The sequence below is a fragment of the Cryptomeria japonica genome, chromosome 6, assembly GCF_030272615.1.
Source record: "Cryptomeria japonica chromosome 6, Sugi_1.0, whole genome shotgun sequence".
Classification (NCBI taxonomy): domain Eukaryota; kingdom Viridiplantae; phylum Streptophyta; class Pinopsida; order Cupressales; family Cupressaceae; genus Cryptomeria; species Cryptomeria japonica.
In genome coordinates this window covers 392,863,151-392,935,239 of record NC_081410.1, presented here as the reverse complement: position 1 = coordinate 392,935,239, position 72,089 = coordinate 392,863,151, and the positions used below count along the sequence as shown (strand labels likewise).

General features: G+C 36.9%; 1 protein-coding gene across 1 annotated transcript; it reads right to left on the bottom strand.

Annotated features, from left to right (window-relative positions):
- Window positions 1–27,305: 27,305 nt before the first annotated feature.
- Window positions 27,306–54,144, bottom strand: LOC131038311 (photosystem I assembly factor PSA3, chloroplastic). Its single transcript, XM_057970673.2, has 3 exons — window positions 53,562–54,144; window positions 53,297–53,461; window positions 27,306–27,906 (listed from the first exon to the last, which is right to left on the bottom strand). The coding sequence occupies exons 1-3, from the start codon at window positions 53,991–53,993 to the stop codon at window positions 27,601–27,603; spliced, it is 903 nt and encodes a 300-aa protein (XP_057826656.1). The 5' UTR covers window positions 53,994–54,144; the 3' UTR covers window positions 27,306–27,600.
- Window positions 54,145–72,089: the final 17,945 nt, after the last annotated feature.

Genomic DNA, 72,089 nt, shown 5'->3' with positions numbered 1-72,089 from the left:
TGCAACATCATATAACACACAGTGTTAGTCCCACATGGAGATATAGAAGGCAACCATGGGATGTTCTTTTGGGACAGTTATTGGATGATGAGGACAAAGCCTAGTGAAGTGGTAAAGGCATTGAGCAAACTGGTTTGAATTAGAAAAAGTTAAGTACATTTGTATATAACATGTCATGTTAGTCGCATGTAGTTATAGGTAGTATCAGTCGCAGTTGTATATAACATGTCGTGTTAGTTACACGAATGTTGTAGGTGGAGTGCATAACACGCGGGTTATTGCTATCTATGTAACTGCAAAAGGAGACAAGGGATGACAATAACATGACAGTTATGCGATTGGGTTGTCAATAACACGATGGTTATGTGACCGCAAATGTCAATAACATGATGGGCAGGTCGTGTCAGTTATGTGACAGGGGATATCAATAACGTGACAGGCTTGTCGCCTCACTATCTCATGACGTGCTTGAGTGGAGAGTGATAGTTGTGCGAGGGAACATGAAAAGCAAGGTAAATGGTGTCCCCCACTATCCCACAGTTAAGAAGCGTAAAAGAAGACAGGCTTGTGGGGTAACATGAAGAGCAATGAGAATGTAGTCTCCCGCCATCCCGCGGCATGATGGATGAGTGAAAAGTGACCTTGTAGAGAAAGACGAGATTGAGATGGGAGAAGCATCCTGCTATCCTACACCATACAAGTTGGATGTGCGATGGTCTTGCGGGGAGACAAAGAACAAGGTGAAAGGTTGATCCCGCTATCCCACACCGTGAAAGAACGAAGAAAAATTACATCGCGAGGTAAAAAAAAATGGAGATTAAGGTCCCCTACTATCTCGCACGAAGTAAGATGGAAGGAGCATAAGGGATCTTGTCATCCCACGGTGACAGATATTGAAGAAATGTGACCCTACGAGGTAACACAAAGGTGAAGTTAATAAGGCCCCCATTATCTTGCACCAAGTAAGATGGAATTGAAAAAGTCTTGCGGGGTAATGCAAAAACGAAGGAAGGGGTAAATCCCACTATCCCGCAACAAGCAGATGAAGAGAAAGAGGACCTTGCGGGGTAATAAAAGAAAAGGAAAGAGGTTCTCCCCACTATCCCATAGCATGAGAATGCAAAGTATGATGGCTCTACGAGGTATGAAAGCAAGGTGTAAGAGGTGCATCCTGCCAACCTGCACAGATAAAATGGGCTTGAAAATGATGATGTGGGGTAAGATAAAAGGAAGATGATGGGCATCCTACCATCCCGCAACGACAGAATTTGAGGTTGATCAGTTGAGATGACTCTGTCAACACATTGGAAGCCCGATAGACAGAGGTCCACGTGGCAGGTTGACTGCAATTGATCGTATGGCTTTGAAGGTAGATTTTGATGCCATGTATGTAGCCCATTAGATAAATTGCTCATGCAAATATTTGACCGACATTGACTGAGCGACTTGGATGTCGAATATGAAGACATGTGGCTTCTAGATGATGGAATATGAACACTGTTATGCAGAGGTTGGTGATTACGGAGTTTGTGCATTCAAATGAGGCGGTTGTCGATCAAATCAGTGCAGGACGATGGAGAACTCATTGATGGCAATACTATAACAAACTGATGTGCGGCTCGAGATGATCCATAAAGAGGAGATCAGATCTCATCGGACAGATGAAGATTACTAAAGTTAGTAATCAGAGTATAGAGAAGACTGGGAAGAATGAAGTGACATTTAATGGAGATCCAACAAAGGATCAAGCGAGTGGCTTGAGAAGATCAGAAGATCTTTGGTCGACAGATAATCACCTCCAAGGGTAGGTGAAAGTTAACAAATCTTGACACAGAGGGAAAATATTATGTATACTGATATTGGTGAGATTTGATAGAAGTAGGTGTGATAGCTGAGTAGGTAGTGGCAAATAAATGAATGATGGCAGCCAATCAACCTGCAGGATAGATTTGTCAGGAGCTCGAAAAGATTTTTCTTAATTCTGTTTTGGAGGGAATATCCTAGGGTTGCATGGAAGACCTAAAATTGAAAAAGTGTGAAATGAAGAAGTTGTGAGGTGTGAAGTAGAGATAGAGTGATTGGCGTGCAAGTGAAGAAGCTCTACAAGGACAGAGTTTACAGAATAGAGAGGATAGAAGAGGGGCCACAGAAAGACGTTTTAAGCAAGTATGCATAACATGATGCCAATATAACACTACAAAAGAGACTGCATGCAATATAATCAAAAAGTAAAGTGGAAATAAGTGGGAGATGAAAACAAAAGCAAAGAGTAGAATGCAGCCATGAAGAGAAAAGACCAACAACCAGAGAGTGCAGAGTCGAGGCAGATAACACAGTAGGTTATATACACTATGAGAGGAAGAGAAAGAGTATTGATTGAGATGGAACCATAGAGCAGTGTGTGGAGTAGAGCGGAGAATAGAAGGTTGGCAGAAGGAGATAATAGCAAAAGACAGAGTGCAGAGGATAGAGGTTGAGAGCAGGGACGAGTCACACAATCTCTAGTGCAGTTAACACGGTGAGCCAGCAGCAAAACAGTAAGGTGTTACAAAACTTATTTGTAACAAGGCTTTTCATTGTATCAATTCATTTATTGAGTTGTTGTAAATCTCTGAGTGGGTTCTCAGAGTAGGGGTAGGTGCTCCTTTGAGTAGGTTCTCATAAAGCTAGGGGTTGGTGCTCCTTTGGGTTGGTGCCCATAAAGCTAGGGGTTGATGCTCTTTTGGGTTGGTGCCCATAAACTTTAGGGGTTGGTGTTCCTTTGGGTTGGTGCCCATAAACGTTGTAACTAGTGATTTACTTGTGAAGCTGGATTGGAGCAATAGACTCCAACAGTATTTCTCACCGAATTTTTTCCACCATGGGTTTTCCTCGTATATCTTGCGTTATAAGTTTGTCTTGTGTGTATGTGTTTAAATGTGTTTGATATCTCTGCTCATAGTTTATTGATTTATGTTATTAGAGCTTAAATCATTTAGATAAGTTAAAGTTTTTTATTACCACTGATTCACCCCCCTCTTAGTGGTCCATTTGTGTTCCTTCAATCACCTGCAAAAACAAAGATGTCTTCCACAAAGAGAGTATCAATATAATGAGCTTTCTTGAATATTGAGATATGAGATATATTACAAATTTACAATCACCTTGTTTATATAGGCAAGGTGTGATTTAGTATGGCCAACTAACATGAGACAAATATTAAATACCTAGGTAACTAAAGTAAATAAAAGTCATAAAGATAAGGATAAGATCTTATCTAAACAACCTAAGACTTTTAAAATGACACATAGGACCTAAGTTATCTTAACATATGGATAAGTCTCTTTATTAGGAAATGACAAGGTACAAGACCTTTACTAGGTATAAAAACATTATTGACTCTAACATTGAGGAGCTCTATCATTATGCACATGCACTTTCCATATTCAACCCCTGATTATTTTATTCATTTTTTTGTACATTTGGCATTATTATTGATTACTAGGACATCCTAACTCTTGGAGAGATTTTGTCTTCTTAGGAATTATTCATATGTAGCATTGATCATGTTTGGGAGCTTCCATATGCTATTGAGGGTTTTGTCTTTGTAATTTTGAATATTTCTCTTTGTGATAGATGTAGTCCTTGGTGATATCAATGAGTCATCCATTCATCACTTTGTAAATGATTATCTTTTGTATTATCTCTTTTAGAAAGGGTTTTTTTCATGTGGTTTTTCTTCTTTACTTCATTTGTGAGAGATCTTTTAAAAATGGGTACCTGAAATGTCCTTATAGTTTGGGCTCCTTTGAATCATCCTTGCTTAATTTGTGTTAGTTTGTTCCTTCCCTAAGTTGCACTTAAAAGGGTGTTGGTGTGAGTAAGGTGTTTTTTAACTAGTTTACTTGTGGGTCTTATTCACATGCTTAAGTTTACTTAAGTCCTAGGGAATCTTTCTAAAAGTCTTACTTTTCATTAGATTTTATTTTTTCTTCTAAAATTTAATTATGAGTGGGACATTTAATATTTGTTTGAGTTAGTTGTCTCATGTTATAGGATTAAGATACATGTTGTCGTCTTGTCCAATCCTATCTATCACCTTCCCTTAAAAGTAAGCTCATTGTAAAGTTCGTATCATAGATTAGAAGATCATATCTTAGCGATTTTAATATCAAGAAAGCTTATTTTTTGCATAATCTTTTGTAGAAGGTTGTCGTTATTTTTGCAGTTGATTCTAGCGTGTTAAGCTAATCTTCAACTCTAACAGATGATGATTCCACAAACCCTCCCATGCCCCTTATATGCCCTACTATGCAAAAGGAAAAGAAATATTATGTTTTTTTATTGCCTACTACTACTGGAAAAAAAATATGATATCAATAATATAATTTAGTGTTTACACTTATTGCCTACTACTACTGGAAACATATGATATCAGTAATATAATTTCATGTTTACACTTACAAACTACAAGGATAGGGGTTTGAAGGGTGGGAACACCTCCCTCTATGACACAAACTAAAAGTCTTAAATTTTACAATGTGATTGTTTACAAATTTACAATGAAAAATAATTGATAATGAAATTGGTTGTGTGTGTGTGTGTGTGTGTGATTTCATGTTAAAAAAAAAACAAGCTTATTAGAGAGGGTTTGTAACTAGTTTTATTTTTTTAAATGTTTTAATTTCAATTTGTTATCACAAAATGAGCACTAGCAACAATTATGGCATTGTAAATGAAATTAGTGAAGAAAATTAAGTAAATAGTGTATACACCTAAAAATGGTCTGGAGATAATTGATTAAATACGTCGCTATTTAATTAATCCCCCTTCCCAATTAATTGAATTCACAAGTAATTTGATTAATTTCCCTATTCATCTACTTGTAAATAAATCTAAATGATTTATTTATATAGTTCATTACATATTCCCCTTTGATTAATTAATTCTAAATTAATTAATTCCCCTGACCCCCATTTAATCAATTCTTCTAATCCCATAATTAAGATTAACAAATCCAAGTTTGTTGAGATTAATTATCCTTTTTCTAATTATTTGAATTTCTAAATTCAAATATGAGCACATGGCTCCTAACTTCTAACCACCTAGCCTAACCACCCTCTAACCTAACCCATTCTATATAATCCTGGGTCTAACTAACCCTATCCTATCTTGCACATCCTAACCTCTTTTATTATAACCCCCTGTGGGTTGGATATTCCCTCCTTGAAACACATGGCACTTTGGCGACATGTCCTCTCTCCTTGGATACTTGCCTTCTCATGAGCAAGGTTCCTTGACACTTGACACTTGTCACCACAGAGATGGCATGTGTCTCTCCCTCCAAACTCTTCTCCAACTTCCTCAATCCTGGCCCTTGGTATCTTCGGATCGAATCTAGACTATCGATTCCTGCCATCTCGGCTTTGGCCTTGGAATTCCTATAAATACCCCTCATTTTGGAGCAATAAAAACCCTTGCACTCATAGTTTTTGCATACTTACTATAGGCATTTACATTCTAATCATCTAGCATAATTAGCATTTACATCAAATATTAACATGTTTAGAATAGCTTTTATCATATTAATCTAGTTTCAATTATCAAATCATGTAGCTTAAATCCTCATTTTAGCTAATCAATCATCCTAGTTATAATCATGCATCAAATCATATCTTAACCTCATGCATTTGCATTATCATGATCATATAGCTACTCAACTTTTGAGTTGCCACTTTGGAGGTCATTGCTTGTTGAGAGCCAACAATCCAACACCTTCAAGGTCCTCAAAAATAGAAGAAGATGGGACATTTCAAGGAAGGCTTATGGTTTGGATTTATTTAGTTTTCAATTTGCTTTCCATTTATGTTTTGTTGTCTCATTAATTGTGCTTGTTTATTGCAATTGACACTAATTTTTAGCAACACATTCATTGGCGCCCACTGTGGGGCACCTATTAAATGTGTTGCTAAAAGTTAGTGGCAATTGCAATAAACAAGCAAATAGATGAAACAACAATTAGAACTAGGAAGCACAAATTGAAAAATAAATAAAAGATGCAAACCAATGGCCTCCTTTAAGATGAATCATCTTCCTCTATTTTTGAGGACCTTGAAGGTGTTGGATTGTTGGCTCTCATCAAGCAATGACCTCCAAAGTGGCAACTCAAAAGTTGACTAGCTATATGATCATAATAATGCAAATGCACGAGGCTAGGATGATGTGATGCATGATTATAACTAGGATGATTGATTAGCTAAAATGAGGATTTAAGCTACATGATTTGATAATTGAAACTAGATTAACATGATAAAAGCTATTCTAAACATACTAATATTTGATCTAAATGCTAATTATGCTAGAAGATTATAATGTAAAATGCCTATAGTAAGTATGCAAAAACTATGAATGTAAGGGTTCTTTGTTGCTCCAAAATGAGGGGTATTTATAGGATTTCCAAGGCTAAAGCTGAGGTGGTAGGAATCAACGGTCAGGATTCGATCTGAAGATATCAAGGGCTAGAATTGAGGAAGTTGGAGAAGAGGTTGGAGGGAGGGACACATGTCATCTCTGTGGTGACAAGTGTCAAGGAACCCTGCTCATGAGAGGGCAAGTGTCCAAAGAGAGAGGACATGTGGCCAAAGTGCCATGTGTCTCAAGGAGAGGATATCCAACCCACAGGAGGTTAGAATCAAAGAGGTTAGGATGTGCAAGATAGGATACGATTAGTTAAACCCAGGATTAGATAGAATGGGTTAGGTTGGGGGTGGTTAGCCTAGGTGGTTAGAAGTTAGGAGCCATGTGCTCATATTTGAATTTAGAAATTCAAATAATTAGGAAAAAGATAATTAATCTCAACAAACTTGGATTTGTTAATTTTAATTATGGGATTAGAAGAATTGATTTAAATGGAGGGAATTAATTAATCAACAAAGGGTTGGAGGTAGGGAGGGGGGAATTAATTAATCAAAAGGAAGATATGAAATGAACTATATAAATAAATCATTTAGATTTATTTACAAGTAGATGAATAGGGAAACTAATCAAATTACTTGTGAATTCAATTAATTGGGAAAGAGATTAATTAAATAATTGCATATTTAATCAATTATCTTCATAACATTTTTAGGTGTATACAAATAGAATAGACCTTTCTTCTCAATCTAAAAATCCAAACATAGGTTTTAAACTCTACAAAAATTGGTTTGCATGCCCTCCATCGTCTCATCAAAAATTTGCCAAAAGCCTTTTTCAATCCCAAAAACCCCTTGCTTCAATTTGTCACCAATTTAACCATTAATTAGGGTAAAAACTAATTATCATGCAAACTATAATAAGTTTACACACCATTTATTAGGTGAAAATATAAATGGAGTTAGAGTTTATGTATATGTAACATTGAAACAAGAAGTTGAAATGGCAATGTTGGTTGGACCAAATGAAGAAAAATTAGCTAGTACTACTAAGAGTAAGAAACATTCATCCAAAACATTGCAATCTATTCATGAACATGACTTCCAATGTATCAATTAGAGAGAGTTATGAAAGAGGGAAGATGAAGGCCAATTCTAATTTAGTTGAAAAAAATATAGTGGTGGAGTGAATTTACAAAAACATACACAAGTCGATGATTAAATGGCCAAAAAAAATTATGCCTATATTATACCCTTTCATTTTGCAACGTATCTTCTTTTCAAAGGCATGTCAAAGATGCAATGGCAATCAAACCCTCTTATGTTCCCTTGGAGAACATAGATTGTGTACCACCCTCCCTGACAAACAATATTCAAAAGTGAAAATATTGATGAATGAGATGAGACAAACATGGATGATGACTAGTTATTCCATTGTCATGGATGAGTAAATTGATATTCAACATTGGCCACTCATTTACTATTATGTAACATGTCATGTTGATTCATTCTTTCTTAAAACATTTATTGTTCTAAAAAATGTAATTATGTCAATTACCAGTTTATCATTTTGAAGAAGACCATAGAGGAGGTTAAGTTTTCTAATGTTGTGTACGTTGTAACAAATTCAACTCATGTTTGTAAATTACTTAGTTTGGCATATAAAAGCACTTACAAACATATTTTTTGTACTCCAAGTTGTATACATGCTTTGAAAGACATTGGCAAAATAGATTAGGTGAAGATAGCAATGACCGAAACTAGAAACATACAAATGCTTGCACGTAAACATCACACTTCACTTGCACTATTTTGATCTTAATATAATAAAAAATTCATCAAACCTATTGAAACTAAATATGCTTTACAATTCATGGTGATCTATATAGAGTGAAAAATGTAGGCTCAATCAAAGACAAAAGAAGTGAAGGTGGTGAGAGAAAGGGTGATTAATGACACTTAGTGGACCAATCTCAAGTAAGAAAAAATTATTTAATGATTAAAATTTTAATTTTTTTTTACATTTTAATTTTTTTTAATTTTAATTTACATTATTAATTAAATTAACATCATAATTTTCTTGTAAAACAAAACAATTGGATGTATAACATTGATAATGGACTCGAACGGCTCTCCTGCCTCTGCTACTTTTTTGAATCTTGGTTGTATGCATGTGTTTGTTGATCCTCCTCAAATCTCTCATGTTGGTCCTCGCATGGCTTCTGTTGGCGTCGTAGTGCTAGGTGTGGGTGATGTGAATGCCGCAGCTTATGGTTGGGTCGTGTTGCCCACCCTCCCTCCCGCCCCCCTTGTGGGTACTGTTGTCGCGGCTGGTTTGAGCCCTCCCCCCGCCCCCCTTGCGGGTACTGTTGTCGTGGCTGGTTTGAGCCCTCCCCCACCCCCTCTTGTGGGTGTTGCTGATCCAGGGGGTTGTTCTACTGCAACGGGTATTGACACTAGGGATGTGGATGCTCCTAGTGTTGTTGATGCATCGGTCCCTCCTAGACCTCCTTTCTCTGGTGGATGAAGTTTTGCTCGTGAGGTCAGATTTGTTGCTCATCCTCCTAAGGGGGTTCACCTTCTTCCCTGTGCCAAATCCTCCCCTATGGTGGTTTGTGGGCAGGAAGTTGTGGATAATATTGATTTTTATCAACACCGTGCATTGGTGTGTAAATTTGTTGGTTTCTGGCCTTCTCTTCCAAACCTCCATCATTGGTTGAGTGATCCTTGGAAGCCTCTGGTTGCACATAGCATTGAGCTCTATCCTTGTGCTAAGGGGTTTTTCATTGCTAACTTTATTTCTTCTTTAGAAAGAGATTTGGTGTTGGGTAAGCTATCGGCTTGGGGAGATCACTCTCTTTCTATGAAGCCCTGGACAATTTCTTTAACCCCCTTACTAGACCACTTAATGTGCATCCAGTCTGGGTTCACCTTCCTAATCTTCCTCTCCATTTTTGGGAACTTTCTTGCTACAAGGCCATTAGTAACTCCATTGGACGTTTCTTGAAAGTGGATGAGGCCACATCTTCTATGGAGCACTCTACCTTTGCATGCATTCTAATTGACATTGACATCTCCTCGCCTCTCTCGAGAGATATGGTTCTTATGGTTGGGGATAGGCCATGGACACAACCGTTGGATTATGAGGGCCTCCCCTTTCACTGTCGGAAATGCTTATCAACTGGTCATCTTGCTTCAAATTGTTTTATTCCACGTCGTTGGGGTGCTACTACTTGGTGAAAGGATGCTACTACAAATCATTTGAAGGTCAATGCTTTGGACTTTGATTCTATTGGCTCCTCTCATGAGAATGATGTATCCTCTAAGGAGGATGCTCCCCTCACTATTGTTGACACTCCTATTGATCCTCTCGCTTCTACTGTTTTGGCCTCCTCTGTTGAGGCCCCCACCCCTCGTTCTACTCTTGTTGAAAATGTTTCTCATGTTGTTTCATTGCTGAAACCTTCTGTTGTTTTGATGTTGTTGTCTGCTACCATTGTGGATGGTTTCGTTGCGAGGACCTCCCCGCTTGACTCTTCCTTTGAGGGTCCTAGTGACAGTATTGCTTGGACTGTTATTTGTTGCAGGCAAAAGGGAAAGTCTTCCCCCTCCCCCAAACCCCTCTTTGTCAAAGCCTGGATGTTTCTCTCCCCCCTTAAGCTAGGTCTTGGGGTTGTTGCCTTAACAAGTTTTTCTTTTCGCCTATTATGTTATGGAAGTGTCGTTATGGGTAGTCTTTGTTTTTGTTCTTTGTAGTTTGCGATTAATGTGTTGTTAATGTGCTACTGCTGGACTATTGTAATTGGGGACAACACCCTTGTTTTGTTGCTTTTAATATCAAAAATATCATAATTTTTAAATATTAACAATACATATACTTGCTCTATCATATCAATTGTTGGCAAGAGGAGGGGAGGAATCAAACATGTGAATACAAACTCTCATTGCTTTGGAGAGATTTATAAGACTTTTGATAGCATATTTTATCTAATGAAGTAAGTAATTTGTGACAGATCTTAGATTGCAATTATATGAGGAGCATATCAAACCTATTGTCACGAAGAGTTGGAACACAATGAACACCTCTCTTCATATGGGTGCCTATGCTTTTATTCTCAACTAGTATGAACCTGGAGTTGGTCAAATTCTTCCTTCTAAAGATGATGAAGTAATGGAAAAGTTATGAAAACCATTTCAAAGATGTATAGCAATGAGTCAATCATACTTCAAAAGAAATGTCTTTAATATTTTATCTTTCCACATTTAGCAAACCAAAGGCTAGGATGGATAGAGCCATTACTGCACCAAGAAAATGCATTCGATGGTGGAAATTGCATAGACACGCCAAAGTTGAAACAACTTCTTGTTATTCATCTACCCTCACAAATTGCTAATTCCTCCCACACAAGAATTGATCCACCTATGGTTTCATCCACTCAATTAAAAGGAACAAAACTTGCCTCTAAATATGAAAAAAGAATAAGTTGCAATTCATAGTGCCTTGAAACTTCAAGATCAACAAACTACTGAGCATTCACAATTATAGCAACACGTTGGAATGTTGATCTTGAAAATGTTAAGCATCTTGATGAAAATGAGGTGCAATCAAGATTGGTTGAGATCCCATTGAACAAATCACAAGTTTGATTGTTTGAAACTCAAATTTAAGCTTTAAATTTTAATTTTAATTTTAATTTCTAATCTTTAAAATTTAAATTGTTGTTATGTTATTGTTACCATTGAACTGCTATTATATTACTGAATTACTACTTCTATCATGATTAAATTTTATTGTTGTTATACTGTTGTCATGATCAAATTTTAGTATTTTTCTCTCTATCACTACAGTTATACGGTTGTTATTGTTGGATATTAATTAGGCTTACACTGTATGATGATCTGGTGTGTGTTTGGGGTGTTGATGTGTGGTATGTTGAGATAATATAACAGGTGCACTAGCAGGCCCTCGGTTGCTACTGTTGCCAGAGATGTCTTTCGGTCGTTTTTTATCAGTAACCCTGAGTGTTTTTACTGGTGCTTGTAATCTGTGTTTCTATTTTGAGGGTTTCTTTTCGGTGATTTTATTGGTGCTTGTTATGTTCCCTTGGTTTGTGTTTTTGTTCTTTTCCTTTTCCTTCTTTGCAGCTTCTTTCTGTTTTGAGAGATTCTTTTGGGTTGTTCTTGTTCAGTAGTCGGCGATTTTATTGGTGCTTGTTATGTTCCTTTGGCTTGCGTTTTTGTTATGTTCCTTTTCCTTCTTTGCAGCTTCTTGCATAGTAGCTGCTAATTCTTTTGTATAATAGCTCTTCTCAATTTAAAAAAGATGCATAGGCTGACACAAGATTCTTAACAAACCAAATAAAATAGATAGTTTTCAATCTCTTAATACAAAAATAGGTCATTGTTTGATAAGCACAAGATGCAAGTAATATAATAAATAATAACATTAAAATCATTGCAGCATAAAGTTTCCAGTCTGATATTAGGATGAGATGTTTCTGGACTTGCCCGTGTAAGCTTTTATCTGTGCATGATCCATCATCAGAAAATAAGCAACGATAGAAGAGAAATGTTGTAAAAGATAGATGATAAAAGCTCACACAATCAAATTCAGAAACATCTCATGCTAATGAGAATCATTATCAATACCAACAAGATACAAACACAGTCACAGAAAAATTACAATTAAAATAAATAAGCCATTAACTTACTGAGCTTCCAGAGTAGCTTAAAATTGTTCCTATAAAATCAGGCTTAAAACAAGAGCTACAGTTAAAGTTGATACAATCAGCTATCCTTCATCGAGGTCACCTAGTTTAAAAGCTAAATGCCAACAAGAAGCGTGAGGAATATTAGCACTGCTCAAAGAAGAAATGCGTAGAGGAAAATGAACATAGGAAATTATGCACTACGTCATCATTGTTGGAAAACATTTACACTTCCTCCAACTCTCATCTGTCACCTAACCTTTTTGAAATAAGAAAGAACTATCAAATATACACTTTAGTTCGATAAGAGAGCTCAATTCATTTGACAAACTGTCAAACATTTAAGCACTTGGTTTTATAACAGAACTCAATTCATTTGCTGTTTCTCAATTCAATGTTAAGAATATCACATACGATTGAATTCAAAAACAGCAAATGACATCTCATGGATTGTGGGAATCTGCTATCTATTAGAACTCAATTTATTTGACAAACAGTTTAACAGACCCATCGGGTGGAAGGCGACTCTGCTTTGGATTTGCAACTCTTCTAACATTCTTAGAGAAAGGTGGCTCTAATTGGGATTCAAAGCTCTATTAACATTATTACAATCTTTAATCTAGTATAGACCCCACCTGGGCTTGTGTCCTCACTTTTAAAATGTAATCAATTCTCTTAGCAACGAAACCCTCAGAATTGCTCCCATTTTCATGACCTGTCAGTTTCACTAAAAGACTGAAGCAGCGAAGTTGAGTCTTAATTTATCAAGCCAAAAAGACTGCCAACTCTGAATTCTTGAGGATGAAATATGAATTTGTTTCCAATGAGCGAAGCATATGAATAAAAATCGGCATACCTTTGATAGCAAAAAGATTAGCTTAAGAAGTCCACCTGAATCATAGTTGAGATGGTTTGAAACAAATAAACAGCAAAGATAAAAAAATATATGCAGAATCTGGATGGAAAATAAGAGGATCGTTCAAAATGAGGGTCTTGATTCTTGTTACATTTACCAGTGTACCTCCCTCCGAAAGGAGAGTTGTTGGCAGAGACAGAGAGACTGCAACACCAACCTTTTTTTCCCATTATTTCTCTTCTAATTTTTTCCTTAATCGAATTTGCTTTGGTCAACTTCAAATCTTAATGATGGAGGGCCATGTATAATTTATTTTAAAAACTTAGATGCTCACTCTTGAGTGCATCACTTTTGAGAACTTTGAGGCTATAAAGTTTTAAGGATTTGAATATTTCTTATGACTAGATAATCATTAAGTCCTGCAATCATAGAATTCATTTTTCTCTTTCTTGAAGTTCTGGGATATCAAGGCAATATTCGGATTCCGTTCTATTTAAATGATTCATGATAAATATTCATTTTTCAAAAAGGCAGAATGGTAAGAAAGATTAAATTTCATCTTGTAAAATGCTGCATGTTCACCTGATAAATTTCATCTTGAAAAGTTTCTATTTTGCAATACTTTTTCAGAAAAATAAGCATTGGAACAGCCATTACAGTAAAGATGAGGCATTCGCATGCTAGATATGAACAAGTTTTCTAGCAATTTTCAAAATAATTGAACACCAATCATAATGACATTATCCTAAGGCAAAATGTTATACTCCTGCCTCATAAGATATATAAATTTATAGCAGGTAATGAGCTATCTCTCAAGATCTCTGTGACTTTGAAACCAGTTTTCAAAATAAAAATAAATATTAAATTCACTACAGAATTGTTTGCCAAGGTTTTACTAAAATATTGTGCCAACAAGAGCAGATAAAATTAGGTTGAGGGTATTTAGACAGACTTCACGTTATCACAATTCAGTACATGATGTTAAACCTCTATTTGATGACAATGCTTAAGATGCCTAAGACACTGTTTACGATGTGTTGATGTGTGTTTTATGCACATAACATTTCAGAATAAAATACCAAGGTAATTTACCCTCTCTTGAACAAAATCACCTCAGATGCTAAGGATAAGATAAACTAAAATGATTCCAAGGTTCCTACAAGTCAGGTCTTGACGAGTGGGTAACTCAATGGTCGATGTGAATTGTTGTGTTCACTTGGGGACTTACACAAATGTTAGGATTATCTTCTTCGATCATGAAATATGTGGAATAGGTGTGCTGGCAACTTAGGATTTAACAATGTAGCTTTGGATTTAATTCTTACTAAAAAATGGGCAAAAGGAATAGGGTTCAGGAAGTCTATTCTAGGCCTAGGAATGTAGGAAATGATGAACAAATCTAGTGGAATCAAACTAGGCAAGGTCTCACAAACAGGTATTGACACAAGCTTAGTGCAATCATCTAGGTATACTCAAGGATTTTCAGACTATCACCATCAAACGTTGACACCATCCAAGTTGATGCTTGTAAAGGGACACATAATAGTTGAAGTTAAGCTTACTCAAATTTCCAGTCGACCACACAAGGCGCGCTTACCAGCGCCAAGAGGCTAGTGGTATGGATTAAGGATTCCACACAAATATATTCAACGAATCTTTCACTCAATCTAATAAACATGAAAATTAATTCTAATCTAACTTGGAGGAATTGAGAACCATGAATGCAAAGACAACATTTGAAGAGCAAAATCACCAACAATTGAACAATGATTTAGATTCATATAGTTGTAGCATATACCAACAATTCTACAAAAACACTCTCTTACAAATGAGAGACAAGGAGGTATATATAGTCTCTTACAAAAATGGATGGCCAAGATTGATACAAGATCAACGGCCAAGATCGTGCCAACAAAACCCTAGAATTGCCCTAATTAGGGCTTACATCAAAAATGGCGCCACCAACATATGGCCCAATAAAAAGATACCTAGTCATCAAATAAAGAATCTTCTAGAAGATTCCTCCCTGCATCTCTCTCTCCTAGCATACTCCAAGAATCTAGCCAATACAGAATCTAACTCCTCCATGGAAATGCTAGGCAAGGTATCTTGTTGCAAATCAACCACGTCCAGTGAATCCGAGCAAGCGTCCAAAGTGTTCTCCCAATCTGGCATGAGTTTTTGCGAACTATGAACATGAATCAACAAAGAGACCAAGTCATCTATTTGACTCTTCTTCAAAGAGTCCAACAGACAAAAATACATAAATTTCATCTTGTCTCTTAATTTGGCTAAGTGTAAACCACTAGCATCACTAACATCAACACCCAATAATTCCTCAATTGAGGCAAGGATCTTCATCTGAATGTCTTGAATCAATCCCTCCATCTCCATACAGCTCAACTGGGCGTTCTCATAAGTTGATCTCTTCACGGCCAATGAACAATACCAGCCATGGAAATCGTATCTGTCTCCACTGTGCACAATGTTCTAGCTAATTAAAGTGGAATTAGGAATCCTCTTCAAAGCTTTGAGGCGTGGAATAGTCTTCTCCTGAATAGGTCGGAATTCTTCCCAAACTCCCTCCAAATACTGGATTCTAAACGCAAACCCTGTTGTCCTATCATATGCCTGGACAAACTGAGTAAAGAAATCAGCTGCCTGTTTTCTTGCACTCTCAATCCACTTTTCCACCTCCAAAAGTGTATCTCTCGTTGCCTCACAGTGTGAATGTAGTCCATGATCAACTGCAATAGGGAAAATAAGGGTGGGATTCTCACGCCTTATCCCTGCAATATACTCTCTAAGTCTAATATTCTCTTCTCTGTACTTCTCCTTCTCTTCAATTTCTCTATCTAACCTTGCGCTGATCACCTTAAGGTTATCACCAACCTCCTGAAACTCTTGCTCTCTTGATGTACGGCCAAGGGCAACTGAAGTAATTTGGAAATCCATAGGAGTAGCAATGTCTGTTGTCGCACCTCCAATAGGAACAGCCACCTGCGCAATCCGCATTCCTGTCTCATCTCTAGCTATGTGCGACAAAATCTCAACTCTCTTGGGTTCTTTCTCCTTATTGCTCCTAGCTATGTAAGCGTCAATGTTATCAATAGGTTGTACCTCTATCATTTTCTTACTCTTTTCCATACTTCTCATCAGCCAATCAGGAATTGAGGCCATCTCCATACCATCATCGAAACACATCTCTTGATCAAGCCCTCTCAATGCCGAGATAACATCATCATCATCATCATCATCAGGATTACTCATGGTCAAATCATATACCTCATTTCCCAAACTAACTTCCAAAAGGACAGTAGGGGATCCCGATTGATCATCATTCTCATTTGGTGGAGCAGATGTCGCTGTGGCATGTAACTCCTGAATATTCTCTTGTAGTATCACAATGTTGGAACATTGTTGGGTTTCCTTATTTTGTTCTGTTATTTCAATTACCTTAATTGATGAGACACTTAGAGGTGGTGAAGGAATGATAGGTGGAGGAATGATGGTCTTTTGTTTCTTCTTCTTCACCTTCTCAATCTTCTTCCCTCTGGCCTTGACTCCTCCTGGCATATTTTTCCTTCTCTTGGGAGATTGACTCTCTTCATCTGCATGAATCCTGACATCACTAATAGTCCTCTGATCATCTTCGAAAGTAGACTCTTTCGGCTTCATCTTTTCATAAGTGAAGGAAACACTCATATCAACTAACTTATTCATATGAATATCTACCCATGCATGAGAGAAACTCAAGACCTCTCTCATCAATACATTCAAATCAATCTCTTTTGATTCTAACCAATTAAGCAATAAGATTGTCTTCTTCATTTCATTCTCATACTGTGGATGCGTATGATCGCTGTCATCTAACACCTGATCAGGAATGAGGAAAAGTCCACACTTCCTCATGAAATCCACTGACATTCTGGACCACATTCGTCTCTTCACTGCCTGCTCGTCCATCAGGTTAGCCCAATAATGTTTTGTGTCTACCTTGTGGATGAACTTCTCTCCCCTGATCCTTCCAACTTTCTTATCGGGATCAAATCTTTCTCTTTTCTTGAAGGTTGCAAATCGATAGAATGCAAGCTCCTCACTCACAGTGTTGGCGGCAAAGGCAAACTGGCAAACCTCCAACATCTTCCCAACTAAAATAGGGAATGTCATGCCTGTCCTATGCTTCTCTCTCTGAATGGAATCAAACTCTAGAAGTTGTCTCACCACTTCCAACAAAATCATTTTGTTAGACGGATACCTAGGAAGCCTGTAGGGTTTGGATTGAAACCCATGAATCCTAAGGTACGTGAAAGTGGGAAACTGAATATACCATGATCCATATTTCTCTATTAGCTCTGTTGCCTCCTTGGACAATCTTATGTGGATCCCGCCTTGCAGCATCTGCGTGGTGTACATGGTGAATACATCATTCACTCTCTTATAATCTTCAATTCTATACATGTTCAGCTGGGGATAGCACTCATGACACCTGAATTATCCTTGCCCATTCTCGACTTCACCTTTGCATATCAATCATTTGTATGAAACAAACCGTGCAAACAGGTATACCAGGGAGGAAGTCATAGCGAATGACTTGGACCGCTCTACATTCCTCAGCTGAAAGTCCAAATTGTCACTAATGATTCTAGACCAATTTATCAATGTCCCTCTAAGACAATCCTAGATGAAGTAGAACATCCATCCATCGAATATTGCACCCTGCAGCGTCCCCATTACTCTGTTAAGTAGGAATACTAAGTCACTATATTCCTCTTTGAAGTTTGTGCACATGAGTGTCTTGGGAGCCTTGGAGTGATGAAGCCTAGGCTCAATCATCCACTCTTTGTTTATCATACTCTTACACGCATCCATCTTCTTCGTGTACCTCTCTTCATATACATCCTTAGTTGCATCCTTCATATTGGCTCCGCGTGGAATTCCAAACACCTCAGCAATCGCATCCTCAACAAGGTAGGCAATGACAACACCCTTAGGAATCTTGATCATTCGTGAGCGAGGATCATAACATCGTGCACACTCCAAGATAAGCTCACTGCATTGTACGGACTATGGAAATCCAGTGGCTTGAAAAATAATGTTTACATGTGCTGGGGAAGGAATCTGATTTCCGACTCCAAACATCCAATGTCGCATCAAGTTCAGGCTCAGGAAATGCATGTTTGTATCCATAATCTCCTTCCATCTGGATGACATCTTGGACTCTGGATAAAATCCAGTCTCCAGTATCTTTTGTTGTTCTCTTCTTTCCTTAAATCCGGACTTCGACATCGCACCTGTACAAAGCTTGAAGTTAGAACCTAGGAAAATATAATATTATTAATAGAATTCCTGACTTCCTAATGATTTAGGCTAATTAGAGCATGAAGTCAAGAAAATAGCCCACACTCTATGTATATCTTAACAATTTTTTAAACACAAAATGTGACAAGACTAGGGTATGAAACCCTCATGAAACGAACTCCTCCTTACACTTGGAAATTCCGTGCAAATCATAGTGCAAAGGAGTATATCGGATCAAGAGTGACTAAGGAAAGGTGTGAAAGGTTGTGTTTCCACAAAAAATTATGTCTGAAGACACCTTCCGCAATCAACAATGGAAGTCACAAATTTGAAGACAACCTGCAACTAAATGAATTAACGTCCCAAAACAAGTTGCAATTATCAAAAATATGCACAAACTTGATAAAAATCAGTCTTGATGATGAAACCAATCAATTTTGGGAACATAAATTTTGGTAAAAGATAAATTTTTGAGGACACGCAGCCAATAACATAGTTGCAGACCTGAGACAGCCCTCCAACGGTCTGAAAATGATCCCAAAATGCCTCCAAAATGTCTCCAAATACAAATCGTTAAAGTTGCAGTTGGCTGGGCAATAAAAGTTAAGTCTGAAAATTGAATGTACAGCCAACAATGGAGGTCAAAACCTGAAGCAATGGAGTGGAAACTCAAATCTGAACCAAATGACAGCAAGTAGGGGGGCAATGGCAGCATCCAACATGCATGGAATCCACCAAAATGTGCTCCAAACACTTGGCAAATAAAAATCGAACTTTTCCAGCTATGGCGCTATCCTTCACAAATCTGAAAATGATCTTCAATGCACCTCAATCTGCCAACAATGGTCTGAAAACAGCAGATAAACCAGGCGATATCAAGGAGAATCACCTTTGTTTGGGGATGAAACCCCAAACACAAAAAATCGCCTTCACCAAAAATTGCGAACTTCATCAAAATCATGGCATGGGGGGGCTTGATGGCAGCAAAACCAGTCTGAATCAGCAGCAAAAAATAGCAGCCCCAAGGAAAATCACCAACTTAGAGGTAGGAGCCCTCTAAAATGATCAAAGTTGCCAAATGAAAAAAAATCGCCAACTCTCCAAAAATCGAAAATCTGAAAATAATGGAGTCACTAAGCTTCAATGGCAGCAATGGAGAGGATTGCCAAGCTGGAAAAAATGGAGGCCTTCAATCTAACACTTCACTTCAACACTTGCTCCAAAACCGCCAACTATGGAGAAAATCACCCTTGCATGGAATCTACCTGGCAAACTTAATAATAAAATAATGCTGGACTCCTCCCTTTAAACTTACTTTCATCACCAGTTTTCACCACAAGCAATGTGGGATAAAACACTTGTTCTTATACTTGCTTGGGTGAAACCAACTTGATTCTAGAAGGTTGAAAACATTAAATGCTCATTGCAAATCATTTATTAATTACTTTCATCTTTTAAATAATCAGTCTTTTATTAAAAACAATTAAAATGAGTCTCATTTATTAAAATATTTCAATTTAAATAAAAAATGGGCCAATTGGGGAAAATCGATCCCAGTAAGGATTAAAAAATCCTCACAAAATCACTTTAAAAATCGCCAAATATCCCCTTAGGGAAAAATCAACCCTAATCTGGACGAAAATCCGGACTCAAAATTTATCAAGTGTGCACAAAATGGGGCTAGGGAAAATCAATTAGTGTGGAATGAAAAATTCCACCTAAAATTAAGTCATCACCCAAAAAAATACCCTTTGGTGGAAAAACGACCTCACTGGATGAACATCCAGACTCAAAACTATGAAATGCACTCCAAGTGGAAAATCGCTACGAGTCTGGATGAAAATCCAAACAAAAATCCTTAAAAACTTGTCACAAATACCTGGTGGAAAATCGACCTAGGTGTGGAATGAATGCAAACATCATCAGCAACCTATCCATACCTCCCTGGTGGAAAAACGTGGGTAGTCGGGATAAATCCTGACACTTAGTCAAATTTTAACGCTTCCTGGAGAAAAACGACCCTAGTATGGATTAACAATGGTGGAAAAATGAAGCAAGTATGGATTTCAGAGGAAATCCATGTCCAGTCCGGATTTTAAGTGTGGAAAACCATGGGTAGTCAGGAATATGAGGGGAAAAGCACCTCTAGCATGGAATTTTGACCTTTTAACCCTTAGAATATGAATTTTACTCCGGAAAATGATGATTTTTCCACTCATAATCACTTTGAAACTTTGAAACTTAATAAAACTCAAATAGACTTAGGCAAATTCATCAGAAATTGGAGCGTAACACAAGGGAATCCATCGGGATAAAGTGCGAAATCAACTTAAATAATTCCCTAGGAGCGAAAAAACAACTCCAAAAGACCTAAAAACACCTTAGCACAAAAAATCACCGACGAGGACATTAAAAAACACGTTAACGCTCCAAAAGGGTCTACACTTAGACCAAACTAGGATCATTAAAATCTCAATTTTACGCGCTTGATCCTATAACCTCAAAAACCCTAAACGGCACTAGGAATGATCAAAACTCCGAGACTCGAGCACAAGAAACACAAAATTGCCCACTAAACAGCCAAAATCCTAACCTAACAACGCAGAAAGAAGGAAAAGAGGGGGTCTGTTGACGTGTATTTTGTACACTATCAAACACAAAATAAAATACCTAAGGGTACCTTATCCTCTCTTGAGTAAAGCCTCTAAATGTTGAAGATATCGCGAAAAGGATCAATCAGGGTGACTTCAAGGTTCTGTATGTAGGATCTCTACGTGTGGATAAGCTCTCTGTGGTATGGTGTGATTTGCTGGAATCACAAGGGGACTTACACTTGATGACTGAACTTCTGATTTGCTTTGAATATTGCTGGAACACAGGATTTTATTGCCTTAGATTTGAAAAAAAGGAAAAAAGATGAGGGTGAGGAAAGAATCTAATCCTAATACTAAAGAATGTAGGAGCAATGATTGAGCTTTGATGAAATTCTAACTAAGTCTTGTTTTGACATCCCAGGACCATCTCCACAAGGTTAGTGCGATCTTCGAAGGAAAGTTTTATGATGTTCAAATCATCACTGCAGGCATAGACACCATCAGGCTGATGCATATCAATGAAGAAGCGACAATTGAAGTTAAGCTTAAGCTGAATGATTCCAGTTGACTACACAAGGCAAGTCTGCAATCAACAAACTGCTAGTAGTATGGATATGCGAATTTCACCATCAATCAAGCACATTTCTTCCACTCATCTAATAACATGAAATCAAGTATGAGAAGTATAGAGACCATGCAAATTGTCGAATCGACCCATAAATTTCACCATTTCTTCAATGAAGTTTTACAAGTCTTTTACAACAACATCTTGGCAACAATCTTTGCCTTCTCTCTCTACTCTACTCTAATTGCTATTCTACCAGCTTGACTAGTCACCTTCTAACTACTCTCTATTCACTAACTCCTTTCTAACTACTTTCTATTCACTAACTCCTTTCTAACTACTCTCTATCTTTTACAAATGAAATGCCAGGGCTTATATAGTGCCCTCAATACAATTCGATGGCTTAGATCAATTCGAGATCAATGGCCAAGATTTTACAATGAAAACCCTAATTAGGGTTTATTACAAAAGATTTAAAGTTGACCAATGAAATAATTGTATTGCTTGGACACATGTCCTCTCTGGAAAATTCCACCAATGAATAGCCGAGGTAGGTACATCGAAGTTTGTGCCATCTCCCATGAGTTAGGTACATTGAATCTGGACATGCTGAGGTGGATCAATCCGACTGGAGGAGTGATGACTGGGATGCCACCCCATTTGACACTTGGTTGATACTCAATTTGGTAATGTTGAGAAGTTAGCTTTAATTAATTCTTCTGGAACTATCTGCTTCTTCAACGAACCCTTTGCTCTGACTTCTTGTGTCCTTGATTTGCAAGATGATGATGTACCTCGCCTTGGAATACTGGACTGGAAGAAGTTATTCCCGATGATGCTTGACCGAAGAAGGTCGCCCTTGTCGATGCTAGACTGGGTCTTCTTTGGTGAGACTGAGCTGGAGGAGATCTTCTTTGGTGAGACTGAGCTGGAAGAGATCTTCTTTGTCCTGGACCGGATCTTCTTTGATGAGAGCCTGCCGACTTGTAGATCTTCCGAGCTTGGGAGTCGCCGTCTTGATACCTACACAACATTTCACAATTAGTAATATATCTTGAAGTCTAGAAATTAAACTTAAAAGGAAGATTTAAGATTTTAATTAGGAAACTTCATGATAAATCTTGAGTTATCATTTCCTAATTAACTATGCCAAACTTAGAATTTTCAAAATAAAAGTTCAAAATTCAAATCTTCAACAATGGTGTCAAGATGATTTCGCCATACCTCCTCTTTGAGCATTAAACTCTAAGAAATGATGCAAAAATAGATGAATTTCGCTAGGCAAAATGTAGATCAAAGTTCTCCCTTGGATAAAATGCGCCTCCTTTAGCCTTCAAAAGAATCAACTCCACTTCCTTCTAGTCTTCAACACTTGAAATAAATTCGCTCCACTCTAGCTAAATTTCGCTCCTCCAAATTGCACTTCAACCTCTGGATTTCGCTCCTCAAATAGCTCTCCAATTTCGCACTTAGGAAAGGATGAATGATTTGAATTGTGAAACAAAACCCCTCCAATATATAGAGCGCTCACCTTCTTTTTCCCCAAGGCCGACTTGACAAAAGGGTAAAACATAAATTAAAAAAACCTTTAAGAAGGAGGCCGACTTAACAATAAAGGCAAAATAATGACTATTAAGCACTTAACTTGTATTTTTCTAATTTTAAAAATTAATTTTAGTGCCTCCAAGGTGGATTTTTTTATTATTTCAAGGCTTAAAATTAATTTATTAAATGCAAAATGTTTTAATTAATGCGCATTTAATTCAACCTTCCAAATGTTTCGAACTTGGCAAATTTGGTGAAATTTCGTGCAAACTGGAGAATATCACTTTTTAAAACAAGGCTTAATGAAACTTCATGATGATTTCGCCCTGGACCTTCAGAGAGGGTCAAGGGCGATTTTGAGTCTTTTGCACAATTGAGTAAATTCATCGAAAATCTTTAAGGCAAAAATGTCTTTTGGAGGAATTTCGCCCTGGACCCTCAGCAAGGGTCCGGAGCAATTTTCCCAATTTTGCTCAAAATTAGCATTTTTCAACGTTCTAAATCTTTTCCAGACATTCCAACTAGGCCTTCTCACTGACTTGCAAACTTAGCTCCATCAAATTTTGGAGAAAAGGTGTGATTTTGAGGTTTTTCGCCCTGGACCCTCAGCAAGGGTTAGGAGCGATTTTGGTGATTTCAACAAAATCCTTCATTATTTCAAGCTAAAACTTTTTCAGGAGGCAAAAGGAAGTTGCCCTTGTTTCACTCATGTCCAAAACTTGACTGTTTTCCATGCAAGATGAGAGCTATTTAAAATTTCACCCTAGGCCTTCAGTGAGGGTCAGGAGCGCTTTTGCAAATTTAAGCTATTTTCTCTCACCTTTCCCTTTGAAATCACCTTGATAAGGAAGAACTTTCCTTTTTCATGCTATGAATAAATCTTTAAGCCCAACAAGTGATAAAATAATGTGTCTTTCAGAAAAATCGCTCTGGACCTTCAATGAGGGTCAGGAGCGCCTTTTTTGCTTCTTGGTATATTTCCTTATTCTTTAGACTCCCAATCGCTTCTAAGGTATAAAACATCATCTCTTCCTCCTATCCAAGTCAGGTTTTGCCTCAAAATTTCAAACAAAGAGGAGAATCTTGAAAAATCGCCATGGGCCTTCAGTAAGGGTCAGGAGCGCCCTTTGTTTTTTGGGTTGATTTCCTCCTTTGTTGACCACTCAAATTATATTCAACGGATAGAACATGCTTTCCTTGATCTCTTCCAATCATAAAATCATTTTGATCCTGCAAGAACAGTGCAAATTTGAAAATCAAGCTCCGGACCTTCAGTGAGGGTCAGGAGCGCTTTTTGCCATCATGATCAAATTGTTTCACTTTTCATCTCGAAATTCCTTGGCTAAGGAAGATGTTATCTTGTTTCATGCTATGAATAGGTTTTTATATCCAACAAGGGATAAAATAGTGTGTCCACAAGAAATTCACCCTGGACCCTCAAAGAGGGTCAGGAGCGAATTTGCCTTCTCTAGGCAAAACTCCTTCATCCTTTGGTCTTCAAACGGGTTTGGGGCTTCATCATGCTCATTCCACCGCTCTTCTTGCCTTTAATACCTCATCTTGACCACAACAATGCTAAAAATGACCTTCATGGAGAATTTCGCCCTGGGCCTTCAGTAAGGGTCAGGGGCGAAATTATCCCTGTTGCCCAAAATTCAACAATTTTCAAACTTTCAAACTTTCAAATGCATCCAGTAACGTCCAATCTTCTCTCCGGGAAACCCTGCACAAAACAAGTTAGCCAAAATTAGCGAGAAATAAACTTGAACCACATTTTCGCCCTGGACCTTCAGCAAGGGTCAAGAGCGATTTTTACAATCTAGGCTAAATTGCTCAATCTTTTAGTTTCAAATCACTTCGCAGGGCAAGGTAAGATCATTCTCAAGGCCAGGAACAAGGTTTCAAATTCAAGCGAGTTGGCATATGATGTCTACAATGAATTTCGCTCTGGACCTCCAGTGAGGGTCGAGCGAAATTCCCAATCTTGGCCAAAATTCATCATTTTCTTCAAGGTTTTCAATCAATCCCAAAGTCCAAACAAAATGCTTTGCAAATCAAAATTTGGTCGAATAAGGCCAAGAATGAGTCCTAGGTTGATTTTCGCCTTGGACCCTCTGGAAGGGTCAGGGGCGAGATTCACATTGGACCTCCTGAGAGGGTCAGGAGCGAAATTCGCTCTGGATCCTCAGCAAGGGTCAGGAGCGAAATTTGACTTTTTGAACTCTCAGACAGGATAATTTTATGGAATATAACATTTAAGTATAAGTGACTTATACTTTAAGTTATATTCCATATATACTTTCAGGATGTTTGAGAGTGGTTTCAGACCTCCAGGAGTTATATTGCAAAATCTAGTTTTTGGAGGTTTTTCAGTTTCCAGACTTAGTCAAATTTCAGGATCAGGACTTTCAGACTTGGCCAAATTTCAGGATCAGGACTTTCAGACTTAGCCAAATTTCAGGATCAGGACTTTCAGACTTCATCACTCACCAACTTGACCTAACTCAAGCAGAACCTGCTATCCAGGTGATCCCCTTGGCGACACTCAAAATGCAAAGGCTAACAAACAAAACCCTAAAAGACCTAGAAAACAAACCCTAAAAAGCAAAAAGCAGAGGTCCCCATTTGCAATGGGGCGATGTGTGAAATGGTCACAACAAGGTCCTCGTTAGCAATGGGGCGATGTGTGAAAAGGTCACAACACGATGCTATAAGGCTTTAAAGCCAGTACAATGGATTTTAAGTTGGTCTACAGTGTAGACACTTGAAATTGACACATCGTCTTTTCAGATCCCTCAACCATTTCCTCAATAATTGATTGAATAAATTATTAAATCCTCATTTATTCAATTAATTATCCAATTTCCATCCATCCCACTTAGTACTATTAATTAAATAATATTTATTATTTAATCAATAAAATCAATATTGATCCCTATTCACTTGACCCTATTCTTAGCCTTAATCATTAAACCACCCCATTTTTCCAACCTTAAACAAAACCAAATATTTATTTAAGTCCCTCATCCTCTTCCCAAAAAATAAATAAATATATCCTATTTATTTAATTGTCCATTTCATGGATGGGCTGAAACCAATTAGCCTACTAATCCTCACACATTCCTAACCTCAATAAATTTATTCAAACCATCTAATTCCTCCAAAAGTGTACATATGCATGGGTCTTTGTACATGTGAAACAGATCTTGTTATATATCAAATGGGTAAAAATTTGCCCATACCCCCAAAGTACACCAAGGTACCCTTCCAAACCTATCCATCCATCCACTTCTTCCAAGCGAATCCTCAACTATGGATTTCCCTTCAATATTAGTCTCCTCCACATCTGCCAACCACTTGAAGATACTTGTCATCTACTCAACCTCTCAAGCAAATAAGAGCCCTTGATCATTCAACTCAATCCTATCCATCCACTCCCCCATCCAAAAATCTATAAATTGACCTCAATCCATGCCATTATCATATAATATACACTCCTTATGTAACATTATGTTGTTGCTAGGAGCACTCACATCATATCTTGGAGCTCAACCACTACGTCTTCGTGCAACAAGGGTTGGTATTGGTGAGAATTTATGTTTTGATCAATCCTTATGTAAATAGATGGGTTAACTTAGTTTGGCCTGTTTAAAAGTATTACATCTGAATGTACACACATAGCATATAGAAAGTATAGAACTAGCCACTCTAGGGGACAAATCTTGTCATTGTTTTAAAATCAAAATTTTCTTTTTAAATTTTTTTAATGAAAAAGAATTTGAAAAAAGGAAAATGACACAAAAAATGAGGCTAGACGGTTATAAGTGAATCTCCAATTCCAAGGTTACCGTGATTGCAAAATTCAACTAAATATCTTTGGAGTTGAGAAACACCTTCAAAATGCTTTGTTTCTTAGGCAAAATCCAATCACTTCGATAGACTAGAGCAAAGATAGAAACATTAGATCTATAACCTAGCTTAGAAATGACTTTTGTTTATTCATTTTTATAAACACTGCGTTCATCTCGGCATACACTAATTCAAAGGTAAGTTTCATCTCATTACTTCAGAGGAAAATATACTTCAGAAAAGATGACTGTGATAATCTAAGGCATAATAAAACTACTTAGAGACAGAAACCATCAAATATAAAATATAAATTTAAATAAACAAACTAATGGAAGAAGTGACTGTACACTTACAATTTAAAGTTCAAATATACTACATAGAAATATGAGAAAGAAAAAAGTAAAAACAAACATTCTGAGGAAAAGCTGCAGTCCATTCCACATAGTGGTGCAACGTATCCATGGCATCTGATCGTCTGGAACTACAATTGCCCACTTGGTTAAACAAAGCCATTTATTACACAGAATTTTGTTGAGAGTTCTAGACCTGAAGTTATTTTTGTTGAGCCCGACCTTTGGGTAAAGAATTATAACCATGTCAAAAACAATATTAAGAATCGTATTTCATTGGAACATACGAAAAAATAGTTTGTTCCAAACCCTGGCAACTTCAAACATATGGCTTATGCATGATTTGATAAATAATATATAACAGTAACTGTAAGTATAAATAATAAAAGTAATTTGGATAGCTGGGAATTTAGAAATACACCCACTGAGTACGCCAAAACCTAGCTGTATATAGTTTCTGTATCTTGTTCTAAAATGATGGGTTCTTTGGTTTGTTGTACTTCAGATTTTTGGCTTATTTCATTATCCGCAGATGATTGTCTCAGCCTACTCCATACAGTTTTCTCTATCTCAGCCTTATCAGCAGTGGGGAAAACTGCACACAGCATAATATTAAGCAACCTTGCATCTTCTTCTTCTTCTATCATGTCACTCCCCATGGAACATTTACAAATAGCCTCTAAAGCCCTTTCTGCCCTGGCTTCTATAGGTATCTCTGGAACTGGAGTCTTGGACTTCGCTCTTTTCTGCACAAATATGTCATCTTCAAAAATAAGAGAAAACATGTTGACAAAACAAATAATGGCAAAGCTCAGGAATACAATAGAAATAAAAAGGCACAATTTTCGACATGTCCAGTAAATGTACTCTATAGTCTTGTCACATTCTATGGAATAACCACGTCTTTCTTGTTAGCAAATGTCAAATATACAGCCCCCAAGTTACTCCTGCTGACCACATTCAAGGAGTGATGGATGGATAACCCCAGAAATATGCAGGAGGCGACCAAGTGAGAGTACAGTTTAGTGGTGTTCAATAAGGTCCACACTATCATAGAAGAAACATCTTGGATCTGATGGCCAGCCTAAGTGGCAATGAATCAGATTCTAATGAGAAAATTGGATCCCATTAATACTACTTCTGAAGAAGAGACTCATTCAAGTCAACGGGATACTTTTCAGTAACAACCACCTCAAAAAGGTATGAAACAAGCAAACATCTATTCATGTACAATTATTGATGTGCTTTGTAGCACCAGTGTGTAATTTACAAGGAAAAGAATAATAAATATTAAACATTTTAATTTGCATAATACTCTTAGAATGATATCGCATCTCATTCCAGGATCATTTGATTTTTCAGAATACAACATTTTCCTATTTATCTCAGAAATTCCAGAATGATACAAAATTGACATACATAGGACTTCACTTAAATTTCAGATGGTCCTTAAGAAAAGACGATTCCTTAAAAACCAATATAAAAGCTGATAAAACAAAACCAGTCTCACATTGCAAAACCGTCAATGTCCTCTTAAAGATCAACGGCGGTCATCCTAGTATTCTCTTCAAAGTTCTAGTACTTTACAACACAACAGTGCATACTGCCTTGAACGACCCCATGACTTATGGGATTCAAAAAAGGTAATAGTAGCCACTACCTCATCACAAGTAGTCGTAAAACCCAAGTGTCCCATAAGCCCTACAAATAACCCTGTTATTAGAAACTAAAAACTCTCTTCATTTTGTTGACTTTGTAAATGGATGATAAGTCAGAGAAGGACTTGGTTTGTTTTGATGATGTTTGTCTATTCACCAGGATTTTGGTTTTTCAGGCTATTCAGATAGTGATATTTAGTATATGCTGATACAACTGTATCTAACATGCTTTGTCACCTTTTTCAGTTTCAATGAAGAATTATCTGGACTCTGATCAGATTGAGGATGTGGAAATGGGTGTCCAAAGTCTCCCATAGTAATAAGGCCTTTTACAGAGAAACTTGAAGAGGTTGCACTTCTTTTGGCTCCTTTGAAATCAAAGTGGTGGAGAAGGTATGTGGGCAATACACATATTCTCTGGCATCACGGAAAGGAAAAGCTGGAAGATTTTTATGCTCACATCAACAGCATTTGTTCAGGGGTCAAATTCACCATAGAGTTTAAGCAGAATGATCATTTACCCTTTTCTGGATGTACTCATTGTTGGGATGACAGATGATTCTGCCTCTAGGCAACTTTTATTCAAAGGAAACTCATATGTCTGTTCATTTTCAGACCTCTTCCTGCCATCACGTGGCACAGAAATTTGGATTTATAGGGGCTTTAGCCACTAGAACATTTGAGATTGTTGCTGAGAAGAATTTTCAATAGGAAAAGGCTCACCTGTGTAAGATTTCTGAGAGGAATGGTTATATAGAAAACAAAATTGCAGGGGCTATTTAGGTTTCCAACCAGCTTCACAACCAGAAGAATGCAGGTGATGAGGCTTATCCGTAGGCATATTGGCTTTATGCAAAAGGTTTTTTGCACAAAATTACAAAGACATTAAGTAGATATTAATTAAACTTTTCTGCTTCAAAATATGTTAAAGGATTTTTAAAATTATTATTGAAGGCTTTCAAATGTATTTTAATTTTTTAAGGATGTGGCTCATGTATTTTAAGTCATCTAAAAATTACCTTAATGAGTAGTCATTTACACAGGTGACATTCTATTTCCACGTGTAGTAATGATAATAATTACAAGGCAAGGGGGACCACTTAGTGCACAAGCACCTTTAAGAATTTGTAATTACGAGGGAGGAATGGTAAATGTGATCACCACTTATGAGGTTTTCGCTCTCTAGCTTCTTTACTCATTAGCAGACTATTGTCACCTTTGTCTTACAATTCTAATTTCTAACCAATATAGGATTAACCCAAGCATAATCTAGTCATGAATTAATGTGTTGAGTTTATTAGGACTAGGTGTGTTGTACACCTTGCAAGTCCTAGCTCTAGTCAAAATTATTTAGTATTTGTGTATTGTTAGCAAGAGATGCATTGCATCAGGTTCTTGCCATGTTGTAGGGAGAGAAATGAATTTTTGTTAGAAATTAGGATCTTAGGATACTAATCATTATAAACAATGATCATAAAATAAATGAAATGAGAATCATATTTGCATAAATGTACACATTACACAAGATATACATGGGAAAACCCTTTCGGGTAAAAAACCCCATAAAGCATCATTTTATTAAAACACTTACAAATATAGTCTATCATAAAATAGACTTGAACCTGGGGGCACTCCTCCAATACTTCCACACGGCCAATAATACCTCATGTGCATAGTGATACAACCCACCATAAAGCTCCAAATTCGCACAACTCTCAAATGAGAGAAAACCTCCTTAAATATAGGAGGAAGGGTGACTTCACTAGTCACACCTTTTCAATAGCCCCCACTCATTAATAATTAATAATCTAATAGTTATTAGATTATAATTATTTCAAATGGGATATGCTTATAAAGCATATAATATATAAGATTTTATAACCTTATATTAGAACATTATATATAAAAGTTACAAGGATGTGATCCCTAATAACATTATGTTATAACACTCCCCCTTAATGTTAATAGGGGAACACATGTCAATTTCCATAAAAGAAAAAATGAAGTACCCCAATAATGTAGGTCTTCTTTGACAATGATAAACAGGGACACAAATATATGCCAACATAATGATCATGCATTCCAGACTACATGAAAGTCATCTTGTCATAATTTATAATCCCGGTATTTTAAAAATGATGCTATGAGGTCTTAAAAAATTACTGCGGACTCCTCAAATTAGCCTCTCCCTAGGCTCATTACATAGTGCCCGTAGGACTTAATACAAATGTGCCCATAGGACTTAATCAATGCTTTTACAAGTGGAAGATTTACAAGGAGAATAATTTACAATATGCTCGTAGGACTTAAGCATAAATGTTCCTATTGGACTTAATAATGCCTACCTGCAATATTTAAAACAAAAAAGGACTTACATATGCCTATCTGCGGGCTTAAAGGACTTGCTAATGCCTATATAGGTCTTATTTCATAGCTATTAGGACATATGCCTACCCGTAGGATTTAAAACTAGGATTTAGCCACTAGGTGGTGTCATTCACATGCACACTCCCCCTCAATGGCATCACCTAAGGCCAAGCATTATTTGAATTTGGAGCATATAATGCCTAAAGGTCTTATGCCTATTAGGTCTTACATCTAGGATTTAGCTACTAGGTGGTGTCATGTACACTCCCCCTTAATGGCATCACCTAAAGCCAATCACCACACAGAGGATTTCAAAGTGATGGCTAAAATTCCAATATATAGCATGTGCCCATGATCTTCAAAGTGTCTTTATTATGGAATGATTTCACTTGAGTAAGGTGCCCATGATCTTCAAAGTGCCTTTATTATGAAATGATTTTGCTTGAGTGATGTGTGTTGAGACATGGACCATCTAGGACTCGAACCTAGGACCTTCCATACACTGCCGGAGTGCTCTACCACTGAGCTACTAGCCCTTCTTGGACCAATCCATCGTTGGTCCGGGTGTGGCTTATTTCCAACACCAACACCCCCCCTTAAGCCACACCTCTCGTGTGCTTGGGGCTCCTAGCTTGGACCTGGCTCTGATACCATGTTGAGACATGGACTAGCTAGGACTCGAACCTAGGACCTTCCATACGCTGCCGGAGTGTTCTACCACTGAGCTACTGGCCCTTCTTGGACCAATCCATCGTTGGTCCGGGTGTGGCTTATTTCCAACACCAACAATGTGCCCATAATCTTCAAAGTTCAATTTGATCTTTAGAAATGCTATTCTTTGGAAAGAGTAAAATATCTCCAAGTAAAATGGTACTTTAGCATGTATCCAACTAGAACTCTCCCATAAATCTTCAAGGCCATATTGATTTTTCAAGAGGTACTTCCATATTTCACCCTTTTAATTCAAAGACACATAGAAGACAGCCTTTTTATTAAAGTATTGCACCATCCATGTAATAGCACCTACACCAGACATTTTGAAGGCATAATCTCGCCATAGAAGAAACAATATCGTTAGTAATATAGTAATCAATTACACTTGATTTTTGGTGCAAAGAAAGAGCATAATATTATGCATTTGTCATTTGCCAAAGATCATATAATATTTCTCATAAATTTACAATATAATCCAATGATTAGTAGCAAGGAGATCAACATATATTTCCATAAGCATAAGCATGAATAATTTAGAGAAGTAGGCATACTACTACATACAGTAAATCCATACAAAAATTAAGGCAACTGAGCTATCCTTTCCAGGTTTGCTCCCCAAACAATATATAAGGGTGATAGCCACCCATTATAATAAGGTCCATTAAACTCAAGAAGTATTAGAGGGTTTTTTCAATACATGATATTATAAAAAAATGTGAAATATACGTAAATATTTTACCCCTTATCATGTTTAATCTTATAGTCAACTAGATAATTAATGAGATATCATGTTATCTTTTTATTTAATGTGGTTACAAATTTTGAGAAACTTTCACACTCCAATAGTAAAATGGGGGCAAGCTTAATTCTTAACTTTTTCCTTTCAGAATATTTTATGGATTTTTAAGTTTAAAGATTAAGAGACTTTCTCATGCAATTGGGCCTCTTCTTATTTCCCACATATTGACCATAAGCCTTGCCTTATTAGGTATGTGATAGTCATCAATAGTGCAATTTTCTCTAGATTCATGGGGCAAAATCAATGTGATTAAAGTATCTTTTTACCCACATATTGCAAGAATTTCATATTTACTATATAGAAATAGATGCTTCTTAAGGTTTGCACACACATGAATACTAGTTCCTTGAAAGTAATTTACAATTGTATTCAATAGCATGAAGTTGGAACTTAAGTTTATTATATAATCAATATTTGTAGACATTCTCTTGTAGGTGCCATCTAAGATCATGCTCCAATTAAAATTACCAAGTAACCTCACATGTTCATATATCATGATTAGAAGGGATGTAAGCCAATATTATATTGAGCATGAGGTTAAAACTATGAAAAAAAATTTAAAATTTTGAAATGAAAATATTGTCACATCTAATTAAGGAGGTACATGACCAGCTATCAAAGGTGAGAAATTATTTTGACATGGTGAGAATGCAAGAGTGATCTCAATATATTACCCATCCATGCTATCCATTGCCTCATGGCCGCTGTGGTCTTTATTGTCACCCTTGTCCTCGTGCTTCTTCAAAAAACTATTGTAGAAAAATGATCCCTTGCCAGCCAAAGGTCTAATTCACATTCAAACTAGATATTACTCAACCAATAAATTGATCTTATCTAATATTTTAGGAAGGTAATGATCAAAAGTTTTGTTGTTTACGGATGGAATGGTTGTCTTTTAACTCCCGAGTCTTGGGAATCATTTCTATTGCTTCAACAGTGGTGATGTATTCAAAATATTAAAATAGCAATATGGTCACGTTAGAAAGGCATATGATTGGGGAAGGATTCAAAATGAGACATACCCTACCATCTTAACACGAATAGTTCTTGATTACGACATGATCGAGGCATAAATCATTGATTGTTTTCAACCTGTTTGTAGTTCCATATGCAACAATTTTTCCAGAACTCTGAATTTTTTATATAGACCATGTTACCATCCCGTCTGAAAGGAATGTGTTTGTCTTGAAACAAGATGAACAAAGGCCGAATAAAGGTTATTGGTACCCAAAAAGTAGAACTTTTTTATATTAGTTATTGGTGGCTCGATAAGATTCTTGAGCGACAGAGTATGGATGAGCACAAAATTTGAAACCATAGAACATGCATATGAATTTTGATAGAATATCTTAAGTTGCCGGTTCGGGTTTGGGCACCGGTTCGGGTTTGAAGAACTGGTATGCCAGTACGGCAAAATTTTGAAAAGGAGTTTGGGTTCGTTTGGGTTCGTGAGTACAAATATATATATATATATATATATATATATATATATATATGCAGCCTATAAGCATGAATTAAGATTAGCATGTCACATAACATCATATAAACAACAAAATCAACATAAACTTGTAATCATAGCATCATGATCATACCATAACAGCATCATTTACATCAAGTTTAATACCAAAATGACAAAATATTCAAGTATCATTGTTTCAACTTTCAACAATTTAAAGTTTAATCATCAAATGGATTCTCTAATTCATCATCCTCATTCTCCTCCTCATCATTGACATTGACATTAGATGAACCCATAGATGAACTACTCGCCACTCGGCAAAAACTCGGTGAAAAACTCAACAACTTAAAAACACGCTTAAATTAAATTTAAACATGAATTTTTTTTACAAAATTTAAAGAGAAGATGCATCCAATGAGTCAATAAATGAGAACACAAAAGAAACAAGCTGATTCTACATATATTTATATGCAAAGTGTCTACAAAATCACATCCTCATGAGGAATGATGATGACTGGAAGCCTAGAAGCAAAATAGTAAATAGTTTTTGTAAAACCAAAAGTAAATACATCATTACAATTACAACTTCCTCTTCCTAGCTCTAGCAAAAACTAGGGGAGAGGTAGAACTAGAGGGTCTGGTCCTAGAAGCCTGCAGTGGGCATGATTGTGCCTCCTTGCTCGCTATGGCTGGCTCCTCCTCCATCCTGGATGAAGCTATGTCTCCACCTGCTTCTGGCACTGGCAATGACTCCTCATCCTCATCCTCTTCCTCCTCAATGTCATCCAGCGTGAAACCAAATCCACCCCCCTCCTCCTCCATAGCCTGCCTCTCCAAATCAGTGATGTCATCCTCGGAAAACAATGGGGGCTGCTCCTATTATGTCCAATCACTGTAAGGATCTATATCATCCAAGTCAATTGGACCACCTTCTACTTCCTCTACCTTCCTTACGTGCAATCGAAGATTATATTGCACGAAGACAAGGTCATTGAGGCATTTTTGCGCTAACTTGCTCCTCCTCTTCGTGTGGATTGCTTCAAACAAGCTCCAATTGCGCTCACAATTGGATGAACTAAAAGGCTAACATAAGATTTTGAGGGCAAATTTTTTGAGATGTGGGGTATTTCCACCCCAACTTTGCACCAAGCATCTGCAAATTAAAGTTAGGTTGAGAGTAGCACCCCTCGCCGGGGTCTGAGGGTGAGAAAGAGAGGGGTAGAGAGATAGGTCTAGATCTTGGGGGAGAGAGGAGAGAGTGAGATGGACTGTGGTAGAGAGTGTTTAGGAAAAATGAACTGGTAAAAAACTCTCTATTCATTAACTGAGAGAATGTTACAATATATAGAAATGACAGAACACTGTAGAAATTAATGATATTACCTACCTCTATCTACCTAATACTGTAGATACATTAATGAAATCTAACAACCTAAGTTGACCATTAACAATATAAGAAATTATTATTCTAACACCCTCCCTTAATGGTCAATCTATCAAAAACACCAAGTTGCCCCCTGAATTTTACAAATTTATCCGAGCTCAGAGACTTGGTGAGAATATCCGCAGTCTGATCCGCTGTCGGAACATACTGCAAATGAATTGATCTGTCTTCTACCAGCTTGTGGATGTAATGACAATGAAGCTTGACATGCTTGGTACGTTCATGGAAGACTGGATTTTTGGCTAGTTTGAGCACCTCTTGATTATCTATATACAAGGGAGAAGGACCTGTCTGTGGCATCTGCATGTCAAAGAGCATCCTTTGGAGCCAAACCGCCTCACATGCGGCCTTCACTGTTCCCCGATATTCGGCTTCGGTCGAGGAAAGAGCCACGGCCTGCTGCTTCTTGTTGCTCTAAGTGACAGCACCAGTACCCAAACTGAATACGTACCCAAAAGTGGATTTTTTGTCATCCACTGATCCTGCCCAATCTGAGTGAGTATAACCAATCAGCTTTGGATTGTTGCACCTGCTATACAGAATGCCATAGTCGGAAGTGCCTTTCACATATCGCAGTACTCGCTTCCCTGCAATCCAATGATCAGCTTTTGGGCCCGTCATGAAGCGAGAGATGTAGTTGACAGCAAAACAGATGTCAGTTCTAGTGGCAGTGAGGTAGATGAGGTTGCCTACTAGTTGCCTGAATTCAATTTCATCTACTGCAGGTGAATCATACTTGGACTGTGAAATAAAGAAACTGTCATCAGTCTGCCACACTTTGACACCTAAGCAATAATGGAGAAGCCCCAAATCTGTCATGTCAAAAGCTTGGCACAAGTCATGTTTGATGGTTGTAATCAAATGTGCTGAATTGCCAGTAATGATCAAGTCATCCACGTAGACAACAAGAAAAAGGATATCATCACCAAAGAGTTTGACATACACATTAGTGTCAAAGGGACTACGCTGAAAGCCATGTTCAACCAAATACTGATCAGTCTTGAAGTACCAAACCCGAGGGGCTTGCTTCAAGCCATAGAAGGCTTTTACCAATCTACAAACCTGATGTTCCTTACCAAGAACCTTGAAGCCAAGAGGTTGAGTCATATAAAGTTCTTGCAACTCACCGCTGAGGAATGCACTCTTAACATCCATCTGATGAAGTTTCCATCCAAATTGAGCTGCAATGGCGAGAAGAAGACAAATTGTACTCATCTTGGCAGTAGGATCAAAAGTCTCCTCGTAGTCCATGCCCTCCCATTGTGTAAAACCCCGAGCAACCAATCTGGCCTTGTACTTATCCAAAGTACCATCTGCATGATAATTGACTTTGTAAACCCATTTACAACTAATAGGTTTCTTCCCAAGAGGCAAATTAGAAAGAACCCAAGTGTTATTCTTCAAAAGACTATGGTATTCTATCTCCATAGCTTTTTCCCACTCAGGAATGACTTTAGCCTCGAAATACGTTTGGGGCTCATGGATGTTGTGGATGTTGGCCATAAATGCAAAGTTGATTGTAATCTGTTGCTTTCTCTTGCGGCGAACTGATCTATCCTCAAGAAGCTCATCATCACGAAGATCTCCTATAGTCTTGGCCCACCATTTAGGCCTGAGGGTAGAAGTACCAACATCTGGCATTAGAGGAACATCCCCTAGAGTTTCTGGAACAAAGTCATCTGGATGCAAATCCTGTGACAAATCAGGTGGTGTTGGATCGGTAGATTCCTCATCTTCAGAGTCAGAATGCTCTGAAGCCCTCCCATCATGGGAACCAAGAGGAAGACAAACACCAACATCAGAAGTCTTCACAGAGTGAGTCGGAGGACTAGGAGTAGTAGAAGGCATGAATGGACCAGTAGTCTCATCGACCACAACATCACGACTGAAAATGAGACGATCTGTCTCCACATCAATCAACCTGTAGGCCTTGTGGTTGTCATTGTAACCAAATAACATAAGGGTTTGGCTCTTCGAATCCAGCTTAGCAAATTTGGCGTCTGGAATCCATACATGAGCCGTAGAACCGAAGACTTTCAAATGGCCCACTTTAGGCTTGCGTCTTGACCAGGTTTCTTCAGGAGTCATCTTCTTGACAGCATGTGTAGGTGACCAATTCAGAAGGTAGACTGCAGTGTAAACTGCTTCAGCCCAATATTTCTTAGGAACATTTCTATGCTCTATCATAGAATGAGCCATTTCAGTAATGGTGTGATTCCTATGTTCAACAACACCATTCTACTAAGGGGTGTATGGTGTGGTGAGTTGGCGTTTAATGCCATGTGTAGCACAAAATGTAGAGAAGTCATTGGAACAAAACTTCCCCCCATTATCTGACCTTAGAGTGACAATCTGAGAACCGGAATTCTTTTTCAACTAAGGCCTTAAACTGCTGAAATATACTGAACACATCTGATTTATTTCTCAGAAAGTAAACCCACATTTTACGACTAAAATTGTCAACAAATAACAAGAAGTACCTGCAACCAATAACAGATGGAGTGTTCATTGGCCCACATACATCAGCGTGGACCAACTGAAGGACCCTAGAGGCTCGCCAAGAATCACCATCCGAGAATGGTGTCCGATGTTGCTTCCCACCTTGACAAGTTGCACAAACTCCATGATTTTGAGGTTGGATCTCAGGTAGACCAGCAACCAAACTCTCCTGATATAACTGAGAGAGATAGTGCACGTTTAAGTGCCCATAACATTGATGCCAAAGTGTTCTGATGGATGTACTCCGAGCAACTAGAGCCTGCTCCTAAGAATCGCTGGAATCAGCAAGTCTATAAAAACCATGATCCTCAAGTCCCATAGCAATTGTAGTACGAGTCTCCTTATCAACAATGTTGCAGATGGACGAACTGAAGATAACATCTAATTGAGGAGAATGTCTCATGATCTAACTGATGGAGAGGAGATTATGTTCCATGCCTGAAACATAGTAGACATCAAGGAAAATTAAAATTCTATCTCCCGAGTGAATTTGGACAGTACCCTTACTAGCAATTGTGTACTCTTCTCCTCCTCCGAAAATTACTAAATCTGAGAATGGTTCAAATTTTTTGAACCAATCCCGACGATAAGTAAATGCCACGAAGCCCCTAAATCGACATACCAGGCAAAAGAGTGGACTGGATCTACTGTTCTCTTGGCCATAAAAGCATAGAAAGCAAACTCTTTCTGCTCAGAGTGCTCTGCGACATTTGCCTTTTGTTGAGACCCTCCCTGCTTCTTCTGTTCAGAAGCCAAACGAATTCGACACTCGGCCTTCATGTGACCAAACTTATGACAATAATTGCATTGAACGTTCTTCTTCTTCTTGCTGTCCTAAGAAGAACCAAAGCCTTTTGGTTGAGAAGATTGAGCCTTCCCTTTGTTCTTAGCAAAAGATTTGGCAGAGAAGGCTTGCTCTGTGGAGGTGGAATTGGTACTACTTCCAAACTGCTGGCACCACCGATTTTGCTGTAAAAGCTTGTTGCAAAGAACGGAAAACTTCAAATCAACGTTAGTGGAAGTGATATTCAGCATTTCAATGAAATGCTCATAAGATTTGGGCAAACTCTTCAGAGTGATGACGACCATGTCCTTTTCCTCCATTGTGCGACCAATCGCCTCAAGTTCGTCACAGATGTCCTTGATCTTGGTCAAGTAATCCTACAGAGGTGTCCTTTCGTCCATCATAATGAAAAGAGCATATACTTCAGAAAGAATGCTTTGCTCTTCTCAGAGGTTTCATGGAGACTCTTCAAATGATCCCATATCTCCTTCGCTGTTTCGTCGGACGGTACCTGAGGTAGCTGCTCATCAGTGACGAAGAGTTTGATGAGCATGACTGCTTCCCAATTGCAATCATCCCATTTGTCCTGATCTTTGCCAATAGTAGTTGGACGTTGAGACGTACCCAGAACAACTACATCAAGACATCGGTACTCAAATATCGTCAACATATGCTGCTTCCAGGTGTTGTAGTTGCGGCCGTTGAACTTCTGGCTGCTTTTCGAGCATTATATTCGTCAAAGATGCCATCACGTACCCCAAGGTCAAACTGGTGAAGGCACGAATTCCAAGGGACGAAAACCAACAAATAAAAACAAAGGGTTCTTAAAAAATTCTGCAAGTTGGATTCTTAGGCAAAAACTGAAACCCTGGCACGATTTTCAAGGCAGAAAAATTTCGAAGAACCCAGAAAATTTTGACAGCGACCCAATTGAGGTTTTGAAAAACCCACCAAGAATCTATAATTGGAATAAAAGTTCGACTTAATCGAAGGGTTCAAAACCCTAGTCAAAACTAACAGAAACCCTAGGTGAAAAAATTACAGACCCAAATAATTTTGATAGCGACCCAGTTGAGGTTTTGAAAAACCCACCAAGAATCTATAATTGGAATAAAAGTTCGACTTAATCGAAGGGTTTTTGAGAATGGATTTTCAAAAATATCCTAGTCGCTAGAAAATACAGAGTTTGTAAAAAAAACCCTAGTCGTGCACAACCACGAACGCAAAAAAAAAGACCCGCCACAGAAGCCACCACGAGATACAGAGCCAGAAAAAAACGAAATCGCGCTAGAAAAAACAGAGCCACCGCAGGTCGCGAAAATAATTTTCGCCATTTAGCAGAAAAGAAATATTTGTGCAGTACAAAAGAAAACCCAAATCGTGTCACGATTTTGAGAAAAAATCGCGTGCGACAACCTTTTTTGTTTCCCGCGCGCAAAGTAAAAATGAAGCTAAAAAAACATGAAAAAAATCGCGAGTTGAAATGGCTAGATGCGACACAGACGACGAAAAATCGCGAGCATAGGAAGAAAAACACACAGCCGCGACAGACCCAGATGCATAAAATCGCGTTTTTTTTTGCAGACGCAAAAAACGTCGTCGGGAAAAACATGCGCAGAAAAATCCGCAAAAAACAGAGTCGCGCGGGCAGACAGAAACAAACGTGGGTAGGAGAAAATGCTCCGAAGGCAAACCCACTAAAACCAACGCGAAAACAGGAGCCTCGGCTTTGATACCATGTTCAAGAAAAATGAGCTGGTAAAAAACACTCTATTCATTAACTGAGAGAATGTTACAATATATAGAAATGACAAAACACTGTAGAAATTAATGATATTACCTACCTCTATCTACCTAGTATTGTAGATACATTAATGAAATCTAACAACCTAAGTTGACCATTAACAATATAAGAAATTATTATTCTAACAGAGAGGGGGATAGAGGAAAAGTGATAGGGAGATAGATAGGTCTAAAATTCGGGGCAAATAAAGTGAGTGAGATAGAGAGAGCGAGAGAATGTTGATAGAAGCATCCTGATTACTAAAATTTGACTATCTGAAAAATTAAAAGCTCTTCTAAAACCTAGAATTTGCATTATAACTCCTAGAGATCTAAAACCACTCTCAAACATCCTGCCAATATATACATAAAATATAACTTATAGTATAAGAAAGGAGAAAAAACATATTGAAATGCCACTTATACTTTATGTATATATTTCATGTATATATTCTGATGAAGAGAATGAAACTGACCTAAAAAAACAAAAATAGATAATTTTTTGATGTGTTTGGACCTCTTTTTTTAGTGTACCCGAGTATTTTATAGAAACTCGGTGAGTGTTTTCGGCGAGTAAAAGTCAAAAAAACTCGGCGAGTTTTCAAAACTCTACGAGTTTGCCAACTGTGGATGAACCAATGCCAATGCCACTTACACTTGCACTTGCACTATAAGTTTGCTCGCTATCCAAGTCATCAAATGCAACAAGTTGAGAAGTGAAAGCATCCAAATCAGTATGCTCCGACTCTATATCCCACATCTTCATTTCCCCTTGCTTGTAGTCATGTTGCTTGAGTAAAATGAGTCAAGTTAATGTTTTAAAACTCACTTTTAGGGTTATATTTTAAATTTTTTATGTGGTGGATTTCAAAAAAAAAAATATCGCAAAAAAAACACCATTTTTGGGCCATCAAACCCTTAGGTTTGACCTGGGTCCTCTTGGGTTCGACCTGGTCTGAACCAGACCTATGAATCACGGACCCTGTCCAGTCCACAAGTGGACCAGACTAGGACCCCAAACCAAGACCGGATCGGACCAGTACCAGGGGTCTAGGGGGGCGAACCCTGCAACTTAGAGAATATCTAAGCAATAACTTTTTTTAACACTACACATTGCACTACTAAAAAAGTGCAAATCCATACTCATGCAGATTGACAAATAAATGAAGTTTCCTAACCCTGTATATGTGCGCGTTACTTGGTGCTACTACAATTATCATAAAATTGTAAGAGATAATCATTCACCATAAACCATAATAGCCTTCGGGAAAATGGTAGCATGAAGGAGGACATAGAGAGCATGCTCGGGATGTTTCTCAAACAAAAGACTTCGACTAAGGCAAGCATTAATTAGTGGAAGTCGACTGATATAAATAGAGGTCTGAATTTGCAGGGCAAATGAAGTGTTTGACATAATTCTTCAATGAGATCTAATCACATGGTTTGAACAAAATATATTTATGGAAATGCTTCATTAGTGCAAATGTTAAGTCCACATTTTTTCAACATGCAGAAGGTAAGCGAACTGTTTGAAAGAATTCCTCAAGTAGATTATAATAGACTGTGATGATAGCTGGATAGGTACAAAATAAATGAATTTGATTTCCCTATATAGGGAGCGTGAGAAAGGAGATGTCAGTTGGGAAGATAGCCATCTGACAAAAATGAATTAGTAAAGGTCGTGACTCATTTACCTTCGATCGGTTGCAAAGAAAGCCCTTTTTGACTTTTATAAGGATGAGTACTATTTCCTTGAATAATATAAGGACACAAACTATTATGAAGAATTACATGAAGATAAGAAATTCGACATAGATGAAGGCTTCAATAAGTGGTTCTATTTCTTTGAAGATTTCATTTAATGACTCCTATTTAAATAATGGTTTGATTGAGTTTATACTTAACAAACTTAAATATAAGGATAAATTAAAATGCTGATTGAATGTAGTAATATATGTATTTTTCATATTATTTCATACAAAGAAAATGTCATTATCTTTTATCAATTATGATCAAATTGCAAGTAAAATGGTGTTTGATTGAAATGTCATGTTCAAGAGCTATGAATTTTATTTTCCTTCAATAAGATGAAAACGAGTTTTTGACTTTTAAAAAGACATCAAATTTAATAAAAGACTTCATGAACTCAATTTTAAGGTTAAAAAAATGAAAACCTCAAGTTTCTAAGCCTTATATTAAGCTATTTTTTTTACAATTGCTAATCTCACATATCTCTCTAAAGAGAAACAACATCCAACTTTCTAAAGGACTTGATCTAGTAACTAAAGCACAACTTTCTATACAATTGGCACTAAAAATGGTTTTGTGACTATGTACTTATCTTATAATGGACTAATTTTGAGTTAGTAAGATTATGAAATTTGATGTTACTAAAAATATATATGTTATACTTGACTTAATAATCAAATATTTGACCCTCACAATCCAATGCCACGTGAAAATTTAAAAATATATGAAATATTATTGAATATATCACTTATAAAAAGGAATAGTTAGAATTTCCTTACTTGACCTTGATAAATTGAATTTAAATCAATAGAGAAGGCACACTAAATATATAGCACAAATGGCTTTGCATGTGTGTTGATTTAGCATAAATAATTTTCCATCAAGTTTTATGTGTCTTCTAGTATAACCTGTAAAAATGATTAGTACTACTCTAAAAATGATTAGTACTAGCCTAACTTGCTCTGATACCATGTTAGAAATTAGGATCTTAGGATACTAATCATTATAAACAAGATCATAAAATAAATGAAATGAGAATCATACATGCATAAATGTACACATTACACAAAATATACATGGGCAAAACCCTTTCGGGTAAAAAACCCCATAAAACATCATTTTATTAAAACACTTACAAATATAGTCTATCATAAAATAGACTTGAACATAGGGACACTCCTCCAATACTTCCACATGGCCAACAATACCTCATGTGCATAGTGATACAACTCACCATAAAGCTCCAAATTCCCACAACTCTCAAATGAGAGAGAACCTCCTTAAATATAGGAGGAAGGGTGGCTTCACTAGTCACACCTTTTCAATAGCCCCCACTAATCTAATAGTTATTAGATTATAATCATTTCAAATGGGATATGCTTATAAAGCATATAATATATAAGAATTTATAACCTTATATTAGAACATTATATATAAATGTTATAAGGATGTGATCCCCAATAACATTATGTCCTAACAATTTAGTTGTGTCTAATAAATTGAGTAATTTTAGAAATATAATTCAAGGAGACAAAATAAGTTTAAAGTTAATTTTATCAAGGCAAATTAAATGTTTTCATTATTCATATCAACTTACCTTGTCACATAGAAAATGACTATTATGATGTATATGATAGCACTCATGTCATTAGAATTTAGAATCATTAATAGACTTGAAATTTTATTTTAATGAAGATGCATTGGATTAGATATGTGCTTCACAAAAAAAAAATTAATGATTTTTTTACTGACTATTCCCAACATGAACCAATAGAAGGAAAAAAAAATGACAGTTTTACAATTATTTAAAATAGAAAATTAATTGTAAACTATAGGATTGTTTCTCAATTTTTTTTATTCCATGCATTCATTCATGAAGCTAATAAAAGAAATTGAATACATTACATGCATTAGTATTCCTCCTTAACAAGGATTAAAAATAGATATAAAATAGATTAAAAATATATAATTATTCGTTAACCTTTATTAAATATGTTTCTCTTATTGTTAACTTTTAAAAAAATTAAACTAATAGATGCAAATTTTAAATATTCTATTGTTAATTAATTTATATCACAATCTCTCATATTTTCTCTATTTCACCTTTTCAAAAAATTAAAATTTACTCAAATATGTTAAATAAATAAATTGTATTCATTGGCCCACAACCAATAAAAATAATGTCGTTTATTAAATAAGGCAATAAATTAAATAAAAAGTGAAAAGAAAATAAGTTTGCACTATTAACTTTTTTATAGTCAAAATTGAAAAAGTTAACAAAATTTCATATAGATTGTATCACACTAATAAGACTGTTCATAACTTTCATCCAATAGAATGTTAAATAAATTAATTTTGATATTTTAAAAGAAATTTGAGAAATAATATACATCATAAAATTTGGTCAAACTATATTAATTTTAGCATCTCATTGGTTCATTTGTTATCAACTAATAAAACCTAGTGAATGCATAAGTATTCCTTCTTGTGGCAAGGTCTAATAATTGTGCTCATGGCATCCCACTTGGCTGGAATGAGTTGAAACTCATGCAAGTTCTATAGCTGTCACTCTCTGCCTCATGTCATTAGTCTATGACGTTCGTACGATTCATAGTTAGCAGACTTGGTCTAGAATCTCCAGTGTTCCATGGGCGTTGGGGACGGGGGGACGGGGGGACGCATTTCCGGGACGGGGGGACCAAGGGCCTAAATTTGGGGACGGCGGCGGGGGGGGTGGCGGGGTGGTGGTGCTCATATACTTATACATATACATATAGTACTTGAAAAACTAGTTTTGAAAAGATGTATGACAGTATTACAGTGTAAGAATTACATTTCAAATGAGACTATAGGAAATTTGAAATACTAAATCTAAATACCAAGATTTCTAAGTTGTGTTGTTATATGGAGCCTAATCAAACTCGGAGGTTAGATTTTCCCTACTTCTATCGACGCGGTTTCCCCCTATATTTTTCAACGGGGGTTTGGGGGCAGCGCCCCCAAGTTGGGGTCAAGGGGCATCACCCCTTGCGCGTTCCCGGGTGTTCTTTTTCTATTGGCCCACGTCCAATTAGAGTTACCCCTTAACCCTCAAAAAACTTAAAAACTCACTTTTTTTTTTAATTTTAATTTTAAACATTGCATATAAGTGGGGGCGACAGGAGACGTCTGGGAGTCTCCCTGTCCTTGAAGAGACGTCTGCACGTCTCTTGAAGGACGGGGAGACGCCCAAACGTCTCCCAAGGAGACGTGGAGGCGTCTCCATGTCTCTCTGGGAGACGCCCAGACGTCTCCACGTCTCCCTGGGAGACGCGGGGACGCGGGGACGTCTCCGCGTCCCGGCGGCGCTTGGGTGGCGGTGGCGGGACGGCGGGGGACATCACGTCCCCGTCCCCCCGTCCCCGAGACGTTTCTGACGGGGGGACGTGCCCAAAAAGGGGGGGGATGCGTCCCCGTGGAACACTGAGAATCTCTGACTAGTTATTTACAGCCAGGTGTAAGAAGTGTGTAAGTATGATTATTGCCTCATGGTGGATTGCTTGGGAGTTAGACTAACATGGACCCCATGGTTATAGGGGTCAAACTAGTCAAAATGGGAGTTACAATCTATCTTAGGGGATGCATCTTTTGAGGCATGGATTTTACCCATGAGGACTTGGGCATGTAGCTTTGGTACATGATTTCCTAGGTCTCCTTAGACTATATATAGAACACTTGGGATGGACATATAATTATGCTGCTAGATTTCCTCCAGGATTGATAGTGTTAATCTCCTCTAAGCTTGAAGCTTGTGAATATACTGTAACCTATAGTTGCTGATAAAACATTGGTTTCAATGCTTTGAACTTTAGAAGGCTGCTCTTCTCCTGAAGCTTTTTCCTAGGGTATACTTTGTGTCACTTTCAATTGTGGTAATCTAATTCTTCTTCTTCTTTTCTCTACTATTGTTTCTTTCTAAGTGTAGTTTTACATATGCCATTACTCTTAAAATTTGTGTAGACCAAATAATTTGTAACTCTCCTCGTAGCATAGATGCAAAACCCAAGACAAAATTGAGAGTTGAAATGGCACGTAAGTTGCTCAGAAAATAACTTGGCAATGAGTTATTGCAGAAAACTGGCGAGAAACTCAGGAAAAACTCATTGTAAACTTTGCAATAATTTGCAATTGTGTTTAAAAAAATTGGTCATGTTTTATTGTATATAGTTTCTGGATTTGGTTGTGTGAGCAGTTTGAAACCTTGGCCTGCAAGTCACTATCTTACTGCTCCTTAAACTCTCTCGCATCCTGATGATGGATCACGGAGTGTGATCCAAAACATTAATGGTCAAAAACTGCTCACACAATCAAATCCAGAAACTACATACAATATTAGAATGGAATGTGGAAATCTAATAGCTTAAATGGTCATGTTTTGTTAAGTCCATTCAACCCAAAAAAGTGATCATTTTTCATCATTTTGGACTGTTTTTCAGTAGCAGTGTTGGAGAAGAAACAGATGGGAATGCATCCTACTCATACTCATGTTAATGCTCGATGCCAATTGTGATTGTGTTGACTCCTATAAATTCAAATCAAATTCAAATAAAGAGAAAACCCTAACCACCAATTATTCACGCCTCCCATCACTTTGCTAACCTTATTGCACAAATAATACTGATCATATGACCATTCAAAATTGTGCATGGAATCCTCCACCATGTATTATTAACTTGAGAAAACAAACGACTGGAACACAGCAATTGCCATAGAGGTCCAAGGTTGAGGAAGAGAAGGAGAGCATCATGGAAGATAAAAGAGAGATTTGTAAGTCAAAAGCATCTAGTTCAATGATGATGATCTTATTATATTGGGAAACAAGAACACTCATGGGTCGACAATTGCCTCTTGAAAAATTGTAAACTCCCATTTGTCTATAATTAGTAATGTATTCCCTAAATTCAATAGCATGTATGTTTTAGAAGATTTTTTTTTTTTGAGTTATATGCTTTTATTATTTTAATATTCACAAAATTTGCCAGGTTTTCCTCAAGGTTATTGTCATGTTTGAGTTTTTCAACTATGCCTAATAGGATTAAGTAGGAAGTGTTTTTGTATATTTCCTTCCATTTGGTATCAAATCTTGTCCAGCTTCTTAAATCTGTAGAGCCTACTTTGTAGTAATCTTTGTTCAAGTGGGAGTTTTGACTTTTGTTGCAATTGGTCTTGGATACAAGAAATGGATATGGCAAGCACTTCTAGAATAAAGGTGGGGAGGTTCAATGGAACCAGGTTTCAATTTTGAGGGCTCAAAATGGAGGTTCTACTTGTGGACAGAGATTTGTGGTTAGCAATTGTAGATTAGAAACCTACCAACAAGAAAGATTAAGACTAATTAGTTGTTGATCAAAGGCAAGGTGCCTATTCGGCTTTGCCTTGCCAATTTAGTGCGCTCCTAAATGTTTAAAGAGAGACTGCCACTAAGAAGTTTCCAGATAAGTTAGAGAATATGTATCAAAGAAAGTCCCTTGTGTACAAACTTTTGTAGAAGTTGTATCCTCCAAAAATAGTTACTGATGATTTAGTGATGGAGCACTTGAATCTGTTCCAAGACCCAATTGAGCTAGTTGGTGTCCATGGATGTGAAGATGGGGGGAAAGGACCAAAGCATAACCATCTTGTGTTCTTTGCTTGATAGTTGAGACAACCTCATGATGGCAATCAATAGCTGCATCTCAAAGTTGAAGCTTAATGAGGTTGTGGGTACATAGCTTTTTTAGGAGATAAGATGGAAAACTTCAAATTTCTTCACGGATGTCTTAACTATGAGAGATCATTCCAAAGACAATGAGAAGAACAAGAAAAAGGGCAGGCATGTCAAATCTAAGGAGGGATTTTGGTATCTTGACAAATGCAAGGTGAAATATTGGAACTATGGCAAGATCAAGAAAATCAAAAGAGACTGTAAGGAAAAGAAAGCAAAGGACTCAAGGGTCTCAAATGATGATAGTGGTGATGCTTTTGTTGCAGCCCTTGAAACGCATGCACATGAAAGTGCATGGCTTATTGATTTTGGATCCTTTTTTCATGACTCCCAATGGGGAATGCTTCTCAACGTATGAAAGCTTTGATGGCAGGCATGTGTATTTGAAAGATCTCTCTTCTCTCAAGATCAATGGATGAGGCATGGAGACAAAAGAACCAAAAGTTTCTCCATTGTTTTGCACATTATTATTTTGGCAAGGAACCTTCTTTCTATAAGTAAGTTGAATGGCGTTGATGTGTTCATGGTCTTTAGCAAGAATAAATGCAAAATGGTGAGTGGGGCCATGGTCTTAGCCAAGAGACTTCAATTTGGACCTCTATTCCATTTGGAAGCAAGCATCATAAAATGTAACAATTTGGAGGTTTCTTATTTAGGGAACTGTAAGCTTCTTGCAAAAAAAAACCATGCTATGGCACAAGCATATGGGCCATGTCTGCAAGAAAGCCCTAAGGGCCATGAAGAGTAAGAACTTAAAACAGTGGCTAATTGATTGTTTTCTAGATTTTGATTTCTTTGAATATTGTATATATAGGAAACAAAACCAAGTTAAGTTTTCTATAAGTTTTGCTACAGATCTACAAGGATTTTAGTGTTGAGACATGGACCAGCTAGGAATCGAACCTAGGACCTTCCATACGCTGCTAGAGTGCTCTACCACTGAGCTACTGGCCCCTTTTGGACCAGTCCATCGTCGGTCCGGGTGTGGCTTATTTCCAACACCAACACCCCCCCTTAAGCCACACCTCTCGTGTGCTTGGGGCTCCTAGCCTGGACCTGGCTCTGATACCATGTTGAGACATGGACCAGCTAGGACTCGAACCTAGGACCTTCCATACACTGCTAGAGTGCTCTACCACTGAGCTACTGGCCCCTTTTGGACCAGTCCATCGTCGGTCCGGGTGTGGCTTATTTCCAACACCAACATTTAGATTTGATTCTTAATGGTGTATTTGGTCCTATGGATGTTCTATCTCTTGGAAAATCCCAATATTAAGTATCTTTTATTGACGACTTCTCCAAAATCATGGGTATCATTTATCAAGCACAAATCTTAGGTCTTTTCTAAGTTCAAAGAGTTCAGGATTCTTGTTGAGAACTAAATAGGGAGGAAGATCAAGATTTTGAGGACACACAATGGTGGAGAATTTTGTTGAATATAGTTTGATGACTTTTTAAAAGAACATGGTATTGTGAGGCATAAAACAACTCCATACACCACTCAACAAAATATAGTTGCAGAGAGATGGAATAGGACATTGATGGAGAGAGCTAGAAGCTTGCTCAATGGTGTTGGTTTGATGTAGAAATTCTAGGCAAATTCTATGAATACAACTCGTTACTTGATTAACAAGTCTCGTACTTCAACTCTTGTGGATAAAACCCTAAAGAGGCTTGGTAAGGAAAGATTCCTTTGTTGTAGCATATCCAGGCTTAGAGGAAGAACAACCTCGGACCCCACTCTTGAGGAGGTCCACTCAACATCAAATGCACCTTGATAGGCATACCCCGATTGATTTTAAATGCATTTTTTCGAGGCAATAGAGTTTACAAATAGTAAGTCCTAGTGGTCATAGATGAGGAGATGATGGCACTTGAGGAGAGCAACACATGGAGCTTGGTAGTGCTTTTTATGTATAGAAAACCTATTGGCTGCAAATGGGTTTTCAAGAAGAAATACAGTTTGGATAGCAAAGTGGGCAGGTACAAAGTAAACCTAATGCCCAATAGCCATTTTCAAGTTGAGGGAATTGATTTTGGTAAGATCTTTTCTCCTATTGCAAAGTTGACATCCATTAGATTCTTGTTATCTAGTGTTGTTGCATATGACTGTGAAGTAGAACAGATGGATGTGAAGACAACTTTTTTGCAAGGGGATTTGGACAAGATGATCTACATAGCATAGCCAAAGCAGGAAGGTTTGATTTGCACATTAAAAAAGTCTTTTGTGGTCTTAAACAATCCCCCAAGATGTTGTATCAGAAGTTTGACACTTATATCATAAAGTTAGTGTATGTTAGAGCTAAGTCAAATCATTGTGTTGACATCAAACATGATAATGATCATTTTATTGTTATGTGTTTATATGTCACTGACATGTTCTTCAGCAATAGTAAGGAGATGATTAAAGGCTCTGAAAGCTTAGCTTTGAGTTCATTTCAGATGGACTTTGGGGAAGCTAAGATTGTCTTAGGGATGGAGATTAGGAGAGAAAATGAACAAAAAACTAAGTATGAGCCAGAGGAAAAATGTTAACTTTGTGTTGCAGTGATTTAGGATGAAGGATTACTAACCAATTAAGTGTTCTCATTCTTCAGCAGACAAAGCTTTTAGTTGATTAGTGCCCTTAGGCACCAAATGAGATAGAGAAGGTGACCCATGTCCCCTATTGATTATAGTTAGTATCCTTATGCGCACGATGATTTGCACTAGACCAAACATTGCCTAGATAATGGGAATCTTGAAGATTTATGGCAATCCAAGAAAGGACGATTGGACTATGGTTAAGAGGGTCTTCGAGTATCTCAAAGACACATCAAAGTGTTTGCTTGCTACCAAGAACGATAAGTCTTGAACAAGACAAAGTATTCAAGGTTTTGTAGACTCTAATTACACAAGAGATGTGAATGGCAAGAGGTCTACTAATGGTTATGTGTTTACCTTGTTTAATGGTGTGATTTGTTGGATGAATAAAAGACTAATTGTGGTTGCTCTTTTGACTACAAAGGCAAAGTAATCAAAGTACCATTAACTTTGTAAAGAACCCTACCTTTCATCCATGGGCAAAGCACATTGATGTGTGGTATCATTTTATTCGTGATATGATGGAGGATACAAGGATTACGGTTGAGAAGGTACATGAATAAATGTTCTAGATACTTTGACAAAGCTTTGTGAGCATAGAGAATTACAAATAGTGAAGGATGGCTATGCAGATCAGCACTTAGCATTTGAGTTTTCTTCGTTGGAGCCCCTTATGATCCTTGCATTCTATACAAGTGGCAGACTGTTAGGTCTAGCAAACTAGTGTCATGCACCTTGCAAGTCCTAGGTCTTCTTAGAATTATTTCATGTTTTTAAATTGTAAATAATTGTGCCAACATGAAAAAGGGTGTCCCACTTGGGTGGAACCATATAGATTCCATAGTTGGCACTCTCCAACACATATAATTAGTCTTATGATGTTTGTAAGAGTCAGTGATTTCGGGGGGTTAATTAATGGAATTCAACTAGAATCTTTGTCTAAACATTTAGAGTTAGAACTTAGAATAAAAGGTGTGTGTGTGTGTGTGGTTATTGCCATGTGGTAGAGCACTTGGGAGTTACACTTGGACCCGACCGTAATAGCCATCAAACTGGTCAAAACAAGAGTTACATTTTATTTTGAGAGAAGCATCTTTTGGAATGGAGCGTGAATTTTGACCAAGAGGACTTGGGGACCCATGGTTTTGGGGATGGGGGTCACCTTGCCTATATATAGAGGGCTTCAGATGGAAATTGTATGTTATACTTTCTGCATGGTTATGCCCCAGGGTTTCCTCCAAGGCTGAGAATGTTGATCAACTATAAAGCTCAAAGCTTGTAAATGTATTGTTAGCTGCGGTTGCTGATAGTATATCAGTTTTTGGTGATTTGGAGGCTTGTTTTTTCCAAAGGGGTATATCAATATTACTCTCTTTTGCGGTTGTCTCATTCTTCTTTTCTCTCTCTTCTATATTCTTGTCTCTTTCAAGTGTTCTTTTGCACGTCCTTACTTTGCAAAACTAGTGTATATCAAATCATTTTTAAATCTAGGATTAATTAGGAAGTTTTCACATATTTCCTTTCAAAGTATTGAAAGCTTTCACAAATGCTTTAGTTAAAATTTAAGTTTTGTGGAATTTATCCTATGCGCATTGTAAGTCATTTTAATAAAACCTTCACAAGTAGTCATTTACATTAATGATAATTCATTTCCTCATATATGCCAGTAATAATTACATGGCTAAGAACCTGCTCAGTACACAAGCAGCCTCCAACATTAGCTGTTAGTATGGGAAGAGCATGAACATAATTTTTGTCTTTAGATTTTCCCCCTCTAGGCTCTTTCCTTAATCGCAAAACTTTTGGAACATGCATCACCCCAGAAGTCACCCTTCTTTAACAATTCCAACCAATGTGGGATTAACCCAAGCACAAACCACTCACTTATATATGTGTTAAGTAGTGAAGGCTTCCATGAATATTTTAATTAGGTTGGATTGTGCTATCATTAAGCAATAGAGAGTAATTGCCATGACAATGATGATCAATCGTCAAGTCTATATGGGTATGCTCTCCAAACTATTGCTATTTTTAACTGAATAGATAGTAGATACCTCTTGGGCATGACTTCTAAAGACAGTTGAAATCAGATTTGAGGAATTACAGGCTGGAAGCTGCACAAACTCTGGGATTATAATTCAGCATAAATTTAAAGCGGCTCTTAAGTTATTACGAGTGGCTATTTATTAAAAATCAGCCTACTAGGATTCCATGCATTCGACCAAGGGGTAGAGATAATGGCCAATCCGCATAAGAGAACGGTCGACAGATTGAAATCACCACAACCAAATTGCGAGACCCACAACTCCAGAAAACATGTGGAGAGGCTATGGGACAACAATTGTATAGTACATGGGGTGGGACCTATGTGTAGAAATCTTAACAAAGTGCTTCAAGTTCATTCCACAACATATTAAAGGATGCCCATAACCTTACACAAAATTTGCTGGAAAAAAAATAATGACGAGAGGCGATTGAACACTAACCATAATAATTAATTTCAGAGCTCTTAAACGAAAACATACAAATCACATGGTATAAATATCTAGACTTACAGATAAAGCATCCTCCATGAGGATTTTGAAAATTTCCTCTTCATACTGCATATCAAAGGAAACACGCAGCCTGGCAGCTCCGAGCAGAATGTCCTCCGACTTCACCAGTCCCGCCCCTAGCGCAGCTACCCAGCACCACAACAACACAAACCTAGGGTTTCCCGTCTGCATTACTAAAACCCATTAACACTAGACAAACAAGACCACAATAAATCAATGTAAATAAGAAGTTAAAAGAAAGGAAGCAGTTGAATTTGGATTGTACCCTGCCATGGCGCTCTCGGAAATCAAAAAAGGCCCTGGAATCCTGTTGGGTGCATCTGTTTTCCACTCTTTTAGAAAACTCGGGTAATTGAATACGGTCTCCTGCCACACCCCCTTCTGCATTTATGAGCCTATACAGCAGACCCACTACGGGCAGAGAGCCTATAATTTTCTCTGCAAAATCTTTAACTGTATTGGGCTTCTCTATATACGCCCTTATGGTGCTTCTGCATAAAGAAGAAGAAGAAGAGGACAACGACAATGAAGAGATATATTTTTGGAAACGAATTGAGTTTGCCTGTGATTTGAGCTTGAATTTGAAATACGTCTGATTATTTTTTGTCAATTTAAGTGGGGGAATTGAAAGGGGGGCTCTTGTGGACGTTGTGGGCAACATTGAAATAATGCTCGCGTCCATGTATGCCACTGCCATTTAGAGCACCGATATTTGCATTAGTACATGTAAAGCTCAAATGGAGTTTGTCCACTCAATTTCACATCTCTGCATCTGTATAAAGATATTTCGTGACGGAATATGTAAGCACGCAAGTACATCACCGCCAGCTAGAGTGATCTCAGCCTGCTGAGCATGTAACTTCGAACTTTTATCGGGTCCAATTATATGAACACCAATTTTGAATTATTATTTGTTTTTGGTTGGAAGGTGTTAAAAGATTATTTTTTATGGGATGGATTTGAATTTTGGTTGATGGTAGAAATACACCATCATTTTCATTAATTTTTTATATATCATAAGTGGAAGGGATTTGGGATTCGTTTGATCTTGAGCTGCATTTCAAGTCGTTGTTGGGCTATCTTATTGATTCCTCTCAATTATCAAAAAAATGAGGGATTTGAATCTTGGTAGATGGCATAATCAAGGAATATACAATCATCTTCACCAATGAATTACAATCATTTGATAACACAATTACGTTGCTTCTAGAATATATCTCTATTTTTTTTAAGTTTAACATAAAAACTATGACTATAAATGTTTTTTTGTAAAAATTGAAGAAGAAAGATCAATGAATTGTACATTTAAAGTGATGAAAAGTATGAAAGTTAAGGTAACATACATTAAACAAAATTGAAGTTATAATATTGTCAAAATTGGTAATAGTAAGGATATGACAAAAATGATGGCAACAGTGTAATGGCGAAAAATTATCGTTTGTCCTTTTTTTAATGTTTTGAATTTTTTATGACTGGGTTGTGTTTAAATGCATTGACTAGTGTGTAAAATGGTATATTTTGTATAAAAGTTGGCAAATGTCATCATCTTACCCTAATCTTGCCATCACTAGTCATCATAATTGATTATTGTCCCTAGATTTATTATTTGTCGTTCTTGTTCAAGTTCACAAGTTAAAAAATGATCTAGATGGCCCATATGCCCATAGATTTAAATCCAAAAAATTTATTTAAATCAAATATTTGTTGCATTTTTATGTTCATCATTACGAGATAACTAAAATGCAAATCGTTCCAAATAATAAACTAAGGTGGTGTATGTAAATGTTAACCCTAATTAAAATTGTGAGATTTTGCCAAGATCAAGAGGCAATGGAAAGCACAAATAAGAGAGACAAAATAGATGATAGGAATAAACTATATTCTATCAAGATGCAAAATATGATTGTAGCTAGGAAATCGGAAATCATCAAAGCAAATAGATATTAAACTAGTTCAATCACAAAAACTGAAATGCAATGATCAATCCTAACACACTCAATAAAGACATGAAAAGCAAAACATTCAAAACTAAAAACTAAGCAAACCAGATGCAGATCTGAATGTCTCCTTCATGTGGCTCCATTGTCCTTCTTTCTCCTTCAAATAGCTTTGTTGTGGATCTCACCTACAAGTGCATGATCATGATATGAAAGCAAGTAGACAAGATGATTGCTCGAGAATACTCGAAGCGTGATTGATTTGACAAAGTGATTCAAAAAAGTAATTAGTTCGATAATGTGATTATTAGATCGATAATGTGATTATTAGATCAGACGATTATTAGATTGAGATTGAAGAAATTCATCCAATTTATAGATAAATTGGAGAAATGATCAAATTAGCATGAAGAGATTCAAATGGAAATTGCAAATCAATATGACAAATTATGACAAATTATGCACTTTCTATACAAAATTGATTGATTGATAATTTATGACAAATTATGACAAATTTCTATGTCAAAAATTGATTGATTGTCAATTATGACAAATTATGACAAATTGAAATGTCATTCCCATGAAATTAGGAGAAAAATAGGAGGAAATTGAATTAGAAATTAGGAAAATTAGAAAAATAGAAATTAAGATAAATTAGGTGAATTAATTAATAATTTGTCATTTATTAATTAATTCACAAAAAGAGGAATAATTAGCCAATTAAATTAAACATTTAATTGCGATGAGAAGACTTAGGATAAATAAATAATTTATTAATCCTAAAGGGAGAAATGACAAACAAGGTTAAATGATTAAATCATGAAACCCTAGAAGATGATTTAACAATGCAAGGACGACAATTAGGTCTTGATATAAAATTGATTTGATGTTGATTCGATCATGATTTTGAACTGATAAATGATTTGATTGATAAATGCGCCAATTTATGAGGAATAATGACAAATTGATCCAAATTAACATGATTGAGAAGGACGACGATCAATGACAAATTGATCGCAAAATGACAAGATTGAAAATGATAACGCAAAACGACAAGATTGAAAATGATAATGATCGATGACAAATCGATCGCAAAACGACAAGATTGACAAGAGGACAAAACCCTAATTAGGATTGACGATGTCCAAAATGATGACAAATTAGCACGCACATTGATGCGACAAGATAAGATTGACCAAAATCATGACAAATATTGTTATTGACAAGACCAAATTCGAGAGCGAGATAAATGAAGAATGCAGAAGAACGACTCGATGCTCGCAAATGATAAAGACCAAGTGCGCAACATAGAAGAAATGTTAATGCAACGCAAAAACCCTAAAATAAGGCAATGCGCAAATGTTAAAGTATGATTCTGCAAGCATTGACCATTTTTTGACGTCTACATTTTGCCCCTCTTTGAGACAATGCGAGTTTAAGCGTTGTTTCAAAGAACAATAATGAAAATGCCCCAGACAATAACAATGACATATGCATGCCCCCTCGAGGAATTGGCCGGAAACATCCAGAAAAGAGGCCAATTGATCGATAAGAATGACAGAAGACGATAGGTTCGAACGGATCAAACGGACTGCCAAGACTGACGGAATAAATGTTAGTAAGAAGAAATTAGACAGAGGACAGTTAGAGACGAAGAAAAACTTGCTTTCAGTAATGCACTTTATAGGTGAGAACCTTTATTTTAATGTAGCAAAATGGATGCGTAGCATCATGGCATTGAAGGCCAGAGCTAAAATGCAAACCTTTTTGCAAAAGACAGACACATCACAGACAAACAGCAATCGCAACAAAAAAAAAAGGGACCATGAACCATCCCGGTCACTCTAAATCACTCAGTGACATCATCGAGCAATCATAGGAACATGACCGAAGCCAAAGATAAATCAGTAACAAGATAAGATGCACAAATTCCAACCAATCAAACAAACATCTTGATCTTCATTGTCAAAAGTTGAAAGTGCTGATAGGACGATCATGCTATCTGTTTCCAGGGAATGCGGTACCCCGTCTAAGACAGGACACAGTCTGGTTTCGAGTATACCACACCCTGTATAAGACCCATGATAGTAGAGACAAGGACAAATGATTTTGAGGTTGATTGATATGACAAATTTGATCAGTGTGAATGTCTGGTTTGATGGAAAAAGTTCATCTGTTTACGCATGATTTCATTAAAGCACAGTGTTGGATTGCGTGTCGTCAGAGGGATGCGCAGTGATCTGTCTTATGCACTAAGAGGATATTTATTGCAAAATGCGTGTTTTTGGATTTTAATGTTTTTGAAAAGTTTTTTGTTCATTTTTTCAGGACTTTATTTGACTTTTTAGGGATTTTTTTAGGACATTATTTGATTTTTAGGGATTTTTTTCAGGACATTTTTTGGATTTTTTTTTTTTGGTTTTATTTCAGGACATTTTTTTATTTTTTTGGATTTTTTTAGGACATTTTTCAATTTTTTATGATTATTTCAGGACATTTTTCAAATTTTTTGGATTTTTTGCCCCCAGTGTCTAGCAAGGCAAGGAATATGACAGGTGAATAAATAGGCTTGCTAAAATGATGGTGGATAAAGGGAAGACAAAGGCCTTTTATCATGGAGACAATGCGGATGCAATTTTCAAGGGCTATAGCGTGATGGGACAAGAGACTGGATATGACAATGTAAAGCAGTGACATGGCATGAGGGACATGTCAAGAGGTTTTTGAAACTATGTTTAAATTTTGCGTCCTTATGTCAGATCAAGATCAAGGAATGAAACAAAGTGTATGGATAGTGATAAGATATGGAATGGATAAGGGACATGGACTGAAGGTCAGGATAGGATACGGGATAGTGGCAAAAAGTTGTAATAAGACAGGGAATATGGATGAAAAGTTGTAATAAGCAAATGGATAAAGACCAAAAGCTACGATGGACTAAAAGCTGCAAACAAGATGCATGATGCTCATGATGATTCTCAATCTTGTCAAGATCAAAGGTGGAAAGACGAAATGGAGATGAGGGACAATAGGATAATGGAGGAGTATGACATGGTATGATAGGATAATGAAGGGCAAAAGGATATGAAGGAGGAAACCTGCCCCCAAGTGTGGTGTGCAAGAAGTTCATAGATTACGCATGATGCCTGTTTGCCAGGTTTTCATCACGGTACTTGCCCAAGGCACCTGTTTGCCAGGTTTTCACCGATGGATGAATAATTTTTGCTTTACTTTTTTTCCTTTTGTCTTTTTTTTCACTTTTTTTTTTTTTTTTCTTTTTTTGACTTTTTCAATAGAATATGGACACATGATAGGGGATGGAAGAAGGACTCAAACGTCTTTTTTTTTTGGATAGTAGCCCTGAAAAAAATGGACCATGACCTTGAAAAGTATGCTCAAAGACGTTGGTAGGATAAGGACATGGAAAATAAGATGAAACTAAGGCGAGGATTTATGCAAAGGATTGGGCCAAAGGGATGGAAGGATGGAAAATATGCATTGGATAATGGATGGGGTATTGGAAGAATTGGGCTTCAGTGAATGGAAATGAAGGCAAGATCGACATTGGCACACACCTTGAGGGGTGATGGACTGATGAAGGAAAAATGGATCTCAGATTGTGAGATTTGGACGAAGGAATAGCTTGGGATTTTGGAACATAAGGGCCCAAAATGGATGAAGAAGGTGATGGAGGAATAGACTTGGAAAGTTTAGATGGAGGAATAGCAATTTTGGATGACAATCTAGGTTGTTCTTTTTGTTCTTCAAGGAGCTTCTTGGGGATCCACATGGTTTTTGACTTTTCATGCTTTTGTGGTTCCTTGGAGTGCATTGCTTGCACAAGGGATTTAGGAACCCATATATATTTTGACTTTGCTTTATTTTGCTCAGTGGGCCTTTGTGGCCTTTTGGATATATTTTTTTCTTTTTGGATCATATTTTTCTTTGCTTTGACATGTCGATTATATTGGACATGTTGATCCTTGAATACACGTGGATTGCTAGACTTATGACTTTTATACTTGGCATCCAAATTGCTTGGAGGGGGAAAGGAATGCATGGATGGATATGAATGAAATGGAGTTCTTTTGGATGGATGAAATTTACTCAAGGATGTGTGCCTTTGCTGACCTTGCATAGAGGACGAAGGGATATAAGGACCTAAGATGGATGGAAGGGATGATGGGGAAGGGATATGTTTTGATTTTGATGGAGGGATACCAACGTCTTGAGAGTGAGTTGTGTAGACATAACCCTTAAGATCTTCTTTAACATGAAGGGATTCTTGCTTATGGAGATCTACTCCTTTGCCTTTACGAATATATTGACCTGTAGGATACTCTTTTCTTTGGGAAGAAGATGCGAGTCCATTATGAGGTGGATATGATATGAGAGAAATAATGAGATCTTGAAGTGGATCAGATTGGACTAAAGTGGAAGAACCCATTGTGCATGTCAAGGGTTCATGAACATCTTGCACTGACACATTAGAATCATGAGGGGGATTAGGATCACGAGGGGGACTAGGATTGTGTAGTGGACATGGTTCAATGACAAGTTCTTCAAGAGATGGAATGGGAGAAATAATGGCATAATCAAAAGAAATGCGATCTTGGAGTGTATATGGAGCATTAGGACAAGGAGATGGAGGAACAAAAGGATCTTGTGGAGGATTTAAAGGAATAATTTGATCTTGACAAGGAGGAAGATCATTGGAATCCTCTTTAAAGTTGCTTTGCTCTGGACTTTTAATGGGATCATTGGAAAGGATGGAAGGGATATCTTGATCTTGCTTAGGAAGTGGAATGTCAATGGGATTTGAAAGGGTGTTGTGTTCTTGGATAGAATGGACAGGAATAATGGAATCATTGTGAGTGTCTGGGAACATGGGGTCCTGGTCAACAATTGGATGGGATGATAAGGTTTCAGGATCTTGATCTTCATCTATTTCATGACACGTTTCTTCATGCTCTAAATTATCCTCTTGACATGGGGTTAGACTTTGGATATGCATGGGGGATTCTGACAAGGGATCAATGGTTTGGCATGAAGGAAATGCACTTTGAACATTTGTGATGGATTTTGGCAAGGAATCAATGCTTGAACATGAGGAAGAGGGACTTCAAAAGGGGTCCTCTAAAACAGGTAATGGCAATAAAGTGCATGGTGGCATTGGGTCTTGTATTTCTGAAACATGACAAGGATGTGCATCATGAATTGGATTATCGTGGCAATCAATTATGGATAGCCCTTGGATAATTTCATCCTTGGATGTATTGTTTGATGAGGACAATATGGAAGGTTCTTGTGAAACTTCTAGAGGTGTAGGGATAGATGCCACTGGAGAGTCAATTTGCTTGTGAGGGGATGAGGCATTGCTAGACATAAGTGTATTATTTTGATCTTCCTCAAAGAACTCACTTAGTAATTTCCTTGAGATCATTGCAATAAAGCCACCTTTCTTTCGAGGTTTTGACATAGTTGTATCTGGAATTTGAACTTGTTTGGCAAGGAGTTGGTTCTGATCTAATGTCATGTTTTGATATTGGACTTGGTTCAATTGTTCTGACATGTTTGGTTGTGGTTGTTGACATTTATATGTTGATTGAACTTGAACTTGTTGATATTCCACCATTGGTTGGACTATTTGTTGACATTGTATGGTTGGTTGGACATATTGTTGAAATTGGACCATTGGTTGTATTGGTTGTATATGTTGAAATTGTTGAACAATTGGTTGTGATGGTTGAAAATCTGATTGATAGTGAACACCTTCTTGTTCTTGTTGTGGAGGCACATAATGTTGAAATTGATGTTGTCTCTTTTCTTGAAATTGTTTCATCATCTCTATTTGTGAGAGGAGAGCTGGTATGTCTGATCGTTCAAGAAGAGATCTTACATCAATTGGCTCAATCTTTGGATTTCGACCTGGAAATTTTCGAAACATTTTGGACATTTGTGATCTATTCTTCTCAATGTTTTTCACTCTTTGTTCCAAAATCTCATTTTCTTGAGCTAGTTTCTCCTCTAGTTTTTGTATTTGGACATTTACATCATCATGATAAGTTTGATCCAAGTTTTGAGACATGTAGAGATTGGATTGACATGATTGATTTCTCAATTGTGATGACATGGCTTCGTAAGAAGGTTGAGACCTCATTTCAACAAACATGTCACTATGAAATGCAACTAATGGGATTGACAAATGCAACCTAAAGGGATGACAATGCAATCTATGGCAAGAATGCAACCTATGTTTTTGATTGTTTTTCAAAATTTTGACAAACTTTTCGGAATGCAAATCTAAAAAAGAGACCCTTAGGAAATTGAAATGATGTCTAGACCTCAAAGGACAAAAGGACCAAGTGACAAAAGGACAAAATGACAATGTCTCCCCTATATGCTTGGATACTAAGCTAGGTTTGACCAAATGACAATAATGACAAAAAGAGAAAAGGTTTGATAAGGTCTAGACTTCTTAACAATGACTTAGGGTTTATCAAAGATTTGGATTGCTCAAGTATGACAAAACCTAGTTTTGACACTATATGCAAAGGGACAATTACCATGCAAGTAACCCTAATATGATATGATAATGACCTAAACTTAATGAAGAGACCTAGGGTATGCAAATATGAATGGGAGTATGATCTAGATGAAACCTAACCTTGGTACTTGACAATGACTTTGCAAAATGCAAACCTAAGATGCACCTAAATCTAAGTGACATGAATGTTGAGACAAGATTTTGAATAATGTTTGACAACCATGTTTGAAGATGTTTTGAACCTTGTTGGATGAAATGTTCTTATGTTTAACCTTGTTTTGAATCAATTTGCCTTGTTTTTCTGAAATGAGAAGCAATTCAACTTTTGACAAGCAAAGAAGACAAGATATTTCAACTTAGACTCAAGACAATCATGCTCATTCACACATTTCTTATGGTAGGCAAGGACATTAGGTACTTGAGAGGTAGACTCATTATGAGATTCAAGGAGAATACATAGATGCTTGACCCCATGGGCTCCCCTCCACGACACTCACTTCTCAGGGCAGCCAAGCATCAGTCCCCATGGAAATCTCCCCATGGCGAACTTAGTATCTCTTCCAAGTATCCGAACTTGTCCTTCTCAAGCAACTAGAAGGATTTTTGGCCTCTAAATACAAGGTGTTTAGGAAGGATTTCTGTTAAGCGTTACTCCTTGATTTCACGCAAGCGTGATTGAGACATTAAGCCCATCAAGATACCAAACAAATGTAGTCGCGCAAGCATGATTTAGACCATGAGGTCCTACTTAGATGTTGATATGAGAAAGAGTTCAAGGGTCATCACTTCCCAAGTAACTACAATTCCCACGTAACCCTTCCTTCAAAGCTTTCGCCCATCAGGTATTTGTTTATAGTGAGTTAGAATGCCAAGGTATTCTAGCCGTACTCACTTTGGGTCGTTCCCTTCTCACAATTATCACTTGCTTGCAAAATCAAATGGTCGGGAAGGCAGGCCCTCTAAAGGTGACACACAATCAAAAACATGAGCATGGTATTGAAGATCTGGATTTCTGATCACCCTAAGAAGGATGAGAGCATACTCTCCTACTCCAATGTCAAACTCAACAATCAAAGCAAACATAGATTCATTCCATCCTATTTAGAAATCACTAGATACCTAAATATTAATTGCAAACACAAAGTTTAGTTGTAGTCCAAGGCAACCTGCAAAAACACAAGTCAGAAGTTTGATATGTTTAGTCTTTGACTATCGAACCTGCACAAAAACGTGTTAGTAGTTTCTTTTGTTTGTCTTTGCCATGTGTATGCCAAGGTTCTGCACAGAGAATTAGTACCAACAAAACCAAAAAAGTAGAAACAGAATGCAAAAGAAAACAACTTGCAAGTGAAAAACACTGTCTTTTACCTCTGTTTCTGGACTTTACACAGGCGCAGAAGTCTTGACACAGGCGCAGAAGTCATGACACAGGCACAGATTGTCTTTGACACAGGCGCAGAATGCATAACACAAGCGCAGAATGCTTGACACGGGCGCAGAAGTTCCCAGAAAGTCCTGCACTACCCTGTTTCTTGGGTTTTTGACCTGCAAATCAACTCAAAAGCACTCAAAAACACAGTTAAGGGGTTAGATGGTTAGTGTTCACGTCGGGTTCACCAATTAATGTAGCTAGGAAATCGGAAATCATCAAAGCAAATAGATATTAAACTAGTTCAATCACAAAAACTGAAATGCAATGATCAATCCTAACGCACTCAATAAAGACATGAAAAGCAAAACATTCAAAACTAAAAACTAAGCAAACAAGATGCAGATCTGAATGTCTCCTTCATGTGGCTCCATTGTCCTTCTTTCTCCTTCAAATAGCTTTGTTGTGGATCTCACCTACAAGTGCATGATCATGATATGAAAGCAAGTAGACAAGATGATTGCTCAAGAATACTCGAAGCGTGATTGATTTGACAAAGTGATTCAAAAAAGTAATTAGTTCGATAATGTGATTATTAGATCGATAATGTGATTATTAGATCAGACGATTATTAGATTGAGATTGAAGAAATTCATCCAATTTATAGATAAATTGGAGAAATGATCAAATTAGCATGAAGAGATTCAAATGGAAATTGCAAATCAATATGACAAATTATGACAAATTATGCACTTTCTATGCAAAATTGATTGATTGATAATTTATGACAAATTATGACAAATTTCTATGTCAAAAATTGATTGATTGTCAATTATGACAAATTATGACAAATTGAAATGTCATTCCCATGAAATTAGGAGAAAAATAGGAGGAAATTGAATCAGAAGTTAGGAAAATTAGAAAAATAGGAATTAAGATAAATTAGGTGAATTAATTAATAATTTGTCATTTATTAATTAATTCACAAAAAGAGGAATAATTAGCCAATTAAATTAAACATTTAATTGCGATGAGAAGACTTAGGATAAATAAATAATTTATTAATCCTAAAGGGAGAAATGACAAACAAGGTTAAATGATTAAATCACGAAACCCTAGAAGATGATTTAGCAATGCAAGGACGACAATTAGGTCTTGATATAAAATTGATTTGATGTTGATTCGATCATGATTTTGAATTGATAAATGATTTGATTGATAAATGCGCCAATTTATGAGGAATAATGACAAATTGATCCAAATTAACATGATTGAGAAGGACGACGATCAATGACAAATTGATCGCAAAATGACAAGATTGAAAATGATAACGCAAAACGACAAGATTGAAAATGATAATGATCGATGACAAATCAATCGCAAAACGACAAGATTGACAAGAGGACAAAACCCTAATTAGGATTGACGATGTCCAAAATGATGACAAATTAGCACGCACATTGATGCGACAAGATAAGATTGACCAAAATCATGACAAATATTGTTATTGACAAGACCAAATTCAAGAGTGAGATAAATGAAGAATGCAGAAGAACGACTCGATGCTCGCAAATGATAAAGACCAAGTGCGCAACATAGAAGAAATGTTAATGCAACGCAAAAACCCTAAAATAAGGCAATGCGCAAATGTTAAAGTATGATTCCGCAAGCATTGACCATTTTTAGACGTCTACAATGATCAACTGGATCATTACAAGATGTTCAATGATTGCCCGTACAAACAATGTAGATGAGCCTGCTTATATAGGCAAGGCTAGGGATATGTGAGCACACAAACATGACATGTGGCTCAATAAGAAACAAGGGTAGGTAGGAAATAGGTGTGGGTAGGTAGGAGAAACAATATAATATTCCACATGAGGTGGAATGTAAGAACAAGATAATATCAACACCATAAAAGGTGGAAATTCTCCTGCACACACTATCTCAATGTGGCACAAACACCCAAGTGTCTCATACCCAAACTACTATGAAATGCATGTACCTAAGTAAACTTAAGTAAGGTGTAATAATATCCGAGATGAATAATTATTTACACTAACACCCCCCCTTAAGTGCAACTTAGGGGAATGCACTAAAGTCTACAATGCAACTAAGAAATGCAAGATGGGTTCCGGCTACAAGGCCATGTTAGGTACCCATGTACAAATGCTAATGCAATCTCCCATAAAGCGAGGAAAGAGAGAAAAACCCAATGGGAAAAAACCCTCCCCCAAAAGAGAGATGATGAAAGCACACAATGCTCTCAATGATAAATGAGAAGAACAAAACTATGTCCCCCCCCCCCATAAGAGAGAAGAAGAGACCATGAAGCCCCCCCCAATGTCGAATCTCCTGCAAAGATGGTCCAATGATGATGACCAAAATTCCTCCCCATAAGGAAGAAAGAGAGCCAATGCTGCACCAATAATGTCAAAGTGTGACAAAACCAGGTACCAAGTCGATGACGATGAATCACTCGCTGCAACAAAAAGAAGATCAGGCATGGAGACAACCTGTTGTGAGCATCATCTTGATACTTAGAAATAGAAGAAATATTGGTACAATCCAAGTCTCACGGGAGCCATGCACAAATGTGTACAATCTAAGTCTCAACTGGAGCCATGCACCAAGTCTCACAAGATATTCCTAATCTATGTGTACAAGAGGATTACATCAAATATGTCAACAATGACAAGATACAAAGAGGTGTGGCACTTTATGATAGTGCGAGTACAACATTGCTCATGCAAGAGCATACAACATGATAGTGCAAATCTGGAAACATGAAGATGATGCCACCAAGAAGCCCTGTAGAATACTGCAGAAAAAGATGCCTCCGATTGGGATGTGACCAAGAGATATAAAGGAGCAAATCAACCCCCCCCCCCCCCTTGACTTTCGGTTGGAAGTACTGTAAGACAAGTGTGAAGTGACAAGAAAAAAATTGTTCCCAATTTGACTTATTAAATGATGTTTATGTTTTTAAAAAATTTAAAAAATTTAAATAAAAAAAATCCATTAAAGCCCATGCAAAAAAAAATGAAATGAGAAAAAACTTTAATAAAAATTTATTAAAGAGAAAAAAAAGTTTATAAAAAAGTTTTGTTTTTTTGTTATGAAAAAAAACTTATTAAACTGAATAAGAAAAAAAAGGAATTTTTTTTTTAATTATTAAAAAAACTTATTTTTAAAAAAATAAGAAAAGTGATTTTTATTTATTTACTAAAAAAAAAAAAAAAACAATTTACCCCCCCCCCCCCATACGGGGAGAGGCCCGTAGACAATTGCGGGACCACCATAGGTACACTGTGGGGCCGCAGTGACTGCAGTCACCCGCAGGTACTGCACGGCCAAAAAATAATAAAATTATTTTTAATTTCCCAAAATTAAAAAAAAACGAAAAAAATAAAAAATATTTCAGACCTGTACATGCAAGTCTGGACGGCGAGCTAGGAGGGGAGATTTTTTCAACTCGAGGTGACGAAGGCTGATTTCGACGAGTTGACAGTTGATCTTAGGGTTTTTGGGCCTTGTGAGTGCAATGGCGATGGCGGATTCGGCTTAAATTGCTCCAAAATTGCAGATCGGTGTCGGGACAAGTCACCACCCTCCACCTTCAAACGGCTCTAGATTTGGCCTCGGATGTCGGATTTGGACGAAATAAAAGGCGATTCTTAATTGCTCGAACCTCCTCAATCCAATTGTGAACTCAGATCTAACCCAACAAGCTCCAATAATAACCTGCAATAGAAAGCTCCAAAATGCAAACCCCAATTTTCTCTCAATTGGCAAACCAATGACACTCTAATGGCTCTAATACCATGTGAGATTTTTCCAAGATCAAGAGGCAATGGAAAGCACAAATAAGAGAGACAAAATAGATGATAGGAATAAATTGTATTATATCAAGATGCAAAATATGATCAACTGGATCATTACAAGATGTTCAATGATTGCCCGTACAAACAATGTAGATGAGCCTGCTTATATAGGCAAGGCTAGGGATATGTGAGCACGAGCACACAAACATGACATGTGGCTCAATAAGAAACAAGTGTAGGTAGGAAATAGGTGTGGGTAGGTAGGAGAAACAATATAATATTCCACATGAGGTGGAATGTAACAACAAGATAATATCAACACCATAAAAGGTGGAAATTCTCCTACACACACTATCCCAATGTGGCACAAACACCCAAGTGTCTCATACCCAAACTACTATGAAATGCATGTACCTAAGTAAAATTAAGTAAGGTGTAATAATATCCAAGATGAATAATTATTTACACCAACAAAAATAATTCATATTGCACAACTAGTACCATGTCTAGAGTTCAAGTTACAAATGGATCACATTGATATAGTATCATCTTAGGAGTATATTGCATACTTGCTTGTTCTTGACCTTAATTTATCATCATTGAGTTAGGTCATCCAAGAGTTTGATTGAAGGGAATATGACCATCATAATTAAGTAAATTCCCTAAAGGTGTTTATGAACATCTCAGTCCTTATGTATTTTCAAGCATGACACAAAGGTGAACACATTTTAGATGACAAAGTTTTGTTAAAATAGGTTAGAGAGTTACAAGTTCATATTTGCACATTAGGTCTAGTTTCCTAGTTGTAGAGATCGCCTCTAAACTCGTGACAGTGAACCAAAAAATGCATAGTCAATTTTCTCTGTCAACAACAAATCCTAAAACTATGAAAACGTAGCAAATAGAGTCCCAATGCCTACACAATATCATTTTCATTATTTTGAAGCTAATCACTCATATATTTAATTTTTATCTCATGTATTTATTCTAGCATTTATTGTAATATCATGATATCAATCCCAACTTATTTCTCTAGATTAATAATTATTTAATTATTTTACTTAAGTATTTAGCGTAAATAATTTATGTGTTTAGAATTTTTTCGTTATATTTTTTGGTGAACTTAGCATTCCTACATGACCCACGCTTTCACCTAAATTTTGTCCTTCCCAAAATTAGGGTTTTTAGACTTGTCTTCATTACATCCTTATATATTTAAGGCAATAGGCTTCAGTGTGGGCATTTATGCCTGGAAAACTACCAGCCCTCCCGGAAAAGGGAATTCCGGTCACATTTTCCTGCAGCGAGATTTTTACCATTCGGCGTGTTATTTTTTATTAATTAAATTATTGTTTTGTGGCGGTGGGTATGTAGCGTGAGGTGGAATGAGTACACTGAAAGAAATTAATTCATTTAACTTGGCCATTAATCTTTTTGGACATGGTTTTTTTATCGGTTCATGTTAAACATTCATGGGTTTTGAGAGGGATAACACTTGTAATGTTTGAGGTTGTGGAGAAGTAGACGGTGTTGAAAGAATTAGTGGTACATCATGTGTTGCTCATACGTGTCAGTTAAGTAGAGGGTGTTGAAATCGTTTGTGGTGTATCGTTTGTTGCTCATATGCGTCAGTTTGTTCTACAAGTAAGCAGTTATTCCCCAAAAACTTGTGGGTGTAAAAATTTAGTTGGATTTTAATATATATTTAAATGCGGTGGGTTGTGGGTTTTAAAATTGTGTTGATTAGGCGGCAAAGGGTTTTAAGGGTGAAAACGAATGTTGTGATCGAGCTTTGCATATTTTGTATGGGTTTTAAATTTTTGTCTATTAGGCGGGAAAGGGTTTTAAGGGAAAACACTTGTGCATTTTAGACTAAGAAGAACCTAAATCTTCTTCTAGTTTGGGCACAATCGACTTTAGGAAGAAAATACAACTTTAAGGGCTTATTATAGTAAAAATTATAATAATTAACAACCACAAAACAATTTTTAGGGTTTTGGATTATTTTGTAACTGATTAACTATGTTCTACTAGGTCTTTGTCTTCAATGATTTTTGAACTACCTAAATCTAAATCCGCAATTAGCTTCAACAAATATTTTAGACAACAATCCTCAATATTCATGATGAGGCCTTTCTAGAGTATAGTAAGCTACAAAATCTTCCAACATTGGTCCTTCAAAATCTTTCAAATAGAAATCCATCTCAATATTTAGAAAACGAAAAAAATGTTGAGGTGGTTGTACAAGGGTTTTAAGACCTAAATACAAGTTCAACTATTATGTTCATTTTGTCTGCAATTTTGAAACTGTGATTGAATTAGGGTTGTTTTTTGAAAATGATGAAGATGGGCTTCTCCTCTACAGTGCTAGTCGTTTAATATTTTTTTCAAAAGATTAGTGTGCAGTGATTGACCTAGCAGTCGTTTAATATTTTTTTGAAAAAATTAGTGTGCAGTGATTGATTATCCCCTATACGCACTCTAGGTTTTTTTTTTTGAAATATCGTTCATAATTATAACTAAGAGCATTATTGTGAAAGCTGAAGGTTGTAAATTAAACTTCAAAAAATTGTTCATAATATGGTCTTCGTTTGTTTAATACTAACTAGAAGATTAGGACTATAAATTTGTTTATTCTTACTGCTTTGTTTTCTTTGTTCTTCATCGAGTAAATCATTGTGTGAAGCCCAAAGCCAAAAACAAGTACACTGATGTTCCTCTAGCGAAAAAACACATTAACATTCCAAGTGTCCATACAATCCAGTTCTTGTCAAACAAAGTTGCTTCTGATATCTAGACATCATCAGATATCTCAGATTTTCCTGTTCTTAAAATGCTTGTTCTATTTTGAATTTTATATTATTGGATATGTTGAGACATCTGGGATTTTGTATTGTTTCCAAAACCTTAGCTTTAAGATTTACTAAGAAAGGACAACATTTTCCTTGAAATGATTTTCCAGGATTTTTTATTTACTCAATGGATTATATTTTGTGTATAATTGATACTATTGTGTGACCGTTCACATTTCTAAGATCAATCTAATCGTGATCAAGAGCTTTAAATCAGTACAAATTATTTGGTATTGGTATGGTCAAAGACTTCATTGCCTTGACAGTGCTTTGTTGCTTTAATGGCACTTAAAGGTCTGCAACTTGGTTTTTAGCATTGTTATGGTTGCTTTTGTGCACACAATATCAGATACAGTGACACTTTTCATCCATGTAAACACATACTAGATTCACTATTATAAGCTTCCTTAGTATTGGTATGGTCAAACAGTTCATTTTCTTAACAATCCTATGTTGCTTTAATAGAAGTTAAAGGTCGGCAGCTTGGTATTTAGCGTTGTTATAGTTGCTTTTGTCATCGTGGTATAAATGTGATCATGTTTTCTCAGTTGTGATAAACTCCCTGGCCTTGGCATTGACAATTTGATCCCATGTATAGACTCACTCTCATGACTGCACCTTGATGTCAATCAGTCGTGAATTGTATTCAATTTGACAATAATTTTGTCTTGTGTATTGAATCTCACTTCTAATTAAGCCTTGACTTCATAAGTAGTAGGGACAAGGTTGTGCTCAGAATCTTCTCATATTGAGTTTAAATTGTTTTACAATCAAAAGCAACATAAAAAAGCATCCTCAAAAGATCATCTAATGTAAAATGAACATTTTCCCTTTTGTTCAAGGGATGTAATTGATAAAAGTTCTAGAGACCTATTGGCATTGTGTTGTCATTGATGTCAACCGGTATAGGCAGGATATCGGTATAAGAGATGTATGTGTTGCACTATCATGGATGCATATAGAAATGAGATATCTTTGATATCACCTTATGTTGCAGTGCACCGGTAAGGTAAGGGAGAGAATGTCATTCAGTAGAATGACCTTTGGAGTCTATTAGTAAACGGATTTGTCACTGTGGTTTTTTTCTTGAAACTAACCATGTTTTCCCAAAGAGTAGTGAAAATCGTGCAAACAGCTGGAGAGATTGGAGTAAAACCACAATCTTCCTCTGCGTTTGAAAGGGGCAGCTCCCTCGTATGATAAGGGTATTTAGGATTTTTGTGTACTTTTAACCTGAAAGTACATAAAGGAGAAAACATAGAACTTAAACAAGATTAATAACATAAACCCTACTAGAAGACATACGAATACCAAGTAGGATTCCATAAATGATAACAATTATAAAAGGGGTTACCACCAAATAGGTTATTCATGCAACGATGATGAAAGAAGTACAATAAACCTCGACATACGAAGAGATAGGTTGTACTAGCACATGCAAGTCAAGATACCATGAAATGATGTGTTTCATCAATAGATTTCACCAATACATAAAGGGATTAATAATTCACCATACAAGAAATTAATAACAATAAGTCATGAATACATTCAAGACACACGAACTCAATGCATTCTTCATTATTCTATTAGACAGTTCAGATAATCGGAAGACAACTGAGAGGGGGGGTGAATTAGTTGTCACAGATTATTGGAAGCATTAGCAATTTATACATTAATACCGAAACCCAAAACAGTAATACCAGAATAGCAGTTAACCCAATTAAGCATAATCAATAATCACAGAATAAAATCCATTCACACAACACCAAGATTTGTACGTGAAAACCCGGTAAATAGAAAAACCATGGTGGGAAGCCTACCTACAGTCAGATAATACTTATGCAGTAAGTATGTGAATTACAATGAAGGGGCATGCACTTGCAAGAAGGCCAATAGCCTAGGGCACACTGCTCGTCACAAAAGGAGTCTCACTAACTACATACAAATCCAAACTACAATCCAGAGAAGTGTTGAACTGCAAAAGATAGCATCTCCTATGCCAGAGTACAATTTTGGTTAAGCTCAATACCGAAGGAATAAATCCTCATACATAAACCCAATTCAATCTCCAATGATTGATCAACTCCTCTGCCTGAATGATATTACATTACTTTCACATTACGTTCCTTGACCATGACCACTTGCATTAACCATGATGATTTGCAATGAGATCTTACATCTATATATACAAACCCTTGACCATAAACAATCAGGTCGGCCACCAGATAATAAACCAATTACATAATTACAAACCATGTCGGTCT

Excerpts from the sequence above, each read along its gene's own strand:
- LOC131038311 (XM_057970673.2), bottom strand. The coding sequence starts at position 53,993 with ATGGCAGTGGCATACATGGACGCGAGCATTATTTCAATGTTGCCCACA. Across the intron at positions 53,462-53,561 it reads TCCGAGAGCGCCATGGCAGG|ACGGGAAACCCTAGGTTTGT; the intron begins GTACAATCCAAA and ends TTAGTAATGCAG. Across the intron at positions 27,907-53,296 it reads TCATGGAGGATGCTTTATCT|AAAAGAGCGAAGTCCAAGAC; the intron begins GTAAGTCTAGAT and ends ATATTTGTGCAG.